Genomic DNA, 67,729 nt, shown 5'->3' on the forward strand with positions numbered 1-67,729 from the left:
CGTGTCTTAAACATTTACAAGTATCTAGTAAAATATTTTTCAATACTAAACTTAGACTTCAAAACTTGTAGACAAGTGTAAATTGTAGTGGTTAACTCTAAACAAAATATTTAAGGTATCAAGAAAAAGCAACAAATCTCTCTTTTGGTGATATTCATTTCACGCGATTTAAATTAATGTGGAAGGTTGAGATGTAATGTATAAAAATAAATGTTATTAAAACGCAAAAACTACAATTATCTTTTTAAAATTCTTAATTGAAACAAAGCTTTTAATAAAGTTCCCCTCAATTGTCTGCATCCTATTTTAACTCGAGAAATAATACTTAAAAAGTCATCCTTTAAATTTAGTTCGCAAAGTTTAGTTTATTGGAAGAAGTTTCCAGCTTGAAATAAAAAGAAGAAAATCCTTTCTAGTTAATATTGTTGCTTGCACTATCGAGAACATAAGTTTGTTCTGATCCAAAGAAAAATGGACGAAGAAAAGAGTGTTTCCTTGTAATGTTTTCTTTTATTATTTTAAACTTTAGATGTACTGTAATAGGGAAGCTTAATGTACAGAATAAAGTACTGGTATTGAAAAACTGGGCTAACATTGTCATTTATAAATACGAGGTCTTGAACATTTTTTTACATAGATCTATGTTTGACTAATTGGTGCGTCTAGTGTTTATGAAAACTCTTTTAAGAGTCTAAATAACGAAGGTAATGTTTGAAATTTGACATAATAATAATAATAATTTGACGCTTGCAACAGGTTAAGTAGTAGAAAAAAATTAAAGATTCTCATATACTCGAAAATGTCAAAAATAAAATTTGTTTATTACTTACACTTATTCGTGGCTAAGCTATAACCGCATAAGTGTTTCGATCACAGGTTAAGCTATGCTTGACGCGGTTGGTCCGTAGATGAGTGACCATCTTTGTCATAACGAGTTCCTCCGTGTTTCGGAAGGCACGTTAAATTGTGGGTCCCGGCTGTTATTCCTACATCTTTGACAGCCGTTACAGGTAGTCAGAAGCTTGAAAAAGTCTGACAGCCAGTCTATCGAAGGGGTGTCGTGTTGCCCAGGTAACTGGGTTAAGGAGGTCAGATAGGCAGTCGCTCCTTGTAAAACACTGGTACTTAGCTGAAACCGGTTAGACTGGTAGCCGACCCCAACATAGTTGGGAAAAGACTAGGCCAATGACTTACAAGTCTTAATTTCCATAAAACTTCGTTTTTAATTAAGATTTACTTCGTTACTTACCACGTAAACACCAAAAACCAAAAATCACTACCAAATCTCCAAAAAACATTCACTCAACTCACATTCACAGTATTTACTTAGCCACATAAAGCCATCCACCGTCCTTTGTTTCCAAACGTAATGGGGAGCCACGTGTAAATTGTGGCCGTGCATCCAAAATAAGAAATTCTCTCAGTGTGAACCAACCCGAATCCCGTGTTTCAGCAAACTCATCGTGGGAACAAATGGGACCTTTGGACGCCACGGAGTGAGACACTCGTTGCAAATAAGACTTCTTTCATACCTTTGTTGAAGAGCTTATTTACTTAACGTGTCTCCGCTGTTGTGTAGTCATTTTGTGGATTAACAACCTGGAGTTGGTGCTTAGATTAGTATGGTCTCTCAGTATTTGCTTGAAGGTTTTAATTTTCTTTTTAATGTTTGCTAGTATGACCCATTTTCTTGAGACACGTACAATTTTTACGTCTAGAAGAAAACTTAAAGTTGACTTTATTTTGAGCTGTAAAAAGTATATGTTAATGCAAATTTTTGGTACGCTTGGTAATTCAATTGTATTGTCATTTCATAATTTATTAAAAGCGCGTTAATGGTTGAAAGCTAACGAAATATGTATTAAATTACAATTTATCGGCCGTTAAAAAAAAAATGTTCCGCTAAAAGAATTCGACCCTGCGACTACTTTTAAGCCAGTGCCAGGTTCTAAATTCACTCTCGTTTTTTAATTCGACTAACATTAATATTATAGTTTCGCAGTGAGCGAACCAACACATACAAAGACTGCCATAATGCTATCCTCCCTAATTGTGATAATTCTACTAATGACGTACAAAGCAATTACAAAACCCATTCTTGTCCCCCGCTTCCGTATACCATATCTTGCCATAACAAATGTCTTCGACCCTAATTTCTTCTAATAGTATGTGCCACAAAATTCTGGACCTCACGTTGCAAATAGGACGCGACATTAATCCCGTACTTAGCCATAAAAACGGGAAAAACAGGGAAGAAATATTAATGTTGTTTTATGTGTTCGCTATTTTTGCGAACGTTAAAATTCTTATGTTTGATACGTAACTTTGATGGTGAAAGAAGGGGAGATCTCCTAATCAGATCGGCTTTTGTTTTTGACGGGTCGGCTATCTGTGCAAAGGATCGTGGCGTCGATACCCGTGAAGAATAAATTTAATAATCGATTGCCGGTGTTCTTTTGTTTTGTTATTGTTATACTTGCATCGTCTATTTTAAAGAAAACTTTAAGATTTCGGTTTTGAAATCGAAAATCGATAAAATAAGAAATTATATGTAATCTATTTAGTGCCTCACTTCAGGGGGTTTCATTTAACTATTTTGTCCTTAATCATTTTTAACTTTCTTTGCCTAGCCATGTTTACGTTCTTTGGCATTAGGCACTCAATCAGTAATTATTTTTGCTCACCTATCAGATTTTATACTTTGGCTTCCTATATTAAATGACTCCTATTTTTTTACAAATTAGGCGAACAGTTCTAGCCTTCCTTAAGCCATAAGTTTTAGTTACAAACCCTTTATGCAAAATCTAAGCTTCCTACAAACAATCGATACAAGTTACGTAGATCATCACAACACGACCATTCATGACGTTTGACCGTAAATTTATTCCCTCGCAATTTCCGTGACGTCACCAACTGAAACTGAAACGCGACGGACTTCCACCGAGTATGCGTCTCGTTAACGTATCGAATAACAGTTCCACTCGATTCTAGGAATCGATTCAAAACGATGAATCGGATTGAGTAGGCTGTAAATGTGACTATTGGATAGTGCGAAATGATTTAAAGCCTTCCGTGTGGAGATTGGGGTCCGAATGCACTGATCTTGGAGTTTGTTAGTGTAGTTCGTTATGTTTTGGGATATGCACAATTATTATTTTTTTGGCAAATCAGCGTTTTTTGTTTTGAGGACCGGACGAAAAATTGTTAAGGAAGAAAAATTTTGCCGATGTTTGGTAAAAATAATAGATTTATCATAAATGTGTAATAATTTGTTAACTAAAGTTACTTTTAAATTAAATTGCGATTATTTGTAACTGCCATAGAACTTTGCAATTTTTAGTTCAATTCACCTTTATAGCACTTGCATCATGTTCTTCTTTTTAAATTTCTTGTACAGCACAGGATGGTAGCGTTCCCATACTTAGTCTGTGATCTTGTTTACGATACCGACGGCATACACATTTATAGAAAACAAATCTATTCTTGCCTCTCATCCTCAGTGTTACGAATAACCTCAAAATAGAATAGCTGTCAAAACAAAAACATAAAATATGCTTACGGCTCTTTCAGGGTCAACGAACATTATTGAAAATATGTACTAGGATTACATAAGTCACTTGAATATATTATTTATATTTACGAGTGTACTCGTAAATTGTAACTTAAGATGGAGGAGGACGGTAAATGAATTATTTTAACGTGGCCTAGACTTTTACGTTGGTTGTTTATAGATGTCGTTATCTTATACTTAAATAATAAAGTAAATTTATCATTTTAAATTTTAATGTAGTTTCTAAACATAGAACTCCATTCTATTGCTGAAGCTCCGGTGTCTGACTATTCGTCAGTCGAGACATGAACCGTGATAGCTAGATAATTGAAATTTCCGCTTTTATGTTTGTTGAAACTTTTATACAAATAAGCAAAAACTACCAAACATAAAGATCGAGGTTCAGCCTTTTGCTACAGAACCCTCAGAATTGCAACTCGAACTAAACAGGTTATTTCTTAAATTTTATTTTTATAATGTTAATTCAATTACATTTGATTAAAATCATCTGCCAACAATACTTTGAACAAGTCTTCACAACATTTTATTCTTGACTCTATCTTTTCCACTTTTCTTTGTTTCGGAAAAGAAAGATGGCAAAGTATAAACATACTCTTATTCATAAAAGAGAACGTATGTAGGGGCAACGTTGGCGACCTTTACCACCTTTTTATGACCGTATTACGAATCTACTTGGGGTGGCCTTTTCTTTAGGCTTACGTATTACAGTTTTCATATCATAAATGTCTAGAATGGCTCCATATTTATGAGGTGCCACAAAACTCCGAGATGCTGAACTAGATTCCAAATTTACATCAAACAAAATAATCAACTCACTTTATTTATTGAAAGTTTTTGTAAAGTCACAAAATATTTTTTTCACTTTTAGACCCGAAACTACAACACAGTGTCTTAATACGACACAATGACTACCGAGCCGGCCAAGTGGTAGAGGTCACCAAAACTACTGCGCTCGACGTGTCGTGGGTTTGATAAGCGTTTGTGTGATCATGAATCCTGAGTCAGGGTTTATTTGTACTTGTTGACTTGAATTTTTTTAAAAGCCCCCGCGACACAAGGAATTTAATTTCTAGTTTGTGTTAAAAGGAAACACTACTTTCATTTCAGGGCTAGAAATACTTTGAGGGTTCTCTTAATCTCGTGCAATGGAAACAGTGACCAACGACCATTCATCAAACTATCTCATACAAAGTGACCAAATATATCGAACTACGAAGCACTGCGCCAATTGAGTCGTCAATTCGTCAGGCCAGCCTATTCAATTGATTCGACCTAAATTCGAAGGTAACGTAGCCCGAATTTCTGACAAGATCTAGCAAGCGCCGCTGGTTACAAATTACTCGGTAGTAACTTGGGCCTCTTATTAAGACTATTGTCTGCTGGTGACGGAGGTTAGAGGATGAACGAACCTTGGATTAGATGTATTGCTGAAGAAAAATTGCTTGGAAAGTGTGTCGGTAACAGCTTGGTAGTCTGTTTAAACATACTTGCATCAAGATGTACCTTTCAGTGTTGTGGCGACTAATTATAAAATCTGGAATCGCAAGTGAATTTGATTTTTTTGTACTGGTGTACGTTCTCTACAACGAAAAGTTTCGAATGTAAAAGAACACTCACATTAATCTTTTATTATTTTAAACTCGCTTTAAACGCTCCTTTCATTTTTAATTTCCTTATGAGTTAGGGGACACTTATAAAGAGTACAAACAGCAAGGTTATTTTTAACGGCATCTGCGTTTTGATTTTTAATCCTTGTGACACGTGGAGTTTCAAATCACAAGACATCAGGATTCTGAACTCATCAGAACAAGGCTTTTGTAGATCACACAAATGCTTCTCAAACGAGGAGATTGATCCCTTGGTACGTCGATGCACTGGATTTGACGTGACGACCATAAATCAGCTATCCGTGAAGTGTAATTAAAATATAGGCAGAGTACATCTTGTTGTTATACACTTATAAACGATTAATGTGTTGGCCTTTTAATAACTTATTTATGCATATGCTTGTCGCCACATAACCGCATAATTACTATTATTAATATGTGGAAACATAATAACTTTTCATCACGTTTTAAGTATTGGACTTTAAATTTTATGTTGGTGGGAATTTATTACGTCATTTCTCATTATCAACACTACTTGTCTTTCTCGGTGTTAATATACTGGTTTATTAATTTAATTAGCCTTCTTGCAATATAATGATATTACCTTAATAGTTTTAAAATTCATCCAGGACAAATTAAAATACTACGATTAAGACTGTAGCGCTTTTGCTCGGAGTTCTATGTTTATCTATGTAAAACTCTGTAAATTTTGCAAAATATACAGAGAGCTTTGAAAAATGTAACAGTCACACACACATTCCTTATGAAGCCTGATAATTTCACCATCATTAAGGGTCGAACTCTAAATTACTCACCGGGAGATAGGCATTATAAATGCAGATACATGGTCCACCTACTAGCTGATACTCGTGATTTTTTGTTAACAAGAAAACTAAAAAAAAAGCCAATTTTTGTCCAAGCTCTTTTTCGGATAGAAAAAAAATAACAATATCATCAAAATAAATCAATTTTTATCACACAAAGAGATTATATCTTACTTCACTATACATCAGTACAAACATAACATAACCGGTAACTTGACCAGGATCTAGAGAGCGTCGTTGGTCACAAATTACGTGATAGTTACTTCGCTCTCCAATCAGGTCTATTGCCTGCCTTTGTGGCATGTAGAGACACCACACACCAAACTTTGTAGGACATTTACGATTCAATTAGATTTGCTTGTTCAACTTCGTAATGTTCGAAAGTTGCTGTCATGTTTCGTTTTGTTGTACAAGACAAATTTGTAAACATGTGTTAAGTTTACAGCTGAATAAATCCAGACTATAGATTGAACTTAGATTGACCTTGTCATGGCACGCTCTTTTGGAATTAATGTCACTATTCATTCATGCTCGTAAATTTTAGTGTCAGTAAAGTTTTGGTGTACCTTTTGTGTCTAGTGGGTGGCGCATTTTCAAATCAATGTCTGAACAAATAAATTAAACTAATGTGACTTTTCATATACATGTTAATAATGCAAACAGAAGTTGTCTGGAAGATATCGCTATTAGCGATAAGACCGCCATTGTACCCTCACAAAGCCCGACACTGTATGTTCTAAAAATCCCTGCTGTAATTCTATGGTATGCAATAATGAATATTCTTTTCTGTTCTACATCAAAAACACAGTGTGCCATTTTTGTACTTTTCCTTTCAATACTTAAGTATTAATATATTATATCCTGCTCAATTAGGAAACGTGTTGTCACCTTATTTACAACACGACGTTTAGGGCTCAGGATGCCGTTTAAACCCAATATCCAGATTGAGGTTGAACCTTTCAATAGTGATAGTGTCCGTATTGCCTGCTTTGTCGGTTTGATAATAGTTGTGGCTACAGATTTGCTGATACCTACGTGTGTGTCATATTGGAGGTCACAATAGGTGCTAGCTGTGATAAGAGATTAGTTTCGTGGCTTTGAAGACAATGCGGTGAGATGTAAATGTTTATTATGTATTTTATGTGTTGAATAAGTAGGTATATGTGAAGCACACAGTCCAAAGGGCACAAATTAAAACAAGATGGCCGAAGTGTATAGCATATAATAAATTTGAAAATTGACTAGTTTTTGTCAGGTGCTTAGTTTATCAACATTATCAATGCAGAGAAATCAGTGCCATAGTCATCATTTGTTGTTCCTCAAGCTTGAGTCCAGAGGTCGTCGAATTTAGATATGAACTTTCTACTTTCGCACGAAAGTCATAAAGCTAATTAAGATAAAAAGCTAAATAGCATTACACCATGAAGGTCTCATAGCTCGGGAAAAGCCTCTGACAATATAGATAAGATATACATTGATCACATCAAACGAATTTTATTATTACCGATAACACAATTAAAACATACCGAAAAAGGTTACTTCAATTTGAAACAACGAAAGCAAAAAAAAGAACACACAATCAAAAATTCTCTCTCGAAACATTCAAAGAAAATGTAGGTAATCATTAGCGAGTTTACTCGCAGTAAGGCCAAAGCGTCCGATGACCGAAAATTTCAATACACAGAGAGACACGACTATATTACTTGCTTTGTAGCTAGGTAATCCAAATGTAGATTGTGCTGGGGACAATCACGAAATGCGAAGCTCTTTCCACGTCCTTGTCTTCTAATTGATTGCTAAATGTTTGTTGGGTATTTCGTTTAATTTTGTTCTTATTTGTACTTTCTTTTCTTTTGTATGAGCTTGAATGTTTTGTTCGTTTTTTTTTTGTTTTTTTTGAGGGTATTTTAGTTTAGTAGTAGAGTTGATGGAAGCCCAAAAACTTGTAACACACAATTTTTGTCACTATGTGTCATTCTGTTTTGTTTTTATTTTCGTGGAGATAATAACAAACGAGGGCAAAATATTTTTAAATTATTGTTCCAATTCCAATAGGGTGTGCATTTTTTCCGCAACTCAGTCTTAATGTAAATGTCAATACCAAAAAAATAACATTTTAGTATCGTCCAACAAATAGCAATGAATATTGCTGCGATAACTCAAAGTGCCGTAATTTCCGTGCCGTCAGTTTCATGCGACTAGATCTAGGTCCAAACGTATAACAGTCAACCCTAGCGAATGGATTGGAAACGAGCGAGACGGAAACAATAGTGGCAGCGGTAATGTCAGAAAGAGATACGCATATTTCTGTTGTTGCGTTTGAACGGTAGTAGGATGACATCGACTACCCATTGAGCTCAGGACAAGACTGGATTTGACGGTTTGTGGTTTCAATCGAACGGGCCGGGATGTTTTAATGAGTAAAGGTGCGTTGTTTTTTAATGCACTGCACTTTAAACTTTGTTGTATTATCATGTTTGCGAAGCGGTTCGTGCTTTATTAAGCACATAAACGAAACTGCTGTCTGTAAATAACGCATACTGCATTGCCTTTATTGAGTATGCATGGGAAAATATTTTTGTAATGTCGTGAAAATTTAAAAGCCTATTGCCGCAGTAGATAAATGTTAGGTGATGGATTGGATTACAAATTGTCAATCTGGACATTTTAATTTAGGATTTAGAATAGCTGATAGCTTTTTCAAAAATAAAAATCCCTAGTGCTTTTAAAGTCAATTTAATAGTAAATTAAGTAACTATAAAACGAATGTCTCTATTTTGACTTTTTCTTGTTATCACCATCCTGTCTTATTTCAAGTACTTCTGTACGTAAAAATTGTACATTAATTTCAAACGAAATTGATAAAAAGAACTTTCCCGATTTAAATTGAATGAAAGTTGTATTCTCAAAGATTATACTTGTCGAAAATCAACCACCCATTTTAACAGACAGCCAAGTGATTATCCACGGCTTCTATCGCATTGTAATTACCTCAACTTTGCACTACGCTCGAAAACTTTTCGTCAGACCAAATTTAGGGGAGTATTCTCAAACAGTAGATTTATCGTTGAATAGTCGTAGTTCGAGATCCAGAGGGGGGTTATCTCGACAACTTCAATGTTTAGTAGGTGAAAAATAACTTTCTGTGTTTCTTCTGGAATATTATTTTCTTTACTTTGTAAGTATATACTTACTGTTTCAAATTGTATAACAAGATTTGAATAAAGCTTTGCCATAAAAAGATTTTTAGAGGGACCTGGTTACACATGATACAGTACACGAATCTTATAAAGAGGAGAAAAAGTTAGGTCACATAATTATACCGACTGATACTTGACAGTACTAAATGCCGAATGGGATTGGATAGGTCACCGTGCCTATGACTACTAAACGCGTTGGGTCGGGGGTCTAATGCCCGCGTAAGATCAGTCTGTGCGTGATTCAAAAATGCTTTTTCTAAGTTTGGCTGATATTGTGCATTTGTTTTGAATTTTGATGTAACCCTCTGCGACACAGATTTTACTTGGAGCCCCGCTCCACTTTTTTTCAATGGTGAAAAAAACCATCACATAATTATGTTTTAGAAGTGATTATTTTTACACACTTTTTGGTATCCGTATAATAAATCAACTAATAGATTCTTTGAACTTGTTGCAAAATAAAATAATACGTATATCAAAAAAGGGTTAAAAGATACATTGAGTAGCAAAAAGCATATTTTGCCTTCAAAAAAGTTTGGCAACCATATTCATTGCAATACCACATCCTGATTAGACCACAGTAATACATTACTGGAAACGTACCAAGTTTAACGTTTTATAAGTCCCATCAGAAAAAAGCGACAACGGTACAACATACATCATACTAAGCGCGTCATAAAATACATTCAGCCCACTTCGCATGTAGGCTCGTATTTTAAGGAAACCTCTTTTTTTCTTTTTACTAGTACTTGTGTTAACGACTGTACAACTGTACTATGTACAGTTGTGAAAGAAACCTTTATGGTATTCATGCTTTTCAGGCAAGAGTTGAAATTTCTAAAATGTTTTATGTCAAATTACATTTCTTAGGTTTCATTTTGTCCGTGATCTTTATGAAATTATAAATACTTTTAAATTAGTTATTTACCTAATTCTCTATACTGGTGTATGCATGAATGGTACGCACAAGGTGCGAGTTCGATCCGAACGCAAGCTAAGTACATATTATGGAACTTTTTCAAAGATATGTCTTTCTTAAATTTCCTAAGACAGCAGTGACGAACGGTGAATTAAAACATCGTGGGGGAAGTTGGGTTCTAATAATGGAATCTCCAATCACCAACCCACAGAAGGCAAGCGTGGTGATCAATGCTCCAATCTTCCCTGCCTCATCTGCTGCTGGTAATATTGTTCGTACAAATCGATAATTTAAATCTTATTTTATTTAAAACAATCAAATAAAATCGCTTTGGGATTACCTCGAATAAAAATACCATGTATGCCCAAAATAGTCGCTCCCAAAACATGTGTGATTGTATCTTTCATCACAATCTTCCTAAACATACAAAATACTCTACGAACAGTTTCCTAATCTGCTCAATAATCTACATGTTATCTGTCTGCTCTCTTTTGTTTTATATTAACGAGTGAACCTTCATTGCCGAAAACAACCAATAAACTACACACGCCAGCATTTTCCTTATATCGCGTTATGTCAGAAGTTTTTGCCTATGTTTTTGTCGAGATCACCGAACCACGAGAGATATATACCAGTTTTCTCAACCACCCACCTGCAGATGACCAAAGGGGGGCAAAAAAGTCCTTATTTTGGTCGGAATTAAGTTACCGAAGTTCGTAAGAAAGTTTTTCCCGAGTCCTATTATGAAAGAAAACGTATGACGCACATATTTATTCAATGTTCTATAAGTTTTCAACGGTATACGTTTAGTGTTATATGTTCTTGAGGAAAATGTCTATGTTTTTATGCGTTCGGAAAGCTCGTGATATTATATTATGTTTTGACTGTGGTTTCCTTGTATATCTACTGTAGGGCAATAACCTTTCCAAAAAACGAGAATCGTGTGTTCTATGATTTATGAATGTTTGTGTGTCAGGGCATATACGAATAAGGTAAAACTTTTTTTTAGTCATGTATGATTATTATGTAAATTGCTGATAGACATTTTAATTTTGGTCATCGAAGTTCCATTCAAAAAGCAAGAAAATTGCAGAGATTATAACAATTAAATGTCTTGATAATAAGAATACACAAAATGTAATAAAACTGAGATTATTTAAAAAAAATAACAAAATATTTTTCCCTACGTTCCTATTCGATCTCATTCAAATGAACACCATGTTTATCAGAATCTTTAACACGTATTTACTATCTACCGATAGTACTAACAAAAGTTATATTTAATAAGAAAAACTGTAGGTTCCATTTACTCTGGTTACTTTTGGTACACATTTTCGTGTAAATCGTCTTGATTCGGTAAAATATGGTGAAAGTTTCCGATTATTATTTTTGTGAAAGCTGACATGATTCTTGTAAATACAGGTTTCGCTGAGAGAGCGCGATTTTATTACCAAAGCTTTACCGACAAACAGTTTCTGTTATGTTAGTTAAACAAATCGACTTTGTTAACTATGTTGGGATGTTTGTAGTGGATTGTTCGATTCAACATATTTTTATGTCAGTTTACACACTGGGATAAAAATATGGATGTAAGTCATGTGTGGTGTGACAGGTAATATTTTGGTAGGTTACAAAATAAATAAACGTTTTGTAGATTTATTTGAAATTGAATAAATGTGTTATGATATAAGTTGCAAGTTTTAGTTTCTTGTCACTGAAATGTATGCAGGAAACTATAAATTTGTTCATCAAATAAAAAATAACGAATAATGTCTTAAACTTTACCATCCCAAAAAAAGAGTCTAACTAGTAAAATTTTAATAATCTGTCAAAACTTTTTACATGTTAAAACATTTTTTTTTAATGTATAAGTTAAGGCTAATTTAGTTTTAAATACAAATTTTAGGTATCGTTCTTACTTATTTCATTTAATAAATATCTACTCAAACTAGATACCATAAAAATCTCAAGTTACATTATGACTAAAGTGCCTTATCACACAGTGCTGAATTTACGCGACCACCACAAAAGCAATAATTCAAACAAGTTAATAATCTATTAAGAAAAACTCCTAAATAGTTCCTTACGATCAGTCTTTCCCACTTCCCTGCCTTTAGAATTCCCATCTGATATATAGTCGTTCTAATTCGGACTGCTGGCAACACTCCAAACCGCCATACCTACGTACACTTAACGTGCAAACTTTAATATTTGTCGCGAGAAGATATATTGAAGTTTATGGTGGGAAGTGGGATATATTAAAGATTTCTGATGCAAATAATTTTGTTTTCTTGGAATCAAGTGAAGCGAGAGTTATTTGATGAACTTTGGTATATCTGAACTGTATATGATAAGCTATTAACTAACAGAGTTTGACGGAAGCAGATTTAGGAGGTTTAAGAAGAAGGTGTCGAAAAGAAAGTTTCGACTTCGGGTAGAGTTTGTCTAAAATAGCCAGCACAGCCGTCTTTCCACTTGAAACAAAATAAAATAGATTAACTTATTGAACAATTATTAACGAAATCAACATGAGAAGTATTTTAGGTCATCACACAAATACAAAAAACTACTACTACATCTTTAACAATACTTAGAAGAAAAACTACTTCGAAATCTGATCAGAACCAAAGATTGACAGCGAACCTCACTTTCGTCGGGAATATTTTATTACACATCACCAGAGTGGCCATTGTTGAATCCGTGACAAATGGTACGTGTTATTCAGTTTTGTTCCAAGGGGAAAGTCGAAAAAAATCCAAGACATATTCGACACTATCCATAATGGTGACACAGATCCGACCGGGACGCGTTACGTAGCAAAAATCTCCGTTGCTTGGATTTTAGTAAAAAATAAAAGAATATTTTTATTGTTCCATATTTTTGCATTCTCAGGGTTCCGTACGAAAATGTAAAACAGACCTGTATTCTTTAGGCTGTGACGTCTGTCCGTCTGTCCATCTGTCTGTTACCAGGCTGAATCTTACGAACCGTGTTAGTTGGATATGTCACATGCCGTAATAACAAAAAAACTTAAAATGGAAGTCAACTTCGGTACAGTCTGAAATTTGATACTCGACAATTTTATATTTAAAATTCTTTTTCCTTAGCCTATTTCTTCGTAACCCTTCGTTTTGTGAGTCCGACTCGCACTTTCCCAGTTTTTGTTGACGTTACGCTTGCTTTATGTTCCACTGTTATGTCTGTTTCTAAAGCGGTTTTGCGGAGGTGTAGTATGGGATAAACTTGTGCTGTGTATTATTCTTACGTAATGTGGGTTGAATTGAACGCGTGGCGTGGCTTGGTTCGAGGATGCGCGATAGGGAATTGTGGAAGGATTTAGGACGAGCTTTTGTGTTGGTGCTGGACAAACTGGGAATGAGACACTACAGGTCGGGTAAAATTGGGTGAAACCATTTTAAGTCTTCTTAGCAAGCCGTAATACTTACAAGTATAAAATAGAGAACAATTTCATTTTAATCCGACTTTCTAGGTTGGTAAATTGGTGTCATTAGTAATGAAACAATACATACGGCTTTAAACTTGAAGAATACTAAGTCAGTTTATCAGAATGGATATGAAAAATTGTAATTTCCGGTAGAAAAATATGAAGACACGAAATTAAATATACGAATTTCATATTTGGTTACTAAAACTGAAGAAGAGATAATTATGTACAAAATATAGAATAAAAACAAGCTTCATAAGAATTATCCAAAAGCTAGCGTAGACCTTTTTATTTGAATTATATTTCCATATTTCAGGGAAAAGCGACACTTAACATTTCATTTGCAATACACTTTTCTTGATGCTTAAACTCAATTTTCTTTTCACGTACAAAGGAATATTTCATCTAACACCTACTCGTAGAGTTCCCTTCCAAGAAAAGTCATTTCTTAACTTCTAACGTTTGCTTCACGAAGGTCAAAAACAAAACAAATAAGTAAAGGGAGGCTTTCACGGAAAGATTTAAACTCGTTTCGAGTAACAAAGTTAATTTTGAGCTAGTTCATAAATAAGTAAAAATTGTGTATGTTAAGGTAAGTATGCAAGCTGAAATTAAAAGAAAGATAAAAGGAGTTTAAATATTTGCGATTTACGACACAAAAAATCTGGTTTTGATAAAAATTAAGCTTCTTTTCATTGGCTAATGGGATATAATGGAGTGCGTATTTATAATATTTGCGTTAAAATTGTCATCCTGTCTTTCTCAATAAATATTACATTTATATCTCAAACCGCCCAAAGAATTAAAGCAAAATTTCATATAAAACATTGATCTTATCAAACAAGAACCGAGAAATGCTTCAACTTACCGCGTTTAACCTTCCACCCTAAGACAGATGCATCGGTGAAATCGACCCCAAGACTTTCTTAGACCCCCATTAATGTATCCACGGTACACATAAAAGAGAAAGCCTAAGTAAAACTGACAATCTACATCCTATAATGCGATCTTTAATCATCAGGGCGCATTAGTTGTAAAAAGATTTTAATCTAAAAATCCTTACCCGTATTTCGAGGATTCACTAAGAAGATTTCATGCCTCACCGGTCAACTTGGGGGAAGCTAAGAGCATTATAGAAAGATATATTCAGTGTGTTAGTTTTAAGGTATAAAAATGTTCTTGTTTGAAAATGTTTCCATTCGTTAAGTTTAAGAATGAGGAATCTTATAAATGCCAATATAATCAAGCGAGATTTTTAAACTTGTTTATCATTGGAACGGATCAGTTTAATTTAAAAAAAATCTCCTGATAACGCACTTACTAAACTACTTGTTGTGCTATTCAAAATCCGTTTTCAAATAACTATATTTTTTAATTGTCTTATTTGAGTATCTTAAAGATAATAACTAGAATCTACTAGACCATTATAGTATCTTCTATTCAGCAATTCAGAATTTGATAATCAACCAATATATTAAAAAAATAACTCTCCTTCGAATTACAAATAACAAACGGTACAAAAATTACAACAGCACTCAAAACTATTACGAAACAAAACAAAAGCTATGACAAATTAACAAGTGGAAGATTTTTCGCTCGCTGAGACAACACCCGTGCTAAGTTGCCCTTTGTAAGGGGCTTGGAACACGACAGTGACAAGTCGACTTGTGTTGATACTCATACAACATTTTGGTTGTCAAGTGTATGCTTGTCGCGTATGAAAAACGGTACGTTTGTTCTTGGAAGTTTATTTTTGTTTAATGTTGGCTATATTATGTCAGATTTGAGAGTGAGATTTCGCGGTTTAGCGGTTCGATGAACGGATTTTTGAGTAGGTAAATACCAATGTAACTTCTTCATATGTTTAAGAGTTTTGTACAATAAAGTCAGAACTGAACCCTATGACTATGACACTGCTCTCTGTCTGATTTTCTGAAGCCGGCTGGATCTCAAGAACCGTGATAGCTAGATATGTATTTTTATTACTGTTACATCAAATAATCAAAACAAAAGTGATGTGTGGCCAATAATGTAATAGGTATAGGATACAAATAGATTAATTGGAGTCATAATATTTTGACATTAATATAATAACATAATATCCACTTTCCTGACCTTTTACCTTTGACCTTCGCCATTAGAAGTAAACTATTGGACATTCATATTATTTATTGCGTAATAAATTATCGTAACAAGGTTCAATGCCTACATAGCAACGTATTCATGGATAAATCCTTATTGAACTCTGGACCTGAACTTGAAAAACATAATATAAATGTTTTCAAATATCAATGATCTTTTTTTGATACCTAACTCTTTTATTTATTTTTACTGTCATATTTTTTAGTGATTAGCAATAATAATTTACACTGAACATACAAAAATCTGACTAAACATAATTTCTATTTATTATATTCCACAACTTGAACCCGCAACGCCATCTAGTCTCACTCAGCTTACATTATGAATACTTGACAAGTGATAAACATACTTATATTATTTAACTAGCTGTTACCCGCGACTTCGTCCACGTGGTTACAAAATATAACTTAGGATTTTTTTTAAATCGGATTAGTTTTTTGCGTTTCTGCCCTTAGTTGTAACATATTTCATTACTGATCTGCTCCTATTAATCATAGATTGATAGTAGATATATATCCTATTGCCTTCCCGAGTTAATGGACTAACACCGAAATATTTTTTCATACCGCTCAGTAGTTTCTGAGGTTGGGGCGTTCAAGCGTGACAAACTCTTCAGCTTTATAATATAAGTAGGTATGTGTAGGTTATGTGCGTGCATATAGGAAAAATTAAACTTAAGGAATGGTTTTGGAAATAATATCATAAAGAGGTAAAATTTGTGAGTCTGTGACATTGGGGGGATAATCTCAACATATGCTGAACCGATTTCGAAAATTCTTTTACTAATAGAAAGTCATGTTGGGTCATTTTCTCGTGTTGTTTCTGGTCATGATAACTCGATACGAAATACATTTGTAAAACCTTTGGTCAATTTTTAGGCAATCATGACCAATAAGGTGGTAAACTTGGGCTTGCACATTCAATGTCAGCATAAATCGGCCTTCTTAAATCTGTTGCACCAAAAGATGGACTGTGAATGGTCACCGCTTAGCAGTCTTAATATTTCTGAAGGATTTTTTAATATTTCAATAAGTACTTTCCCAACTGAGAAGAACATACCGTTTGTTTCTTTTTGCCATTTAACACCTTCATAATATATACCGAACCATATCTGATGTCGGAATCTTTAGCGCAGTCAATCATAGGAGTATAGGAAAATGCACTGCGTTCCTTATCAAGCTAAGAAAGGCCACCATGCCTTGCGGCAACATTTTGAGTCACATCCGATACGTTATGTCAGATGATTTCGACATTGTTCAAAGAATGTCGAAGGCGATCAGAATTCAAATGTTCGTTGCGCTCTTTTTCTGTCTCTTAATACCGTTCTCCAGTTATTCTTTCTTTCTGATTTTCTAATTGATTATGAATATTTTAGTGTGTGAGTTTTCGGTACAATTTATGTTTATCTCGGTCAAACTGTTGTCAAAAGACTTATTAGTAGATATGCAAATTCGCTGAAAACTCAAGCATAATTTTCTATCAGTAAACGTCTCCGACTCGCGATACAATGCGTGACGTTCACGATCAGCGGACTGTCGCGCATGTTCTACACTTGCCTCTAGAGAGATCAGCGGACTGTCGCGCATGTTCTACACTTGCCTCTAGAGATCTAGAAGCAGATGCGTAGATACGCTGAGATATGAAACGCAACGGAGCGAGTTGTAGCCTGATGTTCCCGAACAGCATCAACTCTCTCCTGACGCTCTTCGATAGATTCTTGGGACCTTATGATCCTCCATATTTTAGCTCCTTTGAAACGTTGGGAAATATTTACCTTTTTTTAGTCATGGTTATAGTTTTATTGCCAAGTTACCTGATCAAGTAAAATGTAAGTGGCTGGTCCGCTGGCTACTACGTAGGTTTTATGACAATATATTAAACAATAAAGACTTCTTTTAATTTACTTTTCAAACTATGACAAACATCAAAATATGTCAAATGTGTGACAGGAAAGTAAGGTAAAGGCACCTAATTCCGCGGTGTTTTCATTATAACTTAAAAGAACAAAAATTGAGTGTTTAATATACCTTTCTGTAGAATTGGCAATTTTTATTAGAAGTGTTATTTATCTTCATTTTGAAATATACTCACAGATTGACTGTATAAAAAATGTTAAATAGTGTAAAATGTAAAGAAGTCTGAGGCACCTTATTCCGATTTAAAAATTCTAATTCCAATGCATTTTGTTCCTAATTCTGAGTGTAAAAAATATTTAAGAAAGGAGAAAGGCAAATCTCTTTATTGTCTTTGGACTTTAAATCAATCTTAGTATTTAAAAAGGCTCGGTATTTAATAACTTAATTTTCTCCTCAATTCGTGAAGAAATACTCAAGAGTTAAGTGTTTTCGATAAAAAATATAAACCTCATAATATTTTGAACTAAACAAAAACTCACACAATATAAAATTTAGTATGAAACATGCATTCAACTGACTGCTAGCCTTAAACTGAGCGATTATTAGAAAACCTACACATACTAAAGCCATCATTAATGGTAAGACTATTTGTGTGTGTACATAAATTATTAAAAAAACAGCTAAATTATTAATTAAATAAGACCTTGCTATGATAAGACCATTTTTTTTTACAATATCGAAATATGGTGCCTTTACCTCAGTAAATTAAATTTGTTATTTTTTCGCCTCTTCCGCATTTTTTTCTATTTTTCTCACCGTTTAAACCTCCCCTGGACTTCTACGAATACTTCAAGATTAACAAAAGCCAAATCGGTTCAGCCGTTTTCGAGTTTTAGTGAGACTAACGAACAGCATTTCATTTTTATATATATAGATGAATATAAGTATGTTTAATTTATAATGATAAATAACACCCAGACGCTATAAATGCACGTGCACATAACACAAACAAATGCCCAAAGTAGGAATTGAATCCACGACCTCTAATAAAGCAGTCAGAGCCAGTAACCACTAGACCAACAGATCAGTCATATACACAAAATACACTCAATCTGTACCCTCATTTTGCTTGCACCTCAATTCGTGAACAGCTCTCTTTTCAACGATATTGCCCACTTTTACACAGCGTTTCAAAAAAAGCGCCGAAAAAAGTCCGTCTAATAATCTACCAGTTTCGAAGCTTCCGAAATCCAGCGCTCATTAGTTATTCCTCTTCGTGAGTGACCTTCTATAGTTTACCCTCACAGCGTTATCAAAGAAAATTCAGTACAGTATACATTATGTCGCTCTTTACTCACCCAGCTTTGCTTAGTACGGGTCCACTTGTTTGCATGCTACCTACATCAGGCTTACTGATAAATATTTGTGGAGCTGACTTGTTTTTGTGGACTTGCAAGAATTTTGTTGATGAACGGGTTTTGAAATTAAACTCTGTTAAATAATGTGTAGAGGAAAAGCAACTCTACTTTTCAGAAAATAAAGATGGTTATTTTAATTAAGATGATGTACTTTTTTTTTTTTAGGCCGGTTTTGGTCAGTATTTTTTTTTTAATTTTTCTATTTTCTTTTCACTGCCGGGTCAATAAAGCTTGACCTGCATATTTCTATCTCTCTCTTTTTAAAAAAGTGTTTTTTTTAGTTTTCTATACTTATATATATGAATAGGCTATGTGCCTTTTTATCGTATGAAGTTATATAAGTATTTACTGCGATATCAACAGAATCATCGTACTGAAATCTCAAAGGAAATACAAATCTAATAAACTAAACGCCGCAATAAGACTCTACATAACTCTACATTCTCTTTTACTTCACTGAACAGAGAATATATTATTTTATTCATTGTTGAACGTGTATCTGTATTCTTTTTTGTACGACAATATTATTATTTAATAACAATAAACAGTGTCTTTCTAAGAAAATCTCATCCAGAATCCAAAACATTTATTTAGGAAGCCTATTTCTTAGGACATTTACTTATATTTATATTTTTCACGACAAAAAAAAACAGTTTTGATGATTATGTTATTTAATTAAATTAAACGAAAATCAGGAATATACTGTTTTATTTTAGTTTATACAGAAAAGGAGAGCTCTTTAAAAGGGCCAAGCTTTAAGTGTTTTATCCAAAAAATAATTGTACAGTTATAGTTGGTGGCTACCGTGGCTAAGCTATAACCGCATAAGTGATTCGATCACAGGTTAAGCTATGCTTGACGCGGTTAGTCCGTAGATGGGTGACCATCTGTGTCATAACGAGTTCCTCCGTGTTTCGGAAGGCACGTTAAATTGTGATTCCCGGCTGTTATTCCTACATCTTTGACAGTCGTTATAGGTAGTCAGAAGCTTGAAAAAGTCTGACAGCCAGTCTAACCAATGGGGATCGTGTTGCCCAGGTAACTAGGTTAAGGAGGCCAGATAGGCTAGGCTGATGATGATAGTTGGTAATTTTATTATATATTGTTACTTTTATGGCATAAAGAAACGTGCACCAATAACTCAAATCAAGCTTAGCATACATTTAACAGAAACCTTTCCGTTGTATTCAAAACACATTTAGCTGAGCGAAAATACGAATAAATACGACACAAGGAAATGATAAACTGCCTTACATCACTCTCGCACCGATGATTTCCGCATAAAACCCGCATGAGCCCTCAAAAACACGTTAAAAGAACATGACATGAGGTTTTTGAATAAACTGAATGTTTCTTTAGAATTTTATTTTAAATGTGAAATATAAGGACTTCGTATGGATATAGAATAACTGTTTTTTTAAGAGTGACATTGTAATATTAAGTGAACTATTTAAATGTTTTTATACCTACAGAATCTGACTGTTAATACCTATGTACTACAGAATCTTGTTGGCTTATGCGTCATTTCAAATATTAAGGGATGTTGCATTTACAGTATAAAAAAAATATTATTATTCAATCAAAATTATTAAATACACACAGACATCATGTAAAATGTATTTAGACTAACTAAGCACAAAAATTTTCTAGCTCACAATATTACTATAAATTATACATAATATTCCGTCTTATCATTGGAATCTTACAAGTATAAATATGATGCCTTCACATACACAGAAACGCTCTCAAAGATGCAATGCAAGTGACACATGACGAGGGATTTGCCGACATCAAATGATATTTCAAACTCACGTTCCCTTGCTACCAACTTACATACATAACCTAACATCTTGGTGAGATGATGTAATCTGATAATGATGGTGATGAATTGAGAACTATGATTTTATTTACCGATGCCAAACTCATTTACAAATTAAGTGATATTTTTTCAAGCCTTAAAGAATTTTAAAAGAATACATCCCCATTCATTATATATCATATTAGAATTCATGCTCAATGCTCAATACTTTTCTTTATGGAAATTGCCCTGACTTATTGTGTATAAGCAGTATACGCAATAAGTCAGGGCATTGAATCTTTTTTATCAGCTACAACTGATCAAGATTGCTAGATTTTTTAATCATTAAACTAACGAAATTGGGTTTGGGATCCCGAGGTATACATCACAGTGTTATAAAGTTCGAAAAAAAGTGCTAGTCTAACGAACTTATTGTCATAGAAGCGCTCTAAGCTTTGAACACGATAAAAGTCAAAGAACATAGTATACAACAAATACCGATTTGAAACAAATATCAACGATGGTGTTTTGTTATCTCGTTCCATATCGCGCAAAGGGATTTGGCAAGAAAATCCCACCATGCAATATCAAGCGTTTGCTACAAGATCGTGTCAGAAAGTCATATTCTCGACCAGTGCAAAATATTGGCAAAAAACAAAATGTTTCGTCCTTGAGTGTTTCGTGAAGAAATAAACAACTCAGCAGGAGATATTTGTGGTATATTTTTTAACATAACCAATTTACTTTGCCCAGTTATTTGGTCCAAATTATCCTCCTTAAGAACGGCCATTTTGGAAATTATTAAAGCAAAAATTAAAATATTTTTAAAACTGTGTATTTTAAGGTATAGCAAGTTTACAAATTTTAATTCATTGCATACAGTGCAAAACAAGAACTTCTTCTTTTCAGAGGAATCAAACAGCCGTTAAAAGAATCGTCGAATCTACCTCCTATCTTTACATTTTGACAATTGAGATGCAGACAAAATAAGGTTGACATTTAAAAGCATAATTTACCTAAGTTCCATCACCAAACACAGCCGTATATTATTCCTTTTTTTTGTATTATTCAAAAACAAAAGAAAACGGGCCACTGTTCCAACCAATGTCAAACTATGATAACAGCCCTCGCTGCTCCAATCTAAAAACGTTACATATAAACCCCTTGACCATGAAGAAAACTATCAGCAAGCTTCCGAATCTCACAATTTTTCCCCTAAGCTGACGCGTCCCACAAAAAATATCGCCGGCGAGATACGAGATACCAAGTCCGAGCGTTTACTTGTGGACGTAAATTGTCTGTTTTTATAAGCCCTTGTTTCTTCCTATGCAAGTGTTTGATTTATTTTAGTAACGTGTTAGTGTATGCGAGATGTTATGCTTGTAAGTGTGACGCTACTAGGCTGTATATACTTATATAGGTCGTTATACCTAAACAGGGAATATGTTCACAAATTATGTATTTCTGTCGCCGCTATCACTGAAAATAAAGACTGAGGTTAAGCAACGTTGTTCAGGCCATACATCTTATGGGTGATAAGTGAAGACAATTGTTGCTTGAAAAGGCAATTATCCATTTAACGTAACGCACTATTTATACAATACATCGATTAACTACATGAGAAACAACAAAAACTAGTGGGTACAAGCACAAAATCACCGAACTTGTTAAAAAGCCTTTAAATCCCACTGCTGGGCAAAAACCCTTTCTCACTTCGATCACAATACACACGAGTATTACGTATAATTAAATACATTCCTGTGTAAAGGTTTTAATTGTTGATGAAGTGCATTCGACTCCAATCAGCTAGAGAACAATTGATTGGGGCTTTAAGCCCGAACGAGTGGCATTATGTAACATTACGTGACATTTTAACGTATTTCCACTGAAAAGACCATTTCGGAAGCTTCATTAATAGACAAACTATTTACTAACAACAAACATTTTATGAAGAGTGATAATAAATGAAATGATGAAATTATTGACAAAATAATTGACTAATTATCATTTAATCAATCAGATAAAATGATAATTAGTCAAAAACTATTATTTATGCAGAATATGAGCTTAGTAAAGCTGGGCTATAATGTTTAATTTTTAAAGCTTTTAAATGTTATCCTTCAAGAATTTAATTTTATGCTATAGATACAACGCCTACTCTCATACTTTCAGAGTTCATTTATAACTCCTAAAAAAACTGTCAAGACATAAAACTGACTCACGTCCGGTCCACCGATATTAAAACTCTAGGTTTAGGAACAGACAGACGTACAAATGCGACCCGTTTATAATGAGAAATACGTATGTAATAGGAATTCCTTTTGCAATAAATCCAATTGACACAGATTTCCGAACATGAAGCGGATTAAGCACAAAGATAGAATAAAGCGAGAATTTTTAGATAGAAACGAATTATCGTAATTTCGCAAAACCATGAATTCTTTAAAAGGCCTTAACCGAAGTCAGCTCGTGCGTTTGATAAAACGAATAATCAAAATACATGTGCTTTCAAATCCCAAATCAATTTTGTTGTACCGTTTGACGGTTGAACAACATCAAACAATCTGAAACTCACACATTTGCCGATTCGCGGCTACGGCGATGATCAGATAAACCAATTTCACGCATTTGTGATCGGTTCATGTTGGGTAAAATATACGCTGTAAGGGTGACGTCGCATTGCTTTCGCTAATACATTATTTTAAATTAAAATTTGCTGACCCAGTGGTCTCTGTCTTTCTGTAATCTTTTATATCGAGAGTTATACTCCATACGTTATATTTTTCGGTCAAATGCTTCTTAATATTGACCAATATTTTGTCTACATTTATTTTGTGGGTTCAAAACTTACTATGAAAATTCGTACCTTTGTTCCTCAAATAAAAGAAAATTTAAATACCTAACTCAATTGACGACTATTACGTACCGTTTGTAAATGGTTTACATCTATAAAAACTTTGTCTTTTTGACTTTTGCTCTGAACTGAGGAAGTGAACGAATAAACGGTTTGAGAGACATTCGCCCTTTCACGAAAATGTGGGTCAGTTTCCGACCTTTTTTGCAATTGGACCCGAGGCGAGATTCTGATACTGGCCGAACAAAACTAAATGTGCGAAACGATCTATTCGAAAAAATGAAAATATAATACAAATAGCATGTATGGAAGATTACGTTATAAAAGAAGAAATAATATTAAAATTACAAAAAAAACAATTTGCTAAAATAATGTCAAATCAAGAACACTATTACGATTTTTCCCTATGTGCTATAGAAAAATTTACTATCATAATACTGATAGACCTACATTGGGTCTGTGAAAGTACAACCACTTTGACACAAAGCAATTTCGTTCAAGATGCGACGCCAGTCACTGATATACGACTTTAGAATCCAACGCACGTACCTATGGACGAACCTCTCGCAGTTTGTATGGAGATACTTACTTGTATTTCAAAATCTTGATATTATCGACTAACGTCCGTTTTGTCCAAATTATCCATCATTTGTCAGACTTCAATAAATATGCAATATCCCTTTCAGAACCATTCAATCGTATAACTTACCCTAATATCCTGTAGATAATAGTTGATGACAATCTGACTCTACCCTACCGACTCTTTGGGATAATCCCGTGTTAAGATTTCTTTGAAGTTCACTCGCCCCTACTTACGCTTTGTCAATGATGTTGGATATCTATAAGAGATGTATTTACTTAATACCATGAGTAAAAATATAATTGTAATTGATTTAAATAGTTTGTTTCCTCTAAATGTTATTTTAATATTTTTTCTGAATTGTTATACCTATGCAATATTTTGGTAAGTTATGCGTGGTACAAATATTATTTTCTTTATGGATTCTTTTAAATTATGACATAACTTTTTAAATTAAATTAAAGCATTTCAATTAATTTAACTTAAAGCAGCAAAGCATAACACCAGATAGCTTTCAGATCAAAATCATCATAAATGACCTAGCATAATTAAATTGAAGCATCCTCTTTTTTATTCACCTTATTTTACTAAAAGTCTGTCAAAAAATCTAAAATTAGATCACATCTTCAGCCAAATTAAATTTCTACAAAATTTAAAGCATATAAAACACTACAACATTTTCCAATGCACCAATAAGACTTAACACCCACATTCACAGTTCTCACCCCACTTTCTTTAAACCTAAGTAATTTTTGATGTACCAAACATAAAGTCTTTGAAACTTTCAGAGGGGATAGTAGAGTGAACGATGTAATACTCTTATCGACTCCTGTCGGCCACAATAGCCTTATGATAGAGCTTTGAGGACCCATGGGAGAAATAACAGCTGATCGGTACCTGGCACATAAATAGGTCTTAATTAATGATGGAAAATATACGAGTAATGTATAGGCAACAATCGATGTAATCCATGAGACACCCAGAGGTAACACAGGACACATGGAACAACGACTCATGATTCACATTGTTCTACGAAGGCATCGAACCCACGATATTTCATGCTCAGTGGTTTTGGCGTAGTCGCCTTTAACACTCGTCACAATCTACTGGACATAGCCTTGACAAAAAGAGTAGTAGAATTAATTTATTGTAATTAAATGCTGGGTTTCATTATTGTTTCTATTTCGTACATACTGATAGCTAAAATTATTATTTTTGTGAGGTATAGGTTTATTCGGTTCCAGATCAACAATCAGCTTTTCATTTCAAGTGTTAGTACACCAAGATAACAAAACATGTAATTTCCTGCTTTAGATAACAATAAATTAATTATTAATTGGAGTCATTTTGTAAAAGGTTAAGAACCCTGTAGTAATTCCTTTTATTAATACTTAAGTTGTAATAAATATGAAGCTACCAAGAGTTTAACCTTCCTTAAGCGATAAAATCTCATTCTTATCCCAAAACGAAAGAAATATATTTCTTAATAATAAAACATGAATAAAACGTAGTAATACTAAAAAGAAATTCTGTTATCATAAAGCAACCAGTAGGAGACTTACCTATTTATTTACAAGACCAATATATGGGGGCACATATAACATGCTCTAGTTAGGAACATAATAAAAGGAGAGGTAGTTCAAGTTATACTGGTCATTTCTTTTCGGTTGTGGTAGAAACCATATTTTATCACGGTAATTACTTTGTATAGTTGCTGATAAAAGAGCAAGACTATTTCGTTGAATCAGGATAAGTTATACGTTAGAATTACTGCTTGTAAAGGTAATATGCTGTACAATAGGTTTGATATCACAATTTGGGAAATTATTGTCGTTTTGTTCTCTTCGTGGCCAAGGTTAATTAAGAAATGAAATGGCTCCAAGATTAATTTTCTTGGTTATGTGGTCTTAAAGGGCTTGACACTGACTTCATTCAGTGTCCAATATCTTTTCTTTTTTAATGGCTGATTTTTTAAGTCATTTTTTTTCTCAGAAATGAAGTTATTTCGCTCCAACTTCTAATAGGCAATGTTCCTAAAATACTTTTGTATTACGTTTCATATTTTTGTCTCGATCAGTCAATTGCAGGTAGAGTCCCATAGTTATACATTGCGAAGCGTCCAAAAAGGATTTAAACGAAATGTTGATCCAGCATTTTTCTCCAATAAAAGTATGTTGCATTTCTAGTACAGACAGGGCCAAAGCTACAAAGTCCTATATCCATTCTAGTGATCAGAGCAATCGTACCTGGACCCACATTTTACGACTCCATCAAAATTTAATTTAGCAAATTGCCCCTCGAGAAGCTCTGTTATATAGATGTTTACATTATGGAGCATGTCTGAGACGACACATTGTATGGACTGGATTTAGGGGGTCCAGTTTGCAGGAAAGTAGTTCTAGCATGCATCAAAAGTGAAAGTTTTGAAATACCAAATATATTATGACAACTAATAGTAGATATTAATTCGTTTCTTATTAAACATCATTCATTCATTCATTGCCTTACAATATTTTTACTAAGATACTCTTTTCGCTACATATCATGTATTTTAATTTCTTCTTACATAATTTTGAGCCAATCCTTCAGCATTACCAGAGTCAAAATTTTGCTATGTTTAAGAAACCAACCCCTTCTAACCGGTCAGTTTTACAACAACTGTTAACAAAGTACTCTAAAAAGATCTTTCTTCTCACAAAGTCGGTAACTTGAGGCAGTTAAAAGATTACACTGACGATTAATGTTCCTTCAGCAGTCTTTTAAACACTGGCAATGATTGAGCGCGTCTTATTGGAACCGCTAGTGCATTCCACAAACGATCGACCTGGATGCTGGGTTTTCCAATAAATTTTGTGGAATGTATTGGCATTTTTATTTATCTTAGAATCTGGAAGCTATGCTTTTCACTAAGAGTGGAATAGGAATACAGAATGGTTGGCTGATATTATTATAATTTCATTTGTATGGGGAAAAATTACGATGTGTCTCGAGTAATAATGAAACTAGTTTTATTTGTCAACAAAATACATATAAGTTACTTAAAATTCCTCTCCAAAAATTAACACACCAACTTCTTTAATATAAAGATAAAATAAATTAACAACATTTTTGTACTTTACTATTCACAAAATAACAAGGCCGAGTTTGCTAAAAAACAGTGCGGAAAAGTCCTGATTCAGCATTTTGCAGTTGGCGAGACGACACCTCGCAATCTGTTGGCACACGAAGCAACATTTGAAATCCGAATAGAGGCAAAATCGTTTTAGTTTTGTTTAACGTAGCAGTACTAATAGAATGGAAGCAGAATAATTTAAAACTGTTTAGTAATTGGTTTTTCTGACACAAAAATTAAATATTGAAAAAAACATACTTTTTAGGTTTTTGCTATACCTACATAATACAAAATAGTTTTATTTTAAAGATCAAATAATTTTTTTATTAGACAAAATAACGTATAAATGTAATAACCTATATTTTGACAGAACCTTCTCTGGTCGTAAGATGAGCTTGATCAGTTTTCGTTCGTAGAAAATCAATCTACGGTAGTTCCTACCCTGTAATCTGCTACAGACGTAGCAATGTAGCACAACATGCTACGACGTAGCAGCGTAGGCCGATTTTACAATGGAAACATTTCCATTTCAATGCTACGTCTAAAATCGGGATCTGTATACCTCGATTCCCTGCAAAGTCCTTTATACGTGTAACAAGAACACCAAAAGAAAATCAATAAAAACTATTACTTACGTCACGATCCTTGTATTAACATTACAAAACCTATCAGATCTAGATCAACCCGTGTTATGCATACTAAATTAAACTATTGTTGTTCCAATGAATTTAATCTGTAAGCAGTTAATCGATTAAGATGTTCACATACTAATTGATTGGGAACTAGATAAACATTGTTTCTTCTGTATTGTTCTGGTTCAGTGGTTTTGCTGCGTTATCGAGGGTGAAAGTTTGGTAGTCTTGTAAAATGTGTTCAGTAAATAAGCTGGTTTAAAGGAACTTTATTTAAAAATGTAGAATTTATATTTTTGTAGCTTTTACAGTACTTTTATATACTGAAACACGTTTTTTTGACCTGAATAAAAATGAATGTAGCCTTAGTGTAGAGCAATAAATGTCGTTATTATATTTCACGTAATTTGTTTAAAACTCTGTTGGGGACCCTTTTTCTGAATTTTTTAATTAAAGAAAGCGGTTTATCAGGAAGGGTGAAGGGTACTTTTCCCGGAACGTTAACTCAAAAACATAGTTATTATACTTAGGAGTGCATTTCGCACTGGGGACGCATTCACCCACCAGACAGTCACCACAAAGACACGTGCTGCACAATTCCAGACTACTCCCGTTTATTACCTTCACACTACGCCATTTATAAAACCATAAATTCTCGAACTCGAACTTAAGCAACGCAGTCTATACAAATTGAGGTATTATTTCGGCCATCACTTCTAATTTTCGGCTAATAACTAACACCAGCATTATATCATCAAATTTGCACGAAAACCTTACCAGTTAGAGGTTTCATAACATTGGATATCCCATTTTAGCTACATAATTTTGTGGTTACTCCTGCTAAGCTTAAATTCTGAGCATCGCAATGTATGTTGAGGGACATTATAATTTATTACTGATTATTAAGCCTCATATTCGCGTGTAGGTTCCATTGATGGACCGAAATGTTTCTAATAGGCATAAAGGCTTTGAACCGACCGACGCGTTTCGGTCTAAATATGTGCTTAATAAATCATATTTATGAGGAAATATTGCGTATAACTGTTTTAGAGTATTAATGAAGTGCGAATGTGTTTTGCAAGAAGTAATTAGTTGGTTAACTTGTTTAACTTGACTGCTGGGAATACACAGGAAGTTAGTATGTGATGGATGCTTGTGCAACTTAAGTGATTTAAATGGATGTTATGGGCTAGCTCAAACTAGAACATGTACATTCTCGCAGAATTTAATTACTTTATCATGGCCAAAACATTGGAATCAGAAATTGCCAACCCGCAGTGAGCTAGTGTGGTGATCAATGCTCAAAACCTTATACCTTAAGAGGTTTGTGCTCAGCAGTGAGACGTTTATAGTCTGGCATTCTTTATTAATATATCATCACTACTTTTTGATTAAGAACCGCACTTTTCAATATTTTAATCTCCTCAGACTACAGATGCACGTATTTGTTTTTGTGATACATGCATATTTTTGAAAACCCTTACCATTTTTTTTCTTATCATAATCAAATAACAACCATAAAAATAAGGGGTAACCGCAGGTGATTTTATCTCTACTATCCTAAACAATATTTCCAATAAAATTATTAGCTTCTTCCCCTTAAACATGGATAAGGGATTCCCTTCCCTTAATACTATTCGAAAGTTAAGGGTGAAAGTTAAGGGGAAGGTTGCACTATCGCATCAACGTCGTGTGGTAACGACTCGAGACAAAGAATATATCACTCTGGCTCCCAAGGGGGTCGTGAAAGGCGATTAAAGGATTATTTAGAGGACTCTCCGAATTCTCTTTCGCCTTAAAACAAAATGCGATCACGTTACTTTTTGGTAGATAAAGGTGCTTATAAAGTTGAAGTGTAGTTTGTATCTTTGTGTCTATAAAACTTGTCGGGTTCTTGAAATAATTTTATTTATATCGATTCAAGCAAGATTAGACGGTCTGCAAATTAAATAAATAAAAAAAAAACTTTTATAGTGAGATAGCATACAACGCTAAAACACATACGATGATTCTTGGACAAATATTCAACTTAGACGTAAAAAATGTTCTAGAGAAATGCCAACAATGTATTTTATAGAGGCTTCAGTTTTATTAAAATTTAGTACTTTTACTTCAATTTAAAAGGAACTCTTTCTGGTGAAAGCGCCAAGTTAAAATCGTTTACAGCTGCAAAAACATTACCCTCCTTTAAAACAGACGGACAAAAGTGAGGAGTCACATGCATACAAACACCTTCACATAACACACACTTCTCAATGTAACACAATCCTTACACAATTAAAATAGCTAAGTTAGATTGTTCAGGAAATCAAAATAACCCCGAAACTTGACCAGGTAATTGAACCTGAAGTCAAGTCGGTTAATCTTCCAAACTCTGTACCAATAACACGAATATTGTTATCGTGTATGCATAAGACGTTTAAACTTTGCACTTAACTAAGTTCAAAGTTAACCGTTATGTTACTTAATAGTTACTTTACGACTGTTTAGTTCATACTACAGTAGTAAATAATACTAAGATAATCCTTTGTTGGTTGTTCGTGGTTTAAAGTCTTGCTACAGCAATAGGAACTAAAACGGTTTTTTTTTTTTTGAAAAAAATTTTTTCGCGGCAATAACTATAAAAATTCTAAGGTTTCTTATCTTCCCAAATAAATAAAAAAAAAACATGTATTAAACAGGTACCGCTTATTCCTTATGAAATAGATACTTTCTGGCTGCAGACAAATGACTGGAAATATTAAATCTAGGCACAGACGGTGCGTATCATTTTTATATAGCCTGTTTGAGATCCCACTGCTAGGCATAGGCAGTCATTCTTTCTTCTTCTATCTTCATTCAGACCTCTCTACCTTTTTTTACTTCCGCGTGTTTGACTAGATCATCACACTACCTTCATCAATACAAAAAAAAAATACTAAGATTTCATAACTTATAATATTTTAATATATACAAATAAAAACAAATACACCTTAAAATTACAAATTCCTTATCTGATAATGCTATATTTACAAGATCAGTACATCAGATCACCCCAAGTTATCTCCTAAAGATCTTATAGGCGGGAACATAATCATTATTACGGGGGTGCAAAAACAGGGGGCAGAAGTAAGAGATTATGTCCCCGTACTATGGACTCTTGTAAAACATTTCTCGTGGTTAAAGAGAGACGTCGTTACACAAAATGTAGAGCGCTATCTCGCGTCACTGATGGAAATATTCAAGGTACTGTTATAGAAGTGAGCATCTTGGTAAAGACACTGCACTTGCGATAAATTTGAAAATTTGTTTCAAGTATAAATAAGCGAGATAAGCCTTAAGTACATCGTAAGTAATATCTTAAAGTGATTAGCAGAGTGTTCTTTACACTTAAGAAAATCGTAAAGAACTCTGTTGTTATGCTGAAGTTTTACTGATATTTGAGGAGATGTTCGCTTAGGGATCACTTAAGATTTCAAACAAACCTAACTAGACTTAAGTGTTTCCAAAACAAAGTAATGTGAATACCTGAGTGACCTTGAGTAGTATAGGTTAGATAGAGAAGATACCTATATCATCACTCTTCGTAAGTAATTAGGTGTAGTAGCACTATCTATAGTATAAGATCTAGGACTTATAAAAATATTATATCTTTTATTGAAATAATATAAACGTATATATTTTCGGTTTTAATTCTGTTTCTATAATATTATTTTATAGAGCGATTTTACTTAAAGTAGAAGGTATGTCCTGTAAGTTAAGCCATAGAGGACCGATATACATTAGAGTATTATTTTAATTGTTTTACAACAAAGACAAACAGATTGCCAAAAAGTAATATTATATCTATGATCTAGACTTTTTTTCAATTGAACAAAAATTATATATGCTTAGATAACTATTATATAACATTTGAGGCGACAAATTACAACTCGTACCTTAATAGTAATAATAATAATTACCAAAGACACACCTATCCTAGCTCACGCTCATTTTTACTGCATCTACCTTTTAGTAGAGTCAGCAAAAAAAAACACTCTTAGATTTACAACTCAACATACGTGACGAGTTAGCTTCTAGACATTATTACTGTCATTAGTTTCCAATAAGTAATTTTTATACTCTCGTTTCGTTTTTAAAATATAACATGATTATTTAAATATGTTTCCCTGCTGACTCTACGTTACCTTCACACAATAACACGCTCGGATCCCTCAAGGGATGTTTAGGAGATCTTCATATAAGGGGAGATGGGTTATTATGAATCACAATGAGGTATGGCCAAGTGAAAAATTTATAAGCGCTCTTAGTGATGATTTTCTTCTTTGAAAAACAACCCTTGTTAGTTCTTTTGAGGTTTATGGTGAAATGTGGGAGGACGTTTATGTGTGGGGGCTTACTTTTATGGTGTTGTATTTTTCCGGTTCGTGGTTTTTAAGTGTTTTCTGATGAGTCATTATGTTAACTGATTATATTGTATGCGAAAGAGTTCTCTTGTTTTCGTAAAACTCACTAGAGGTTAAAAACACATGATAAGATTGTGTTTTCTTTATTGGCAACATTATGAAATGCTGAAATCTATAGGTTAAAAAAGCAATCTTAAGTGTACAAAACGGTTTTGAAAACACTAAAAGTCTGTTTGTTTTCTTTCCAGGTGGAGCTGCCATTGATCACATTGGGGAATTCATAAGAGGTATGATCTAAATTTTTGTACCACAAATATTTATTTAATTATTATCTTCATTGTCAAAAATAATTAACTATTTTCTTTTTAGTCTTTCATACTTAATAATAAAATTAATACCTAAAACTATAACGTAATTAATCCAAATTAAATGAAATTCGAATACATCTTAATAGAAAAACCAATGCCGACAAATTTAGAAAATGTATAGTTTAAAACGTTCTGAGGAAACATCTATAAATGGTATTCAAATCGCTCGCAGAACAATCCTATACAAAAAAGCAAAAAAAAATAAAATAAGGCAGAAATAATTCCAGAACCAATTGTTTAGACCTTCATTTGTCTGAAGAATGACTCCGAAGAATAATACAATAATCGATATAGCAAAAAAATGCTAAGTAGACATCTTCATTTCTTCAAGAAAAGCCAACAATAGGGAGGAAAGATGGAGTTTTTAATAAGGATAATCATTCTTATAGAGCCGCTGTTACGGTGGGTGCTGTAGATGCAAATATAATAAGAAGTTCGGTAATCCTGTTTCGGAGTTTAGAAACAATCTGGTATTTGTCATTGGGCCGTGTTTTATTAGATTTTGCCCTCCAGCTATTAGATATAGAATGTGTCGTAAAAAGATTTGATTAATCATAGGTTTTTTGTATTACTGTTTATCCGGGGAACTTTTATTTGTTTTTGTTACTTTAAAGTGGGCTGATTCATAAGTAATGGTGAATACATAATTAATAACTAGAACGGTACTTGTGTATCTTTTTCATGGCGAATTAATACTCTATCAATGTTGATCATACTTTGAGTTTCAATTAAAGACTTCAGAGTCGTCTCAAATCAAGATGACTTTTTAATAGAAAGTAAATACTATTTCCATTGAATGTTTTATTACGCATAGAAACTTGTCCAACCCAACTATTCAAAAACCAACTCACATACAACAAATCCATAGCTAGCACGTACATCATATTATCTGCCACAGTAATAGCAGTTTCTAATATAAAATTGATTTCGGCTGAGCGAGCAACGTTCAAACCGTCTGATTTTGGACGTCATCCAAGCTCAATACTGCACGCGTTGACTTTTTTCCTCCGTGACATACATTTTTATGACTCCTGACGATGTGCGGTTTTGAGGAATATGTTTACTTCCATCAGCTTGTGTTTGGTCTACTAGACATGCTTAGGCAACATTTTTTTGTATCACAATATAAGTACTGTTCATAGACCCCCATAATTTTGAGCTTGGAGCAATTCATTTTTTTACAATACAGTCTGCTTGAGAGGGTACATATTTTTCATCTGTTCTGAACTAATCTTTGTTGAGTTGAGTAATTAAAAATTGAATTTTAGATCATCTTTAGCCTAAAACAGTTCATCACAACCAATTTTTACCTTTATCGGAATATTTTCCTTGTAAAAATAGTTACACTTGAATAAACTTCAGCTTTATTCAAATACCATATAATATTCATAAAACATCTTCAATACAGTAGAAAATCTTAGAATCGGAGAATTTTAACAAAACATAAAGAAAATCTCATAGGAATAGTCAAGACTATTCCTACAAGTGCCGGTACAAAATGACATTTCAATCGAACAGTGCTTGTAGGGAGCTTGAAATCTGCAAACACATACGAAAACAATTTGCGAAACATTTTCAATTCTCTTTCAAACAAAACAAAAAGAGAATATTTTCTTTTTAGAAAATACTGTTTTATTTACGACTAGTCAAGATTCGTATTAAATGTTGATGAATAAAATAAATATGAATTTATTACAGTATTTGTTTTTCGAATTAATCGTCACGCTTAAATATCCCAAAGGATTTAACGAGCATATTAATACTTATAAAATGTATCCAAAAATTCGAAGCCATTACCTATGTTACCTCAAAGAGGAATATGTTTACTGTTTTGTGACAAAATATGTTATAATTTATTTTCTGTGTAAATAACAACAGTAAGTTTTAAATTAACGTAGCTAGCAATAATCAAGTTTTAAAGCAAGCGATGCCAGCCAAGAGCATTCTTGGCCAGAATTGGCACGCCATCTTCCCCATGGGTGTAGTGAAATACGATTAGCAGATTAAGTCAAGCGGGTTCTTTAAAAACTTCTAAAGTAAAGAAATGCAAACCACTAACTCTTAATTGAACTGTCCTTTTTTCTTCACGTGGTAATTGCGACAGTGACCCTAGCCGCGGGCAATACTTGGGTTTTGCTAAGGAACAAAGTGAAGGCTAATTCACCCTAGTTTTTCCTCCACGAAAAGGAAGAATTTTGAATCATCATCCCCTTGCATTCTAGTTGAACTTTCCCAAAATGCTTTTCAAACCTCTGACGGTTATGAATATTTTGCAAATGCATATATTTATATTTCGATTTATGTTAGCCAGTTATGAACGGCAAGCAATCTATCAACGCATTAGGCTATTATATAAAAACTTTTTGAAACCAAACGACAGCTGCAATAAAATCGTTATCCGGTGATGACGATGATGATGGATTTGCCTCGAATAGAAAACGTTCAATTAAACTTTCAACCGAAACGAACCGGTAACCAAAGCAAAAAAAAAAACATTTGACGATACACATGAATGCGGCAGTTCGAGTTCGCAATGAAAACAGATTTTCCATTAATCTGCTTGAGTATAACATAGGCTATCTCCAAAGAACAAGTTATACCAGCCCAGTGAACTAGATTCACCGCTTCATATTTTATATGTTGGCTGATATACGTAACGACATTACGGTCAAATCTTCATGTGTATTTATAGGGGTTGGGCCAACTATTGGTACGTAAGTACCGCTCGTATTTGATAGCTTGACATAAATTTTATTTATGGTTTGTTTGGTGTTTCAGGCATTCGAATGGTGGTTTGTAAACATTCGCCTGTTAAACGATTGAAATCCAATTACTTTTTTTATAGGCGATTGATGGTAATTTTATTTTGAATTGCAGTGAACAACGGGGGTTGAATTTTTGTTTTTTTTTTCTCAAATTTGCTTGAAAATTCTCCGCCCCATGATTTTTCAACCGAAACATTATTTACAGTACACTTGTCTAGAAACTCTCCAACCCACTGAAAACTTAGTTTTCACTTAACTAACCCACACATACAGCCCATCTCCATTTCATCAGTCCAAATATGCTTTTTTTGCTCTAATACCTCTTACAATCTTATATCCATCAAAGCAAAGACTTTTCCCATTCATGATGCATACAAAAACCTAAAACAGCGAAACATCCAATATCCGTACAAATTAAATATCAATATTCTCATAAACTTAAGTTAAAATGTTCTAGCAATAACCTTTTCATGTTCAGACAGTTCATACGAGATACCTGAATAAGGAATAGAGAATGCGGATTTACGTCTATGTATGTCACTGTACAAACAACTTTGTAAGTTTCAATGGGTATCATTCCGCGAAGCAAACATTCCCTTTATTGCTTTGATCTTCGCTTGTCTTCAGCATGTAATTGCAAGGAGAATGGATGTGGTACAAAGACTTTTTTTAAATGACTGTGAAAATTTGTTGGTTATGACTATTATTAGTTTCGAAAGTATTATTTTAGGCACAACCATTTTTTTTAATTTATTTGATTCAAATTACAGATATAAATATTATACTTATATTTTTTTTTTTTTGCTTTTTTATATTGTATGTAATCAATCAACTATATAGCCAGTATATTCAAAAACGTTATTTAATTTATGAGCTCACGTGAACCAAAAATTTAGTATTTTCAGTATAGACTGTCAGTTCATACTTACTTACAATAACTCGTACCATTAAGACAGTGTAAAGTTGTAAATTGCGTCTTGTTTCTGACTGTTTCTGTATGATGACGTTGAGGCAGAGAGGTGCACTACGACTCTTTATCACACACACGAGTCCGAGCTAGATTTATTATAGTAAAAATGTTTGGAGAACATTGGGTTGTTAATATTTCCTTACAATAAAATTAAGACTTAGCACTTATGTGTCTGAACGCAGGGAAATATTGGTTGAGCGTATATTAAAATAAAGCAAGTTTTCATTTTCATAGTTAATTTCAATTAATCTCGTTAGACTTAATATTTTTAAAGGAAAAGTAAAAAACATGTCTCTGAAACCAAGTTGTAAGCATTTCTTCAATGAAGAAGAAGCAGTTTACTTCTAAAAGTTAAATAAAACCAGCAACAGATTTTAGAAAATAACGATAAAACGTACATCGAAATATTCATTAAGCAAACATTTGGATCATTCGAAAACTGGCGAGAATCCCGCCATGTTTCTTATTCATCGCACCACAGATGAGATGGGTCGGCAAATTGAAAACTAATATCGGATGAAACTTTTCATTGTATTCGCTTTGTAAAGTGGAACAAACAATACTCAATGAATACAAATGATCTCCAGGATATTTTAGTGCTCGTACATACGGGCTATTTTTGCGTAATAAAAACATTGGAAATGTACCGCAGCTGGTTTGTAGAGAGAAAAAATACAAGGGATATTCGTCTTTATTGAGTGCAAGTTAGAAAAATAGGCATTGTTTTTATTAATGTTTCAATGGGTCTTGCTGTTTTGTAATTCCTGATTCTTTTTATTGTCGATGCAGTATCGAAGGATTACTCTTTTCATTTCTCGGACATCTTTTGTTTGTTATTAATTGACTTTTCTCTTTTAAAATCTCGTCAATAAATTAATCTACATTTTACTGCACTACTTCCTAGTGTATTAATCTATATTTATGGTCCTAAGCTTATGGAACTTTATATCATACTAGCTGTTGCCCGCGACTTCGTCCCCGTGGGTAGAAAATATAAGTTATGATTAATACCCGCCCAGTATTTTTCACATTTTCCATTGTATCTTCGCTCCTATTAGTCGCAGCGTGATGGTTTATAGCCTAAAGCCTTCCTCGATGAATGGTCTATTCAACACAAAAATAATTTTTCAATTTGGACCAGTAGTTCCTGAGATTAGCGCGTTCAAACAAACAAACAAACAAACTCTTCAGCTTTTATATATTAGTATAAGTACATAGATTTGTACACGTATAATAATTTTCAGAAAATTTTATGTTCATAAATATTACTAGAAAACAGTCTAATATAGGTAAACTAGTTCCAAATCAAATTGCACGGTTGTTTTGTCAAATATCTACTACAGTCCAAGATTCCTTTAGCTTGCAAAAAAAAAACTTTGTCTCCATCAAAAACTCACTTCTGTCCAACTTTTAAGTGATACATTAATTTTAATAAAACACATTCGCAATATTTCATGTTAAATAAACGGTCGTAATAATAATAACTGTCGATTCAAGCCCATAATGTTCGCTTTTTACTGCCAATGTTTTCGAACGAGTTCTCTAATGTGACTTATGTGCCGTATTTGTAATTTACTTCTTATTTTTAAGCCGAGAACACATCCATACTGATTCTTGTGTTTATTTGTTTTCTATTAATATAAATTTGAGTAAGAATTTCAAAATCTGTCTGTCAAGTCTGTTCTGTTGTAAAAAAGTTATGACCAAATAGATTTCATACGATAATTAGACTTTATCGGAACATAAAACAATAAATTATGTACGTTACAATTAGCAAAGCTAAATAACTATCGCAAAAATAACAATAATTACGAATAAACACGAAGTCCGTGATCTGAGTTGGATACACTTCAACAATAATCCCCTTTCTATGCAAAATTAATGTAAAACAATTTAATTAGCATTTACAAGTGATTTCCAACACAAATTCCTTAGTGTTTCATGTAAAAACTTCTATAAAATGCACTTTGCAATTACGATGGAGAGAATTAACAGCGTTTGTTGCATGTCAATAGTTTTTTAACAAAGATTTTCGTTCCTTTACGTTTTTTTCAGTTTCGTGTTCTTGACGTTTTCACTTACCTAATTGCGCTTTTAAGAGTTAATATTCTTTGATAAGAAATGCAGTGTTCAGGAAAATATTGTGCTTCACGCTATGAAAGGTGAGCAAATTGCTAGGTTTACTTGTAGTACTGTGTTTAAAAAGTTATTTATAAGTACTGTTATAAAGGAAAGTGGGTTAGCGAGTAGGACTCAATAATGCACCGACCAGACGATTATGGACTTTCAAAGCAGATGACTATGTGTTTGGGGTAGTTTGCCTCTTTCACTTATTTCTAAATCTGGGGATAGATGGGGAACGCCTTTGGCCAGGCATGGGATACCATATTCTTCTATTTTGTGATCTGTCTCGGTATAATTCCTGACAGAGTAGTCGTGCTCATCATTTTATGTGCTGATAGTAAGTTTTGCAACGCTTAGCTGAGCATTGCAAAACTTACTCTCGCCCGTACTCTCTTCCCGGTTTTCCTTCTTGATCATGATCTTCGTTGATGAGCCATAAACTGCCGCTGTGTCCTGATCAGTCCACCAGAAAGATGATTTTCCTCGCGGATTGGTATCTTCAATCTTGGCCTGAACAAAAAGTCACCTTTGTACCAAGTAGGTAACAAAAAAAAAGGTTTTATTGACAGACACATGTTATTAAATGGCACACATGGAAGTTACTGAATTTATTGTTTAAAAAGAGAAAAATTTATATAAAGACCTAATACCACTGCAGTCTCTTTCCACAATCAAAATATACCTTATTTTATAAATACCTAAATTTTATTTCACCATACTCTCACAATAGCTCTAGGGCAAACATCTGAAAGAAGAACCCTTTTATATCAACTTTGTTGTAAATAATAAACTTAATAATATTCCATAAAACTAATAAGGGACAGTGAAACTTTAATTACTTTTAAAACTTAATTAATTACTGTGTTGTGCCATCGTCTCATCAAAGTTTAATCTCCTCGTCTTTACAGGGTTTTAACACATTACTTAACGGGACTAATTAATATATTTTTTTAATTGAATTTTTAGGGTTTCGTATCTAAAGAGTCGAAACGAAATCTTATTACTGAAGCTTCGCTGTTAATCCTTTCATTTGCAGACTATTTCTCATGAACTATTTCTGTGAAGAAACCTCGGGCTGAAACAACCGTTTGAAAATTATCTTATCTTCACTTCCTTTATACGGATCACTTGCGAATCAGACTTCTACTTAACCTGTTTTTTTTTCAAAAATTTATGCAATGTTTGACAGAAAGACCAAAAAAAGTGTAGGTATTTTTTTATTCTTCTACAAAATTACGTTAAACTTGAATAGTGTAATAATGAGATCTTTCTTTTATTTAACTGTCGCAAACATTTAAGTTTTTACTACAATGAATAGAAACATTTAAATGAAAAAACGTCATCAAAAAACAGCAAATTAAAAATAGTAATTTGTTTATTTTAAAGTTTAATATGTTTACAATAAGCACTTATTATAATCTACCTCCACAAAACAGCGTGTCGATAAACTATTTTGTATGTTGTTAAACAAAATTAATCCGTCAAAATCACATTCCAGCATTTAGTAAATTCTCATTTAATTAAATCGCCTCTCGTGTTAGGCTTGTGTGTTAAAACAAATTAAATGTAACTTCATAAATAATCAGAATGGTTCGTTATAAAACAAATTTAAATGAGATGCCCAAAAAAACCTTATTTCATCAAGACCTTAATGAGATTATTTTTTAGAAGTTTTCTTTGAACTATATTTTTTTGGTGTTAAGATTTAAATTGCTTTAAAAAGTCTGAATAATTATGATTAATTGTCATCTTAATACTTTTTATTTTCGCACTTGGTAGTAAAACGATGAAATTATAATATATATATAGTCCTCCTTTTCGTTTTCGATAACGACGACCCTTGGCAATTCACTTCCTAGCGTGAGCCCTGATGTGACTGGCTAGACCGAGTTTGGATCTAAGCACCCGGTCGCAAGCGCTGCAGTAAAGTTGACCCGCAGAATTGAGAGTATAGGTGTACGACGGCTTAGGCCTTTCTTTTTGGGCTTGGCGCTTTTCGTCTAGCTTCTGGAGTCGTTTCACATCGATCATTACTGGGAGAGGCTTACATTAAATAGGACCTCTTGGCGCAAAACTGTTTTTGAAATTATAATAAACAATACACATTTATAACTAAAAGCACTCGTTACTGCGAGGGGCGGTTTTCAAAAGAGTCACTTCTTACAAATTATTTATGTAGTTTACTGCAGTTTACAATTATTTGGATACAAGGAAACTCGCATTTTGAATGAAAATAGTATGATTCAAAATTGTGTATGAAGTGAAAACACACAAGTCATTGGTCATTGTGAAACTTTTTTGTCATGTTCACTTGGACTTTCAATGATAAGTTACAAATGACAGATCGCACTGGTTTCTGGTCGGCTCGCCCACAAAAAGACGTATCGTTTATTTTTAAATCTAAAAATAGCTACTCGTGCACAAATTAATTTTGACTTGACATAGCCCAAATATTGTAGGTCAAAACCGTGTGACATCGATTGATTGAAGCTGCTGACAAGTAGTCAAAGACACAAAGCATTTTTAGTGAAAAAAACAGCTATTGTGTTTGGCACAAAGGCATACAACAAATTTAAATATTTATAAAAAAATACCTTTTAATTAAACAATATTGGATTACTTTCATCGCATAAGTCAATATTCATATAGAGCCACAAACATCAATTACTTGGATGTTATAAATGTGTAATAATAGAATAGATTTCCTTTTTTAGCTTAAACGACATCCGCGATAAGGATTTTATTAAATCTTTCTTAGTTTCACAAATATTTAAGTTACATTTGTGCGTACAAAGACTCAGACTGATAAAAAAAGCATTCGTGGATTGCACAAATACGGAAACGAAACAGCGACACATTGCAAATAGTTATGTTCGGCATAGATACTATATTTTACACATCTATACCTATCGGCTATCAGTGCAATCACACAAGAATTAATTAAAATATGCAACGCAAAATGAAGAACTTTATTACGTCTATATTTCCCCACCAAAAACTTCATCAAAGTTATTCAGAAACGAAAACTATTCAGAAGTACCAGGTCGACATAAAACTGAGAGAATGCTAAAGTAACCACTGAGGGCCTTACAACCTGACTGGTCCAAACGAAACTATTTCCTCACGTTACTTAAAGAGCGTCGTAAACTGGTGATATGGCTCCCCCGGGTACTTTGGTCCCTTAGAATTTTGAACCGCGTTTTCCTGACCTAATGTTTATATTGACTATAAAATTGGAAGTATGGGGCATGAAATATTATACAATAAGGTCAGTTGGACCTTAGTTTTTAATATCAGTATCTATAACTTGTATGCATAGTATTACTGTGTGTTGAAGTAGAAGCTATATTGAAATGTATTATTTAATATGGTTTATTTTTTGTCAGATCAAAATTTCAGAGTTCCACATATAGAAAGAGAGATTTCAAATTTCATGTCTTTAATCAGTTACTTTACTGTATTTTAAAAACGTTTTTTGTTCTTGCCTGGATTCGAAAAGACAGTCACGTGAAAACTAATCAATCTTTAAAATTCTGATTTTGTATGTAGGTATGGGTCTGTGATAGCCAATTCATTTTATATTATGCTAATAAAATTATTCTTGAATCTACCAGGAGCAATGAGTCAATCATATTACAATAAAGTATCAAATAATTTGGATAATTAATTAATATATGACTGTCCATTACTAGTCATTAGTGCCTTGTCCATTGAGGTTAACATAATAATCATGGTATATTGATTCAATATTCTCTTTGTCCATTCGGCAAGGGATTTGACCATTCCCAATGTCCTTTAATAGAATAACATAAATACAAATACAGAAAATTAATGTACTGTGAGTTCCGATGGACATAATATCCGTGATTGAGAATGTTTTTGTTAATAAAAGTCGGCTGGCTTTCGGCTGTGATTCGGACCAAGGAAAATAAGTATTTTTTTTTATCAAGTATTGAAATGGCAGTTTATTCCTCGTTGTTTACCTCGGTGATATTGGAAAGGTCACAAACTGGATTTTTTGTAGAATGTTGGATCTGGATTCTCATTAACTTGAAATTAATTTAGTCATATTATATTTATATAAAGTTACCTGGATGACAATATTAGCCCATTTTCAATGTGATTTATTAGTATTTTAAGTTACTACCACCAAGGTAACCAAAATAGGTAAGCAGTTTGTAACCTATTCGGCAGTATCCTTATGATACTCCATCAGCACCATCTACAGATGCAATTAATTTTCTTGGGCATTTTCCACTATCTGCTTTAGTTTATTGAATAAGATGAATGATGATATACCTTCAGAAGAAAAAGCAACTGAAGCTTATTATTCTAAGCAATAGAATTTTGAGGTTACCCAAAATTTAACTATATTGTTCTTTAACTGTATCCTATCTACCTTTACTAGTTCCATGAGCATGTTAAACAAACAGAACGAATACTATCACAATTAAAACAAGATTATTCGGATATATTGGCCAGTACAGTACAGAGATATGTCACACAATATAGTTACGTAGGCAATGACAGTAGCCTCGAGCTATAAAGCCATTATCTGCGTATAAAGCACCGGTGTAGGCGAACCGCAAAATAATGCATTTTCCCTATTATTGACGGTGAAGTTTATATTAACCGAAACTAAATTTCCCGCTGGTCAATCTCGGCAAGCTAACTACTTTCGAGTTTAGTTTTAGATTGTAGGGTGCTGTTAGAAGCGATAATGATGATAAAATTGTTTTTAAAAATGACAAGAGGGGTAACGACGATCAAATATCACTGAAACATTTACCTGTCAATCTTGGTTTAAAACTAATTCTTGTCAAGTCACGTGACTTCGATTTTCGATTTCAATACAACTGCGGTGTTTCAATGAGGATAATCAATTACAGAAATCACGTGTCTTGGAAAATGAAAAGATATCAATTTCTTAAGACGATTTCTGATTTATGATTACTTTACTAAGAACAAAACATCGGTGACAATGTTGATGATATTTATCGATGGGTCATTGCCAAGTAGACACAGATGATGAAATACAAAGAACATAAATTACGCCCATCATCGACAGCCTGATTCTCATTTAAGCTTTGAGTTTCACATCGGAAAATCCGTTCAGAGTCAAGCCATGAAATTCTGCCCACCCCGGTAAAACGAACGCGATGCCGCCCGATACATTGTGCGTAACAGAAATTCTATTAGGATCCCGAGGTGAGGATCGTAAAAGGTTATTTAATATCCCTTGTATATACCGGCCACTTTGGGCTCTACCTGACTCTACTGAAACAGGCGCTTCAGTAATTTTTGAATAGATTTTGTTGATGTATTGAGAATATTTTATGGGTTGTCGGGTAAATAGTGGAGATAGTTTCGTATCAAATAATTTGGTGTTTTGATATTGTGGGCGGTTTGTAGGTTTGAACCATGTTTATTACCTTAAGGTCTGGTGTTTTGAAACATTTTAATACCTTTAATGACTGAACGGATATCCTAATGCTTGAGGTCACCACACCTAACCCCACTGCACGCGACGTGTAACGGGTTTGATATCCGCGTTTGTGTGTTCCCCCACAGCCACTTATGTGATCATTTTACTTGAATGTTTATGGAATTGAACCGAAATGGAATTTAATTCCATAGTGCGGGATTTGGTTTTAAAAATGAGTACAACTAGAAATAAAAAATAAACATACCAAAAAGAAAACGCATTAATATAAAAGTATAAGATATATTAAAGGAAAGCCTTCAATCCACACATCGGCAGCCTGATTGAATTTCTTTTCTACATGATTTATCGGACATAAATACGGGTTACCCGGAACCCCTGAACGTGAGATGTGATATCTGATCATGCAGTTTTGTAAGCACGATTTATTTATTCGATTTCCGAAAATATTTGACGATGCGTGTCCCAAAAAATTTTGAGAAATATTTTTTCTGAGTTTTCGAGTGGAAAGAGGCAATGGGTAGGTTATTCGATTATTTTATTTAGAGAGTACGTAGAGCGCAATAAGGGATAACGAAAATGATCACTGAGCTATAATGGATATACACAGCTTGGCATTATGATATTGTTTTAAGTGCAAAACGATTTTTCAAAGAGAAATAAAAAGGCAATTTGCTGTCATCTTTTAAAATCTAGGTTTTTGTGAATAAGCCGAAATTGGATTTGAAAAAAGAAACAAAATATGTCTCACAAAAGAAAATGATCTGGAAAGACAAATGTACCAGACAGGCGGATTAAAAAAAGCTCGCTAATCTTCTATACATCTGTATATTCAAACTACCAACAAGTTGATGCAGTAAAAACTGCTTCTCAAGTACTGACTCCGTGATAACTTTTTGATGGACATCCAAGTATGATCACACAGCCCAACTGTCCCCTTTGGCAGCGCCCAGAACATGCGTTGCCAAAAAGGTTTTTAGTGGTATAATCCAGCTATGATTTATATGCTGTAAAACGAAGCAAGATAAAGTATTTCTTTCTTTCTTTCTTACTTTTATGGCGAGTTTGTCTTGGACGATGTTTTGTTTAGACTGTCTGGAAGGCTCCGTCAATATAAGACGTTTTATTTTTATGAGTACAAGTGCCTCATTCGGCCGTTGTATAGGCCTTTCTAAATCTTTGAAACCGGTTTTTATGCCGGTTGCCTTTTTTGCACCAAAATATTATATTATTTTACCAAGAATAGCTAATGAATTAAACATTTTTAATCTACTTAGATATTTTCGGTTTTGTTAGAAGTTATACGGTTTTTCTTTCTTGTTTTGTTTTCTTAAATAGCGTGTTTCAAAATGACCTTATTCTCTTAAACGAAATCAAATCTTATCCAATTAAACTTTACCTCATAGCCAAACTTATATCAACATTCAACACTCAATGCTTTTTACTCTAACAATACGGACATCTAAAAAACTTTTGGTGCAATTTTTACGCATTCAAAATCATAGCCACGTCGATTTTATACGTATGCGTTTATTCAATACATCAGCTTCACATCCACGACTATATACGTCGTTATCAATAAAACTGAAGCTATTATTCCATCAAAACACCTCGTAATCCCTAATAAATTTATATCGCCCCATCGAAGCTTGATATTTCGTACACGTGACAGAGCTGCGACCGCCGCACATGATATTGGCAACACCGATCACGTTGGATGCCAAACACCAGTTATAGTTAGAAAATGCGATGACGCTGCAGAATCAATTGTGTAAACAGTGAATGGAGGGTTCACGAGAAAACGTTTTGAAGGTGCTTATATAAAGGATGTAGCTATTAAAAATTCTGGTAGGAGTCAAGTTTCGATTCAATATATGCTCTTCTTTGGTAGAAAAGGGAATGGAAAATATCAGAAGGCTGTCTGAAAATGTGATTTCTATTCAACAAATTAAGTGTTATAGTTTAAAATAAAACCAAATTTAAAAACTAAACACAATTCAGATACACGTGAAAACCTACTTTGGAAGTGTTAAATAAAAGCAAATAGCTAAAATACAATATCAAACGCTTGATGACAACAAAACAAATGACATCAACCATTAAACACAATGAACAACATTCCGTCACGATTAAATCAAATCCAGCCGCCAAATTCAAATAACCAATTCTAATCCAATTATTAAAAGCGAAACATTTAATTCAAAATCCAATTCACGCACCTAGTCAAATGTAGGATTACAGACATGTAATTAAACATTGATTACGACCAAACCGACCACGATATTCGGGGATTCAGTTAGGGATTTCACTATGCATTTCTGTCAGTATTCGTTCATGGTTAGAATTATTGCATAGAGCTAATAATTCGGACTAATTAATTTCCAGTGTATGAATCGGAACTATTTTGTTGCTATCTGCTCTATTTAAATTGTATGCGAGATCCGATTCACTGGTGGAGTTGAATACAATAGATGACTCCAATGTATGGAATTAACAGTGGTCCCGTGAAATAGTGCTTGATTTAAACTATGAAGAACAAAATGTTTTACAAGTTTTCAAAGTGTAAAAGTCAAACTTTCGATTCATTTTGTAAGCAACCATAGTAGGTATGACTAGTCAGATAAATCGTTGCTTTTCAGTAAGATAAAGGCAGAGGATTGAATTAATATACGCCTAAAACCAGACGAGAATAATAAGACTAGAACGATTTTAAAACCCTTGATTGCACTAACCTGAAACGAATTTCCAAATTATACCTCAACTTTTATCTATCCTAGTTGAACATAAAATAACCATATATTTGACACTTTAAGCCGCAAATGGAACGAGTTCAACAACTCATATAATAATGAATGGCGAGATTTAACGAGGTGGTTGCCATTCAAGCGCTGGTGCTCCGCCAAATAAGTTTTTGGAACCGAACCTATTATGTAATTACACGGTTAGTATAATTTCTCATTCTTCTGAAGAGGTTCGGGGTTCAATTTTGGAGTTCCTCTGTAAAGAGAAAGCATTAAGGATGATGATATTGAGTAAGGCGTTTTGAAAGGGAAAGTGTCATTTGAAATAACCAAAAATAATTTTACTCTTTCGTAGGTATTGCTCGTCATTTTTTACGTGTTACCTGAAGTTCAATATAAGAAAATTGTATAGGCTTTCCTTTGCCTGTGCAGCAAAATTTAATGGTTTGTTTAGACACCTGTAGGGTTACCTTTATCAGGGTTGAGCTTTGTACTAAACCTTCCGAGATATCCTGACCAACTAAAGTCACAATGGAGGAGTGTTTACTACCTAATACTTCAAGACTTTGTGTTGCCGAGGAGCAACAAAGAACAAAACTTCTAAAAGATAAGATTTTTGGCCTGGCTTAGTCACGTCAAGCAACACAAGTATCAACAATTCGACAATGAGCTTGAAGATTTATAGCATAGCATAGACTTGTTTTGATTTCTACTTTCATGCTCATATGATCACATTAACAGTCCAAATATTACCAACAAAAGGATCTATATGGAAGCAGATAATCCCGAAACAAATACTACGCACCACACAAAGAAATATTATCTGAAACCCGTATTATTATATGAGTTCCAGTTAATCAATCATTACTTCAGATGTCATTATGTTATCATATAATAATCCTTATTGACAGCCAAATAAATGAGAATAGATTATTTATTTCGGACAATTGATATTAAGGTGTTATGTTGTCAGAACCCGATATTTTTATGATTGGTTATAGGTAGGATTCGTAATTATTGTTTGGGAGATCATATGGATTGCAATTTATTGGGAAAATTGTTTGACGTCGAGCTTTTGCTATGAACTATGAACATAAATATTCTGGAGTTCATAATAGGTACTGCTTGGAAAAAAAAAAACACCATCACGACAACTGAGGGATTAACAAAGTGTTCGATGAGGAAAGCGCTCAATTTTCCTCAAAAAAAAAAAAGAAATTTATCAAGGCCAAGGCCACCAAATGTCAAGTTAATGTTATTTTTCTGATGTATTTCTAAGCTATTATGTATATATTATCATAATTCAGATAATTTGGGCCTTTTGTATAAACGAGCATGAGTTACGCCAAAATAATATGATGGACTTTCTTCATAAGATGAAATTTATATGCAGGTATGCCACTTTTCCGGCATACCTGCTTTTCTCCATCAATTGTACATACCGACTACATTCACATAACACTCTCTTATAAAAGCTGTAATATATCCATTATTGCTAAAAGTTCCCCTAATATCATGAATGTGATTAGGGTACAGTTAAGAGCCTCCTTTGACAACAGCTATCTTGGGTCACCTGATCAGATTGACGACAACCTTTACGAATTAAACGTATAATTAAGGGGCCAGCCTTCTTTCGGGGTCGCCTTGTGATATAGGAAGAGGGATAAATTGGATCGGAGTTTTATTGGCTCGGTGAGGTATAGCGTCATTTATTTTATGGATTAATTAGTTATTGTTCTGTTTTGGAACAACAATCCAGTTACTTTTAAGATTGAAAATTCTATCCTCAATGTAACATCCATGTCTTATACTTGTCTAGATACCAAGGGAACGAGGTCTACTCAAGAGTAGCTACGTAACAAGACAGATTGAAAATCTTTATTTTATTGCATTCATTGTGTCCTGGATGATAAAAATTTAGCTATAAATACTGCTCAATAAAAACCTACATTTCTCACTGAAACCTAAGTATCATATAATTCCAGTATTTCAGTGACACCATCCTTGAATCCTATTTTCTATTTTCAATAATATTATGATACGCAAAACCAACGAACAGGATTAAGTACAGATTTCTAATCTAACGCGGAAATTCTGCAGGATCCTACCCGAGCTGGTTTCGTTCGCCTGTTTCACTTTGATAACTCTTACAATAACAAACACTTGAGGAGTTGATGAGTTTATTTATAGCCATTCTTATTTGAGAATTTAATTTAAACAAAACTATTTCTGGTTGTCGTGGTTGATATTAAATTGAATGTCAATATTTATTAGGTGAGAGTATTGGTTATGGAATGACTAAGGTTTTTGTTGACTGTTTTATCTTATCTTAACATGTCTTTAAATATTTGCAATATTTATTAAAATAAGTTATGTTTTGTTAAGAACATAGTCATCTTTATTCACATATATTTTTGATGAACCACTTTCACATAACGCCATCTAGTCTCCAACAGACAACATCTGGTGTCTTCATAGTCTTGCAGAAACAACTTCATCAGTCTTGTTATCATCACAACAAAATCTCTCCATACAAACTTTGGAAACCCGTCACATAAATATAACGCCGAGCACCAAAATTTCAGAACCTTCACCGATAACCTACACCTATTAATTTACAAAACAAAGCCACAAGTGGTCCATTTTTCCCCATTCAACCCATAAAAGTTACAGAATCAACGTGTAATCGGTATACCCTAAATGCACAAGAGGCGAGTAGGAACAAAAGCTGTTTTACCCGCACCTCCCCTTTAGAATGATCTTGATAAAAAACAAACGCCGTGGTCCCACTTGATAGAAGAGATTTATTACTGTAAATCTCTTGAGACGACCAGATATATTCTTTTGAGCATTCAAATTTAAATCTGGATTGCTTTAAGCCGTAGCGTGCTGGCGTTATGGACGAATAATATTTATTTTCCTAACCTAAATCCTGGCCGTTATTCTATATTTAAAAAGTCTTCATATTTGGGACACAATTTTTGTGAAATTAGAAACTCGGAAAAAAGGTATAATGTATTCCGAATAGGGTGCTTCATATCTCAAAAAAACTTTTTAATAGAACTGGGTTTTGGGATGAACATGTATTAAAAAATGTTATGACATCATTTCAAAACGAGGTACAAAGGAGATTTCATTTGACCTAACTTTAAACATTGTTTAATCAAGAATGAGACAGGGAATTCAATGCGTAAAAATCAAAATATGTATGTTTTGTATTTTTCCACCTCATAATTCGTAAAATAAATAATATAAGAGATAAAAAAATTATCATGATTATAAAACTCAATAACACATGCGACATCTACATAAACAAGTTAAACAAATTAATTTGCCTGGTTGTCTTATAAACGAACTTCATAGGCATAGTCAGAAATAGCTGAATTGAAAAATATTACTGTTTTGGGCTCTATTATCCAAGGTCAAGTTAAGTCAAGAATAGTTAGGTTAATCATGATCAATTTTTGTCTTTTAATACCAAATGATAGTATTGAAAATGGAAAGATATAAAGATGCTGTGAACTTACTGTCACTCGACAATTTACTTATTAGATTAACGAAGGCCTTCTTCTACATACATTTTAAACATACATATTGTATATTGTAGTCATCAAAGTTAAAACTGTTCTTTTAAATTCCAAAATCTAATTTAAACTTAAACGGTATCCAAAAATATAAGCATTAACTTTAGATACGTCTATTGCAAAGCCTTATTTTGGCAAGGTAGCAAAAACAGGGCTTAGTTTTTTTAAACTTGGCAGACCATTTAATGTCAATAGGGTATGAGCTGCCAAATTAGGCAGGTAGACTATTAATGGTACAAGAAGAACATTTAAATATTTATTCTTGCATTTCTATCGTTCAATATTTATGTACTTTTAATCTTAAAAGTATCGTCTTAATTATATTTTGCCAAAACTAGTTACAGCCACATAAGTTTACCTATACTTTACTAAGGCCCGATTTTTCAATCGTCAGATAACTTTTATTTGAGGAATAAATATGTCCGTTTGACATATTTTCTATGCAAAAGCTGTCAAAACGTCAAACATATTCGTCGAATAAAAGTTATCTGGCGATTGAAAAATCGGCCCTAAGTAGAGTATAGTAGTCTAGTCTAGGGTAGCCCAGTTATCCCATATCAGGTGCCAGTGACACACTGTTCAACTAAACTCCAAGAAAGTTCCTTGATGAAGATTCCTCTGCATCCAGCTTCACTTAGTTTTAAAAGAGAAGTAGAACAAATCGAAAATTCATTCAAGTTATAATGAGCTGAGCTAATTTTCGTGCTGAAAATCACGTGTCTGGGAAAACAGCATGGATTTTAAATGGCTTGTTACTAAAACACCGAGTCTTGGAGTTAAGACTGCAACCTTTATCAAGGAGGCAACCAACCACGGCTCCAATTGGATACAAAATCAAATTACGTCAACACTATGACCGGAATAATTAGTCTTATGTCCGGAGGTGTTAACAATAATTTACTTGGATTGAGTCGGGATGTAGTTTCAAGATTTAATGGTATCTCAGAGACTATTAAGTCTTGAATATAGAGCTGTTGTATTATGTTTCAATTGCTTTAAGTTTGTATTGTTAGACATAATTTGTATCTCATAGAATCTACAGTTCATTAGCGTGCTTTGGCTTATTCATGACTAACGAATATAGGGTGTTTTATTTGAATGGCCTAAAATAAATAGACCTCGGGCCGTTTAAACGTAACCAGAAATAGTCTTAGTCATAAAGGTCAGTTTTTGTATAATTTGAGACTACAATCGCCTAAATAATACTTTGGAAAGACGGTTATGAATTTTATAATTCACTAAAACACAAGTGCTCCATACAAAAAACAGTAACTGTTAGAATGCTATAAAATCCTCTTTCGACTCTTTAACCTTAAATAACCTCTATTTAATAATAGCATTAAGTTGAAGCAACAATAAACTACAAGTACAAAAGCAATCACCAACTTAACAAACCAATTAAATTGTAAAACGAAAACCAATCCAATTTAATTGGTTGAGCACCAAACAATTGAATGCTTCACTTCTATGTGAAACCATCCATGATAAAAGAAAGAGTTCACTTGAACTTCCGTTGGTACAACGAACGTTGACGTCCGCTTTGAAATTCAAATTTTGAAACGCATGTTTCATAAAGCTCGCTTATCTGTATTCTCTTTGCATAACTGACGTGTCCAACGAGAAATATTCAGCTTTTAACGTTATTACTTTATGTTGAGACAATTACTAGAGTTTTGAGATTCCATTCGCTGTTTTATCTCGGTTGAATCACTTTTAGCTACCATTTGGTTATAAATTCTGTTGTATTTACGTTGCCGCGTTGTTGTTCCATTCTAAAGAATTTGTAATTGAATTTGCAATATTGCTTCATTTTTTTGCACTTAATTCATCGTTTGTAGTTGCAACAGTGCGCACTTTCACCTGTACTGGTTCTTTTTAGCAACTGCGCCATATTTGCTATTACATGTTATTCAATACTCGTGACAATATATTTATGTTATGACTTTAGAAAAATCTAGTAAGTAAATTAAATAGTATTCTAAAAAATACTGTATTTTTTCAGTACACACTGACTAGCATTATTGTTAGCCGCCACTTCCATACACGTTTCATCATCTTTGACATATTAAATTTTAACTCTGTAATTTTTAATTTATTTCGATTTTTTGATTAAGCTTTCACCAAAACGAACCTTTAAGAAAACATAGTTTTACCAACTTTACTTAGAATCTATGTATATATCTCGACATCACCTAATAAAGTCCGCGTACACTTCTTCCAACCGAACCCACAAATCAAAACATTAACAGATCTTTAATCAATAAACTCCTATTACTCTTACATAATTGAACGAATCCCTATCAAAGTATAATCAAACCACAATGATTTATCGATGTAACACCCCTAGCTACGTGACGGAAATACACGATACAAGATTCAAGTAGATAAAAGGGGAAATATTATTGTTCCTTAACGGGTTTAATGGCGTCCGAATTGATTGTCAATGCATTTAAGGTGAAAGAAAACAATCGGTCCCATTGGGGTCGTTATGGAAGTTTGGTGCATTAGGTATTTTAGGGTTGAAATGTTTCGATATTGGTCGTGTTCGTAGCGAAAAGTAGTGGCATACAGAAAGATTGTTTTTTTAATGTACCCTGTTTCGAAAAGGCACGGTAAAAGTATTGTAAGCAGATTTGGGGAAAGAGTATGTCCAGCAGTGAGCCACTGTGGGCTTGCAAAAAATAAATACTTACGTAATAAAGTTGTCAAAATTGACTTCCTTTTAGTACGATAATCCACATTTCCAAAACCGGATGCAGGCAGAGAGGCTCACAAAGAAGAGGTTTTTAAACATACTAAAAAAAAACTACCCACGAAACATTTCTGACTAACGACATTAATTTAATGCCAGTATGCTGAGGTAACGTACATTAACTTAAACCCTCCAGCAAAAACAAATGATAATAACGCAAATTCACCTCTTTTATCACGCATCATTACACAAGCAAAAATGGAACAGAAACACATGAATATCGTGCAAACAATATCGTAGTCCCATCACCAAGTACCCTTAGCATTGTCCTACGTGCCGCAAATACGCAAACCATCTTCCATAACAGTTACTAAAGATATCTTTAAATCCTATATTCACATTTACACCCTTTCCCAATCATTTGGATTCTGCGAACGAAAGCGCTGTAAATTTACAAGTTATTAGAATTATATCGGTCCCCAATAATGGATTATGAAGTGTCTTCTCGAATTTTCGGTAATAGAAAAACGATGTAATGATTGCGAAAGTTTTTTCTTTCTGATGAGCGTTTGGCAGGCTTTTCTGATGTTGAAGTAATTATGTTTTTTTTTCTTATATTATTAACGTACGTATAGTATTGGTGTACTGATATATGTTGATCAAAGTAAACATTGATGTCCATTTATGTAACATATTTATTGTAGAACAAATGAATTCTTAAAATGAGTTCTATGTTAAAGCTTATAGAGTACAATTTTAATTAAAAGTTCGATCAGCAAATAGTTTTGTGTGCACTAAATTAATATAACAACATTTACACCAATCAAATCATGCAAACCAAATCCTATGAACTGTTTCAAATCCATTCGGATCGTGACGTCACTCAGCACTATCGCCCATTAATAATTTGGATCTCATTCGGATTATGTACGTTTCATGAATTAAATTACATTTTGAAAGCGCTTGTAAGCTCTCAAAGAGATTACTGTGCACTTGTATTTGGATGCTTCGGTTTCGTTTCGGAGACGAGAAAGTCTTGATTGGAGTTCAATTTAATGAGATAGTTTGAGGATGGCGATACTTGGTGATTAAAAATGTGTTTCGTATGTTGCTGAGGTAGTTGTCATATTGACTTTGAAATAAATACGTATTTTTCATGTAAGATTCGTTTTAGTATCTAAGTTCTATAAAGTTAAAATAGCAGTTGTGTTTTGATGAACTGAAAATTGATGGCAATAACATTTGTTTTTCATAAATGTCATGAGTTTGAGATTGCTTGGAGAAACGTATAATGTATGCGGAGATAATAACGCGCAAAACGTTATAGTTAAAATTAAGATATACTTGCTATAAGATGTTACGTAATTAAATTGGGCGTACGGTAAACGCGCTATCTGGCACGCGATCTACAAGACAAGGCGGAATACGGGAAGAAGTATTCTCATTTTATTGTCTTAAATGCAATTTGTTTCACAAACCAAATTTATGAAGACTGAGATGACTACTTTGACTGTCTACTAGTTTCTATAATATTTCTATGTTGTAACATTTTTCACGATTGAAACTTTATTTCAAAAAACAAATAGAATACAGATAGTTTTGGTGTCAGGCTCTTTTGTTGTGTCGTATGCAAGGGAAGAACCGGCAAATAATCATATGGAAATATACCCATGTCGATAAAATAATCCAAATGTCAACTTTTACGTAATAATACAATTAACGTCCATTGATTTTAATAATATGTGGTGGAATAGCACTTATTTTAAATACTGAAGATTGTGAGTGCATTTGTATTTTGTTACTTCTTCACACTAAAACGGCTGGACTATTCGATGAAATTTGATTTGGGGGGTTATTTATCCAAATAAAAACAATTTACAGTGAACCGACTGTGATAAGGAGGGTAATATTATCGTAGCTAGCACCGAGGCTAGAGAAGCTGCAAGCAACAGCTCATAAAAATAAAAACTCAAAAATCCAAAGGTGTATTTAATTACATTTCACACAACCGAAGATTTGCAACCGATGTTTATTTATATCTTTGTATACATAATACGTCCATTACTTAATTATCAAGCCATGAAAATGACAAAAGAAAGTAAATCCAAGCATAATACGAATTTAAACTCGTTCAAAGCCGGGATTAAGATCGTTGCAAACTGACAAATGATTTTAATACTCTTTTTGTTTATTTTTTGGGGAATTTTAAATCAGTGTCGTTGTTTTTTCACCAGTTCTTTAGGAGATCTGTTACAATTGCTCTTAGCCAGTCAAAACTGGTTTTTCATGACATTCAGTTACCAATTATATTTTGAAGAACTTGTAGATTATTCAATACAGAAAATAAACGCTAAACTACTGGGCACAACTTGTAGCAAGTTCGATGCAAGTATGAGACAGTAGTTTCATTGTGCGTGTGATTTTAATGTTTGTGAAACACCGGCGACACAATGAGTAAATTTCTTAATACATTAGCATTACAAAAAATGTCTAAAAATTACGTTGAAATATTGTCATCTTCTTGTCAACACAGAGCTTGACTTTAAAATCTTGTGGCATTTCAGATCAGATCGGGAATATCATTAAATAAATATAAAAATTAAACTAATATTTAAACAATGAAATGGCAACGTTACGTAATCTCGAAAATAAACATCCACATGTTTACCTTTTTAAGCACAGAAAAATTCTACCAGTAGCTATGTCTTCATTATCTACCAGCTCCAAAAACATCACCTATAATTATAATGATTGTTAATATAAAGTAACAAATAGGTTTAATTCACGGATGTGGTTAACAGCATGTGAAATTAATTAAAGCGGCTGTAGTGTTGTGGTTTGGCCTTAACTCGGTTAGTGTTGTACACTGCAACGTTTTCTCCTCGCGCGACGCTTTGAAATTAAATAAGAATTAATTTTATCTTGACAACCTTTAGAGGACACCTAATTAGACTGTAATAAATGTACAAAGGAAAGAAATGGTCTGAGAAATAATACCTAGAATATTTCACTTTTTTATTTTGGTCGTTTTTAACAGTTAATAATCAATTCAGCAAACAGATTCTCAAATAATGATTACGACATTAAAATAAAATCAAATTATTCATTCATAAATATTAAAACACCCACTGATTAAACTTAGTTTAAACAAACACGCTGTCCTAACGTAATCACTCTCGCTTGTTACAGATGACAATGGAGAGACGAATTGCCGGCGTAATCTACATATTGATCACTTTCGCTCTCGTTAATGAAATGTCAATAAACGTATACGCGAGGGACAACAACAACAAGAGGCGCACCAAAGAGAAGAGCGGAGGCTTCCAAAAGAATATTTGTGACATCACAGACCGAGATTCAAAAGTACACTGCTACTGCGAAAATACTAGGGAACTGAGGAATGCGACCAAGGCGGAATGTTGGGTGTTCAACGGCGGAATACCGCGGGACGACCTCATCTGGCAGAGTTTTGCCTCACAACCAACTTTGCAAACTTTGTCTTTTAGCGTCCGAGTCGATGGCGCTTTGGAGTATATACCTAAAAAGGCATTATTCTATTTACAGCGCTTGAGGTCAATTAGTATAAAGTACGGCAACATAGTCGACGTCACACCTTACTCGTTAGCCAACTTAACCAACCTCAAGGAAGCGAGTTTATCCCAAAACCAAATCGAAAATTTACAGCAGTACGCGTTCGCTCACTTACCTAATATAACGACGCTAAATTTAGAAGAAAATATGATCATAGACATCGATGCTGAAGCTTTTTACGATTTGCCGAAACTGCAGAAGCTGGTGTTCACAAAGAATAATATATCGACGATCAGAAACGGTACATTTCAGCACACGTTCAATTTGCTGGAATTGGATTTGAATAAGAACAACATATACTATTTGAACCGTAGGACATTCGATGGATTGGCGAATCTGAAGAAATTGGATTTGAGAAAGAATCGAATACAAAATTTAACGGAATTCACGTTTGCCGAGCTGTGGAATCTACAGGAATTACTGTTGGGGAAGAATGATTTGCGGTATATATCGGAGAGGGCATTCGACGGTCTGTCTCAACTGAGAAAGTTGTCCCTTGATGACAATAAACTCGCTTCTCTCCCGTCGGGACTCTTCGAGGGAGTGAGGGGACTCAGCTCTTTGGACTTGCGCTCCAATGAACTACACACATTAACTTTCGACAATATAAAGCCTATATTGGACAACTTGAAACCGCAAAACAGTAATCTACTACTCGAAGGTAATAATGTATTGAAGGTAATATATAATACTTCCTCATGTCGAGTTTCATGAACTTAAAACACTCGATGAATATTAAACGTGTAGAAACTGAGACGTTATTATTAACTTTAACACACTTGGAAAGTTTGGTCTTTTATGATGCCTAGGGGTGTTCTTAGTTGAGATGGAATGAGGCCAGATAGAAGTGGAAAATGTTGTATAATCCGTTTTATTCCAAAATTAATTGTAAATTAGTTTAAAGTTGCTGACTCTAGGCAGTTTCGTGAAAGTTTGTTTTAATGTCCAGTATGTTCCCATCGTTTTAATTGAAGTTTAACTTTATGAGAGCTAACGTAAATTAATTGTTTATTTTTACAGAGAACAGCTTAATTTGTGACTGCAGACTGAAGTGGATGCATTCGTTAAGAAATGAGACGAAAAGTCAGAATACAATAGAATCCCTTGACGGTGTGAGGTGCATGATGGATCCGCCAATCGTGAGTTCAGCTTATAATAAAATGCCAGACGCTATGGATAACAAACTGGATTATAATCAAGACATACTTCACGCCGGCCTAACCATCGAGACGCTGGACGACAAAATGAATGTGACGGAGAAAAAGACATTACCAGGCGACCTATCTAAAGACGATAATGAAATATCCAAAAAGGGTATAAAGAGGACTGTTTTGAAAATCCCTCCTGAGAATCTCCCATGCCCGAGGGACGTTATAAAAACAACAGAGCTCCCATCATATTTAGCAGATCCTGTAACACCAATACAGAATGAAATGAAAACTTCTAGATTGCAGGAAGCTAATCGCGCTTATATGAACTTAAGGTCAAGTTTCACTGTTGCAGTTTTATGGAGTGTTTGTTTTAGATTTTTCTTTATATAAGTAACTGAAGTATCTAGTTAAAGTAAGTGAGATACAGACTATTAAGCCGGCGATTGATGGCTGCGCACGGGTATAATGACTAACACTTTGCTAAGTATTGTTTGAAACGTGGAAGATTTACGGATGTGTGGAATAAAAAAGTAATCTGTGAAGACTTTTAAGGTAATTGAATGAAAGGGAATGTATATTATAAATATGAGGGTGATGTTGTTTAAACAACTTTTGTAAATTGTAACTTGAGATTTTTGTCTTTTTCTGTAAAGGAATTTGTCATAATGGGCTACTTTAATCAAAACTCACATTGAAAATTATAATGTAATACTAAACATTCCAAATAGAGAGTTTGTTGAAAAAGGGTCACAGATTTTAGGAACTGACATGTTTGCTATCCAAGCGAATTTTTTAAGTTCAACATTACAACAAAAAATAACACCTGAAAAATATCACGAGAAGCACGCTTGCTCTTTTAACTTTGGTTCAGAAAGATAACATAATAAGAGTAACAAACAAACAGCGGTGTTTGTTTTCGTTAGGATATAAAGCAACCTGTTATAACTAACTACGCCTTTGTAATTTCAAACCAAACATATTAGCATGTTTGTGATTTTTTTTCTTGAACTTTGTTTCGGTTCTTGTATGTTCTAGAATAGTTTCTCTTTCGTATGTATAGTTAATTGATTAATGATGTTACTATGTCTACTATGAAGAAAAAAAACATCTGTAAGAGACACGTTTGACAGCAGTTTCGTCTTCTTCAATGGTGATATTTTTCATTTGTTTTTTCCTTATTTAAATTCTTGGGGTTAGAAATCATTGAAGCTTACTTGATATAGTTACTCACCTCCAATGTTAAGATTCGAGTTTGATCAGAAAAATAAAAAAATAATTATTTTTCTTAAAGTATGATGTTAGTATTTTTCTTGAAGTATGGGAACTGAGTAAATAAGATTATTGAAAGACAGCCTAAAATTTAAGGTTAGTGATATTCCAAACAAAATTGAATATAAAATCAATTTGTATGCGGAAGGTCTACTCAAAAAAAGCATACAAGATAAATTCAATGAAATAAAAAACTTAGTAGATGTGATATACCAAGATGTTACCAATAAATCCGTAAGCAGCAATCAAAAGCCAAACACTAATTTATTAAGCCACGTTTCATTGCAGGTTGATTTTAATGAGCACAAAATATAAGCAAACAAAGTAATCCACAGTATGAATGTTGTAAAATAAATATAAAGTTAAGTAGATGTAATGTATAAAGCTCTGTTTTAACGCACTCGAATTTCACTCATTAATGTTTTGTGGTAAAAGGTGTAAGTATTCTGAATTTGAAACGAACTGGTCAATATGAATTCGTTTCGATAAACAGTTAAGGATGTGTTCCCTTTATCGATAAGTGATTTTATTTATATTATAGAAGCAAAAGCAAAATCGATATTGTGTTTTTATGGTGTTGTAGTATTTTATTTAAATTATTATTATTATTTGTTTAGGTATTGTATAGTAAATCATATTTATTTATGCTCCTTAGATTGTGACAAGGTAACAGTTCATCTAAACGGTGTGTATGTCATGGACCAAATGATTAATAGAAGATTATTCATGATGCCCGATAACCCTAATCTGATAAATAAACATTCGAGATTGGTACACTGGTTACTACATACTGATTCATCTGCTTGTAATTGGCAAAAGTGACATTCTTATAACAGTTTATCACTTTGACAATGACTTGAAAAAAAACTGTGATTAGGACCTACGGAATTAGTTAACAATGAATACAGTTCAGAATCAATGTCTTCATTATTACGATAGCCTACCACGAACTTACCTTCGAGATCACTGTTAAATTATAGCTGTAGGAGTTAAACAGTGTGGAGCTGTAGTGGTTCTTGGAACAATTAACGTCACTTTATCAATGAACGTTGTGTGTGGCAAGGTAAATAAAGCAATTCTCTCGGTTCTTGGAAAATATTCAATCATGTTTGACACAACGCCATCTAGCGTCAATCTAAGTAAAACTGTTATTATGAGCACTAGACAACTGATAAACATACGTATATTAATACGTACATGTTCTACATAAACTGCAAGTAGAAGTGGAACAAATGTCACTATATTATATCCCTCGTTCAAAAATCTTTGGTGGTCTACTATCACCTGTTAAAATAAGATTTGCATTCATGGATGTGACTCGTACACTATAATTGCTTTAAGCAGCACGAATAGCCGAGTGGCATTGGTCATCATGCCAAACTATTCGGAGCGTGTCTCAGATTCAATCCCCGCGTAAGACAAGCATTTGTGTAATCCACGATAGCTTATTCTGAGTCTTGGTGTCTTTGTGCATGTGACTTGAATGTTTGTGAGACACGAATTACATTCCTTAGTGCGTGAATCATTTAAATATTACTTTCTAATACCACATAACATTAATCAAGAAAACAAATCCACTGTAAAACCGTTGTGGTTACATCAATACGAATGCGGTTACATCGCGTTTTGCATAGATCTGTATTAACGTGGCACATTGAACGCCTCGCATCAGAGCACGATTTAATGTGAAGCAATTCCGTGCTAGCTCCGTATTCAAATAAGTTATGTTATATTAATGAAAGTTTAATTTTTTTGTAAAATGCAGAAGGTCAAATGGTTTTACCTCAAATTTTAAGTGTTCGTTGTAGAACCATTTCAAGCCCGTTTTATGGTCCTTCAAAGCAAAATAACTAGAACTTTTGAAACAGGTGCGATTGACAAACTGTAAGTCAAACTAAAATCTTGATGTTCGAGTCAAACGTGTTAGGTTAGATACCTTTAATTTTTATCCACTGGAGTGTTTGTCAACGTTAATTACTGATCAAACATTGTTTGGTTATCTAATATTATTTATGGTAGTGTCCTTGCTCGAGGTGCTGGTTCGATTCCAACGCAGGAGAAGTACCAATGTGACTTCTTCAAAGTTGCATGTACTTTCTTACTTATTCTAAGACACTACAGACTAACGGTGAAGGAAAACATCGTGATAAAACCTGGATATAATATTGAAATTCTGATATCGCTAGCGTGGTGGTCAATGCTCAAACCTTCCCTATACGCGAAGAGGCCTGTGTCTAGCTGAGGGACCTGTATAGGCTGGTACTATTAGAATAGATAGATAGAATACTCTTCATTGTACACCATAAGGAAAAATAATTTAGGTCAATACAAATAAATATGATGAGTACAAAAGGCGGTCTTATCGCTAAAAAGCAATCTCTTCCAGACAACCTTTAACCTATTAATCACTTTATTAAAACTGACTTATTTTCTGGCAGTCCTTCAGAAAAACAAAACATTTAAACTTATGTACGAGGAAAAATCTTTGAACAAAACAACGACACGAAATGTTGCTTTACATAGATAAATTTGTTGTTTTACATAAATGTTGTTATATCCAAAGACATCCTTTCTTTACTTCTAAGATAAGATAAACAAATCTTCAGAATGTGTTTGAACTTTCCAAAAAAGACTGCCTAACGTCAAACGTTACTTAAAGGTATCTCACCTAATTTAATTATTTAAAGTAAGATTTCTCGGAACGACAAAAACGAAGAAATTAAGAATAAAATCAGACTTTCTCAAGAAAATGTTTGGATAACATAATGAGAAAGACTACTGTCGTCATAATACAATACCTAAACGAAGGTATTTAATTTATTGTTATTTTACTATCAAGGGCTATTTTAGAGGTCTTGGGGGGAATCAGGACCAGACAGACAAGGACAACAATATACGAACAGTTGCTTGTTAGAGGGGGATCGGAAAACGAATGCAAGAAGCAAATTGGTTTTACGCCCCAAATAAAACAAAGTCCCTTGACTAGTGATTAAATTTTATTACTGGCTTTAGGTTTCTTTATTCAAGATTAGGGTTGAGAATAAAAAAGAGAAATGGTGATTAGAGGGAATTTTAATCATGTTATTCCGAAAAATAAGCTGTTTTTAAATGCTAAAATGGATGCTAAGGTTTTCATGTATATGTATGTGTATTAATTTCCTAAATAAATAAAGATTTTGCTAATTTTTAAGACGCAATAAGTGACGCAAAGCAGATATTTGCAGTAAAATTTTTAACAGTACAGTGAAAATATTCGAAACTCAAGCTGATTTCAAACCTGCAACTAATGAGTAGACGAGCTAGTTTCTTTACGAACTAATCTAACGAGATCGTGATGACTAGGGGTTTTAAATTTTTCACTGTATCGTGAAATGTCTGCCGCTATAGAATAATTTTCCAATTTATTTGAGGAGTATTCGTATTGTAACGTAAATAAACAGATACTTATAATTGTTGGTAATTGTAGTATTACAGGATTTTTGATTAAACATGGTGGCTTTCCCTAAATTCTTTGATACTATATTACTTTGTTTAGTGTACCTACTTATTGATTCCATATTATTTTGTCCATTTTACTAAAGTATTCGTTTTGTAATTTTATCATAATCTCACACCTTTTACCAAATGTCATGTACATCTATTGTGTATAACGTTGTATAAAGTATTTTGACAAGGCATTTTTTGTATGAATAAAAATAATGGTGTAATTTTTTTTAGAATGTTCGTTTTATTTCTTCCTACAAATGTCATGAAACATTGAAAATCGTAAGTATAAGTAAGTTGTTAATATCTAGGCATCAAAGAATTCATTTTGCCTTATTCTGATGCTTATATGATTGTAATGAACTAAACAATTTATAAAAGTACAACACAGTCAAAACTCTAGCATCAAAAATTATTAGTCTGTTAAATGAAAACAATAGACTGTTAGGTAGTTCAATACTACTCCTTTTTTCCGGGATAATCCTCATACACTTTCTCCGCCCTGAGAAAGGCAAAGAGGTATGCCAACTTTTGTCTGCTAAAACCACCGGACTGATTCACCCTGAGACCAATGGGATTGCGATGCAATCTACTGCTATAGTGTATTACTGATCTGGACCAACCTACCATGAAGTTAAAAAGCATTCTAAAGCAACACAAAGGGCAGGATGATTGCGAGTCCATCTCAACTGTTCCGTCTAACAAAGAATAAAAAATATGCTGCAAATTTTGACACCGAAATAGTAATACTGTTACTTATAGTCCAAAGAAATATATAAAAGCATTATCCGACTTCAAATGGAGAACATAAAACCATACCCAAGTGCAAACCAAATAATTCCACCGAGGTCCCCAAATAATTTCTTCAAAGCGAAAACTGTCACAGTCTGGCGAATCACGTTTTAAAGCACCAAATTAAGCGGAGGCCATAAATTTCATTCGAGTCCCGAGAAGATTTCAAGGGATTTGTGAATTAACTCCGTATAGGGTCTAGATAGTGGTGTTATTTGAAATAAATGAGCTGTAAATGAACGAGTCAGTAAATGCACTTGATATAGGGATGGGATTGAAGTGGATTATGTATGGAAGGGTGTGGGTGAAGTCCAAGAAATGTATGAAGATGCATGAAGGGTTGAGTCGAATTAGACCGAGTTTTAGCTTTGTCTTTATGAAGTTTAATGACCATCAGGGTTAAAGTTCCTAAATGGTCCTGTCTGACTATGGTAGTATCCTTTTAGTAAATCATAATGATTTAAATAAAATGACACATATTAACTTGAATCTTGAGATGCAAAACATTTATATAGATAATAAACAAAATCACATACAAAACACAGATAACAGAATTAAAAGCAAAATAAATGTCTTTTTAAAATTAATTATTAAAAGAAAAAAAAAGAGTTTTGGCATTATGAAAATATCTCTTGTCCAAAGTTGAAAAAAAATGCCAGCTCTATTGTCGCACTGGGCAGTCAGCACTAAGAATTACTAGATAAACGTACAAAGGCAGATCAAATGAAACTGAACTGAACTGAAACTGAGCACCAGATAAAGTCCTAAGATCAGACTCTACATGCACTCCACTGAATCCACCCAAATGTTAAAATTAAGACACAAAAACAACATTAACAAACAGCGAATGCTCATCCACATCGTTAGAAATAACTCAAGAAACTTCGGACCGCAAATATTGGAATTACATTTCAACTCGCCCAAGGTTGCACCAAATTTGCGGTGGCATAAACACGTCGCCTTGACACCACGTTCAGCGCAGTTTGCAACTTCGCTAGTTGTCGACCACGGCCAGTGGTTACACTTCTACTGACTTAATCTTTTGTTAGTGCTGCATTATATAAATGAGTCAGTTTTGCTATGGTTTTAATGTTCATTTGAGAGTGTGTTTTTGGCGTAAGTTTTGTCTGTGAACTGGAGTAGGTACTAGCCATTTTGTGGTATTAGTCTGTTGCAATGATATGGAAATAGATGAAATGGCAAGAACAAAATAATAAACCAGTACTTTTTGCGTATTTTTTCAATATCGAATGTATGAAATAATTATAATAAGTAACTGCTTCAGCGGCAAAATTAAAAAGAGGAGTAAATATTACCTATGCCAATGTTCAAATTTAATTCCTTTTTTTTTAAACATGAACAGCACAATTACAATTATACACACATATTTATAAAACCCAAAGTGAACTCCCCTTAGGTATAACCCCGTCTCGATACTTTTCTACCCATTATAAAATCCCAATTAAAAATATCGCCTAATAGAATCTCTGGGCTTGCCAGTTTTCAATGAAACCGAGGTGGGTATCGAGCTTAATTTAAACACTATCAGTGTTATCTAAACAATATAATGAGTCTATTTGTAATCCAGACGGGGCACCCCTTAAATAAAATTTATGAGTTTGGTTTAATGAGATTTAGAGTGTAGGGTACCCTACGTTGGGTAATGCTTAAGTAAGCTTCTGTTGTAAGCTGGGACAAAGATTTTGGATTCAATGAAAAGGTGACTGGAGAACAGTTTATTTATTTTATTTGCGTACTTGTTAGGTGATTGATCGACTAAATGTGTATTGGTTTGGAATGCAAACAGTTTTTTGTGCAAGAATTTAAGATAAAGTGAATGAAAAAACTTTGACATTTTTAGTAACAAACAAGAATACAATAAGCTACCAATCAATGAAATGAACCAAAATATAGTATCCAACTAGTAAAGTACATATTCGGAATGTTGTGGGATACAACTTTACATAACAATTTACACCCCTAGCGATAGTAAGGAGCTTGCAATTCGTAACACCATTCCAGTTTGCAAACTCTCTGTACATTTAGTTCGCGCTCCAATGCAGAGATGGCGCTGTAAGCAACAAGTGGCAAAACAAGAACATCCAACCTCCTTAGTTTAATATTCCCCCAAATTATGTTTAATTTACAAACAGCTGCTGCCAACTGTTGTTTTCGCAACCAAAAACTTTGTATTAATAGTAAAATGAAAACCTACTTCATAATTCTTGGGTATTTTTGATTATAAAAATTATATTGCCTTTCCTTAAATATATTAGAAAATGGAATCTATTCAACTTTGAATAAACACCAAATATACCAATAAGAGATCGATTAATATTAAACAAGGATCGGAATTGAAATTTGTATCAGCTTTAGGTCAAGTAGGTAAAATCCTTTAATTCTATTGTTAGTTCGTATCGATTTGAATTAAGCAAAGTGGGCAAAACTAGTCTAAGAGAACACAAATAGTTTGTGCAGGAAAGCAAAAGGCTCGGCTACAACACGAAAAACAAACACGAAACGGAAAGTGTATTAATTGTATATTCTGGTAAACAACTAAAACCCAGGCTGTTTTAGTTGAGAATTTAATAAAAACAAACAGTAGACATTGAATCAAAATTAATGAAACACAAATGTATAGCCAAGTGTTTGAGCGTACAATCAAGATATGCGGGAAACTGGATGCGAACACAGTTCAGCGCTTTGCTTTTAGTGATGTGACAATTCGTCTTATGGTAACTATCGACATGTCGATAGCGTCTTCCTCTGTGTACTTTTCGAAGTTTGAAAGTCGATTACGTATTAATTTATTTGTACTACAACTATTAGACAAGTTTGTTTTTTTAAATGTAGCGTGTTTTTTTTACATATTTAAAATTAAAAAACAGCCACACACATTGAGTATTATAAAAAAACATAGCTTTTTACTTAGCATGGTATAAAATCACTCACAAAAGTTTACGTTTTATTTTCTAAAACTTGAAATCTACACTATTCAAACGTCGTTGTTTTCCAGCACTAATTAGTACACCTTCAAGGCTTGATCTAACCTAACAGACTTGTATAACACGTCACGCGTATCAGTGGCTGACGCTTCACAGCACACAGCGCAAATAATCAACCCTCTACCTGATTTAATAATCGACAAGTGACAGGTGCAACACTTATCTGATATTCCACACCAAATGCTATGAAGACCTACAAAGTTCTATTTGCAGTTGACATAGACTTTATGTCGTTAAAATAAAGGTGGGTTTTGAATGTTTTTTGAATTGTTCATGTTGTGAAATCAGTAGTAGGAGACAAGTGGAGTAGATTTGGCGAGTGTTTGGTGACTTTCCATCTATATACATATTGATATATTCTTAGGATTATCGTGGCTTTTCGAGCTACGAACAAATAGAAAAGGAGTGTTTGATGATACTGTTCTTCTTATAACGTCAATCATCATTTATTATATACTAGCTGTTGCCCGTGATTAGAAGACATAAGTTGTTTATATCTGCCCTGTTTTTTCCACTTTTCCATTGTATCTTCGCTCCTATTAGTCGCAGCGTGATGATATATAGCCTAAACCTTCCTCGATGAATGGTCTATTTAACACAAAAATATTTTTTCAATTTGAACAGTAGTTCCTGAGATTAGCGCGTTCAAACAAACAAACAAACTCTTCAGCTTTATATATTATTGGTTATAGAGATTAATTTAACCCAAATAATTCACATACCTAATAAACTATGAAACTAGAAGTAACATTTGACTTATAGGTTCTAATGTAGATCAAATACAACCAAAAACCGTCTTTCAACATTAACCTACGAACTCTATTTCCTCACTTCCATAAAACACGAATTTATGATCTATTCACTCCAGCTACAAAAAACTTGAACAAAACAGTCGCACATTTACTCCGAAATCGAAAAACACAAATCCGCATCCAAACATTAATTCACTAGCAAAAACATAACATCCAGTGAATTTCAGTAATGGTACCAATTTGTGAGATGCGCCTCTTGCCCGTTTATTGCTTGCCTTTATTTTGATAAGCCTGGCCTCCGAGGGAAATTGATACTTATTGCAGTGTTCATAAATATGTTTTGTAAGCATTTAGATTTTTTTTTAGAATTGTCACGGAGTTAGCTTTGTATTTGTATTTTTTGCCAGCCAGTTTCCTTTTGAATGTAACGAGGTTGACCTTTATTTTGAAAGAGAGATTTTATTGAAATAAGACTGTCGAATCAAATACCAAGGTTTAATATGTTCCATGTTTTATAGACTGAGGACAGATTGATAGACATACCAATTAGAATACTGGTACTGAGCTGCATTCGAACTCGGTCTAACCAGAACCCATTACCTACAATATAAAGTGCAGTATGTTTAATACAAAGAATAAAGTCTACGCATTGACAT

The 67,729-nt window shown here is 33.5% G+C and overlaps 1 protein-coding gene across 1 annotated transcript; it reads left to right on the top strand.

The window, feature by feature from the left end:
• Nucleotides 1–32,504: 32,504 nt before the first annotated feature.
• LOC113496080 (connectin-like) lies at nucleotides 32,505–58,822 on the top strand. The gene is made up of 3 exons (XM_026875179.1): nucleotides 32,505–32,630; nucleotides 56,220–57,282; nucleotides 57,642–58,822. The coding sequence occupies exons 2-3, from the start codon at nucleotides 56,220–56,222 to the stop codon at nucleotides 58,160–58,162; spliced, it is 1,584 nt and encodes a 527-aa protein (XP_026730980.1). The 5' UTR covers nucleotides 32,505–32,630; the 3' UTR covers nucleotides 58,163–58,822.
• The last annotated feature ends 8,907 nt before the right edge of the window (nucleotides 58,823–67,729 follow it).

The sequence above is a fragment of the Trichoplusia ni genome, chromosome 7 (assembly GCF_003590095.1).
Source record: "Trichoplusia ni isolate ovarian cell line Hi5 chromosome 7, tn1, whole genome shotgun sequence".
NCBI lineage: Eukaryota > Metazoa > Arthropoda > Insecta > Lepidoptera > Noctuidae > Trichoplusia > Trichoplusia ni.

What these genes read in the sequence shown, in the direction of transcription:
- LOC113496080 (XM_026875179.1), top strand. Translation starts at nt 56,220, where the DNA reads ATGACAATGGAGAGACGAATTGCCGGCGTAATCTACATATTGATCACT. An exon ending in CAGTAATCTACTACTCGAAG is followed by an intron (nt 57,283 to 57,641) that starts GTAATAATGTAT and finishes TTATTTTTACAG; the next exon opens with AGAACAGCTTAATTTGTGAC.